Below are 71811 nucleotides of genomic sequence, written 5' to 3'. Positions count from 1 at the left end.
CAATTTCAATAGGCTTGTGAGAAATGAAAGCAAGGAAGGAGCCATTCAAGTTGGCCAACTGTTTAGGTATCAGATGATTCTTGAAATGCTGTATTAAAGCAACATTTTGTTTGAATTGTGAGAATGTTCAATCGTTTCTGCTCTTCATTTTAGTGAGCATACCGTTTATAAATAATATGGTTATTTGTAATTTCCTAAGGTTGTACAATATTATTTTGCATTTCAGTAAAGTAGGTTAGATAAAGCAGATAAAATTAATTAACAACCATGAGTGTCAGTTCACTAGATAGACAAACCATTGGCCTACATAGCAAATCGGCATTCGTGGTTATTAATAAATTTATAATAATCAAATACTGCATACTAAACTGTATAGTTATTGTGCCAATGTTCCATGTTACCCACTGGCGGCTGGGGGGGGCATGAGGAAGACCACAGGAGGATGTTTTGCCCCACACCCCAGGTCACCCCTCTGCAGCCCTGCAATAGAGACCATGAACCCTCCTAACAAAAACAAGCACAACTGCACAGACATCGACTACCAGGGTCTCTACATCTTTGTAAGCCTCAGTTCAACTGACGATGAATAAAATGGACTCACTCTCTCAAATTCTCACTTTAATAAAATGTCTTTTATTGACGATCTTGCCCAGCTATCATGTAGAATGATCAGATGAATTTGGTGCGTCATTGCTTGCAGTCATGCTATGGTGGTACGTACATATCGGGTGCATTCGCAAAGTGTGGTTGTGGGTGCCTGTTGCTGGGACGAATTAATATGAGAGGGAAGAGGTGGCTCTTATAAGTTGGCAAGAAGCCAGCGGATCAGTCCACACTGAGGCCTTTTCCCCATCGCTTCCTCCATCTGCACTCTTTCGAGGTACCTCATTACTCTCTGAAGGATATCTCCCACGCTGTAGCCTTTCTTGGTTGCCTTCTGAGCCAGCCGTGGAAGATCAGCCAACTCTCCTTCTCTGTCATTTAGGAATGTCAGGTTGGGCACATTGAAGTGAGAAGCCACCATCCACTGGAGGACAGCCTGGAGCTCTTTGTTCAGGGAATCGCTTTCGCCATTCTGGTTAGTCACGATCACCCCATTCGGACCCATTTGCCTCATATTAGCTCTTACTAGGGAAGCTCTCCTCGGCACTCCTAAATGTTGGGATGAACCACTGTATTGCTTATGTGATGTGTCGCCACTGGCTAAGTTGGAGCCATTGCCCCCAGTCTCCAAGAGACACAACTTGGTCATAGATTTCACCAGTTGGTCAATATCCAGCATCTCCATAGGGTCCATGTTGCCATACATCTCCCATGGATTCGCATTTTGTTTTGCAACGGCCTTTATCCTCTGGGGCCTGCTTTCAGGAGGAGGGGCCTGTCGGTGGCCCCTGTTTGTGTTGCTGGAATTGTCTTCTGCATTGGAAACAGCTTCACGCATCACCTTCTGGATGGTTGACGAGAGGATACTTGTAAGATCTTCCTTTCTAGGTTCTTGGTGTTGAGGTTGGTGTTGAGGTTCCTGCCGCCCCCCTCGTCTCGAAGGGCTAAGGGTCGGGAACTTGGAGCCCATGCTTCCCGTTCCCGTTCCCCTCTCAAAATTAGTATCGGGGCGATTGAAGCCAAATGAAGAACTACTTGGCTTAGGAGCTCCACCATGCTTGCTTTTGTCCAATAGCTGCTTCTGTATCTTCGTTAATGCACTATCGATAATGTGTTTTGCACACTCATCCATTGAAATGAGCTTTTCTAGACATTTGCTTCCAGAGGGATGAGGCTCTGTCTGTCGGCTTCCCTTTTCCTTTCCATGGCTATACATTTTGCTGTTCTGATTGCTGGAGCTGTTCCGATGACCTTGACAGACTCAAGATGTTGTCTCCTCTCTCAGCTTTCTGTGCTTTTCTGCAGGCCCCTGGTGAATACTCATGTGTGGACAATGCCGTTTCCATGGTGGCAATGACATCATAAAGCACCAGTGTATTAACCAGCAGCTTGTGATTTGCCAGCTATGTCTTGGCAAGATATTGCTTTGCAATGTTCCTCAAGTTTAACTCAGTTCTCTATGTGTAGAGAACCTCAGGCATGGGGTCTCCAGGCCTTCTCTGTCTGCTGCTTGGGACATTCCCCCAAACCACGCCTACTTTCCCCAGGGCAATCTCCCCATGAGCCCTGCTTTGCACTTTACTCAAGTATTTTTGTCTGGCTGGAATGTGTCTTTAAACTGATAATACTTTTTTTGCTTTCCTGGATGGAAGATGGGAGGGTGGATGAGTTTGTGTAGAAACTAGTATACTGTACAAAGGTAATATTCACTTAATAATAACTTAGCCCACTTTTGTTTCTGAACCCATTAATCATAGGCATCTGGCTCCTAGGGGTTGTACAGAAGGGAATGAGGTCTTTGGTCTGAAAAAATGCTCCCCGACCCCTGTTTTATAGCCATGTTCAAGAATGTGAAAATGGAGCATTTCACTGTTGGGGAAATTTGGAGAGGTAGTTGATCTGCCATAGCAGAACTTACCACTATCAAAAAACAAAACAAAAAAACCAAAAAGCTGGCGATTGGCATAAGCCTCCCACTGTGATTTATGAATCAGTGTCCTATCCCCAGGAAATGCAGCTGGTTATATGGAAGTTTGTGTAAGGAAGTTTGTGCCTTTGGAATCATGTGTTAATGTGATTGTCATGTCTGTTATTTTATTTAACATACTTTTATTTCACGTGAGTTGAATAAAATTCAGCAAAGGTAGTTTTTAATTGTATAAAATATAAATGTATAATTGTACCAATGGGTTTGATTGAAAATCAGTTGAAATGTTTTGTTCGTACTCAAATAAATATATAACTTGTACACAGCATAAAGCAGCCAAACAGCTAAAGATGCTCAGTTAATTAATTGTTTTAGTTATTGTTATGTATTTTATGCATTATTATGAAACTGCAGTGGCATCACTCTGACTTGATGAAGGGTGGCCTGTAAATTATAGAACTAAATCAGTCGGTCTGATCTAAATCAAGGAGAAGGGAGGCCCACGCAGATGATATAGGGCAACCAACCCATTTTATCACATTGTGGCTTTTTGCACGCTAACATTCAGAGGTAAGCACTCCATTCAAGAGGTGGGCCAAACAAAATTCTAAGGAATTCTGTATATTGTTCTCTCTCTTTGTGTAGGTAGATAGATAGATAGATAGATAGATAGATAGATAGATGTGTGTTTTTTAATATGTTTGTTGTTTTCTGTTAACCTTACAGATGTAAAATGTTAAATACTGAGACCCCAGGACAATAATAACTAAGTATAATGGGCCCACCCTATAGAACAAGCAGATAGGCTGGAGCAGGTCTACAAATCTTGCTCAGTCCCATGTCTCTCTGGATGGCTTCCTATGCTCTAATCAAGCAGGATATAAGGACATATTATCTCCTCCCATCACACACACACACACAAATGCCTTTTACGCAAATGTAAACACACAGAGGGCTCTTTCTCTATTGTGACAGATCCCGAGCAAGGGAATTCTAACTGCCATGCTGTGCACTGCCTATTAATAATTTTATTTTGCAGCAGGGATAGGGGCAAATGTCTGTGACAGTTGATCTTCTACCATCTACAGCCTCTATAAATATATTTTGAGCTGTGGGAAACCTTTAAAAAGCGCTAACAGCATTAGCACACTTTTCAGTCCAAAGAGCTCTTTGAGAATGCTGCCAATTTCACTGGGATCCAAAGCTATAGCATAGTGGTTAACTTTGCTACGCAGAGCACTGAGAACTGTTATCAAGCAGCACTACTGCACACTGAACAAACATGTTCTTAGCGAATATGCCTTTAGCAGCACAACATGTGGTTAAGGAAAGATTTGCATTTTATTCCTATAGGGGCTGATTAAAAAAAGAGAGACACAACAGCAATTTTCTCAAGACTTGTTTGTGCGGCCCAGAGTATGGAAGGACTTAGCATTTCTTTCCTATAAACGTGCTGTGCAGTGTACTTTCCAAGACACACATATCTGTACCAAAGGTGTTACGGATGCCCCAGCATGAAGCAACTCTGCTTCTTTCACTTAAGCAGAGACTAGCATCAGATATTTGCCAGGGGACAGAGAAGAGCCTGATGTTTCAAAGGGTATAAAGAATTTCAAAAGCCAACTCACTAGCAAAGAATTCATCATCAAAACAACAGGAATTGAAATAAGATGATGGTGATGTTTTAAAAACATTTTTACCCTGCTCTTCAAATGAAAGTGGGTCCCAGAAGGACTTGCAGAATAATAATACAAAACACGACAGTCGCTACTCTCAAGCCTACCATCTAAAAGACATGGCTCAAGGGGCGGAAAGGGGTCCGGAGGGATTATGGAGGGAAAGCAAATTCTGGCACCAGTTCTTACGATTACAAAGAAGAGTCAGCATAATAGATATTCTAAGAACCAGAAGTTTTAATTTCAAATGATGTAAAATGCTTTCTGTTTTGATCCCTGTTGATTTTGAACTCTCCCCACTCTGGTCTCCATCCACGTATCCACCAACTCACCCTGTATGAATATATCTGAGTAGAGTTAGCATAGGAGCTTTCCAGCTTTCTGCACAGACAAGTCAATGGGGAACCAAAAATGACTGAAGCACAAGTGCCATCGTGTTTGTGGGGAACAGTTTCATTGAAATAACATATCTGATCAGGAAGATTGCCTTTGTAGTTGCACCTTTAGGGCTGGTCTACTAGTTTAGATGGGTTTCTTAAACTGAGTTTCTGATTAGCTGAAACACAAAGACCAATTATGACCTGAGGGCTGCTGAAACCATCCTCTGATGAGTGGATTTGTCAAGATTTTCTATTGTTAGCAGAATGTAAAACTAACAAAACTGGTTGAATAAACAGGAATGTATGTTTACAGGGTGTTCTGGCTTGCTTCAGAGGATTCTTATATTTAGAACATCCAAACCAGTTGTGTTTTCTGAAAGCCTTGCAAGAAAGTATATTACCTATGCTACACCCAGGGCTCTTTTTCTCTCTCCATGTGAGTTCTGGCACCTCTTTTTCTAGAAGAATAGCACTGGCTATATCTCAGGCCTAAAAAGCCCAACAAGGTGCCATACTAAAGTTCCAATTTTTAAACTGTGTACCTTTGTATTAGGGGACGCGGGTGGCACTGTGGTCTAAACCACAGAGCCTAGGGCTTGCCACTCAGAAGGTTGGTGGTTCAAATCCCCACGACGGGGTGAGCTCCTGTTGCTCGGTCCCAGCTCCTGCCAACCTAGCAGTTTGAAAGCACGTCAAAGTGCAAGTAGATAAATAGGTACCGCTCCAGCGGGAAGGTAAATGACATTTCCATGCGCTGCTCTGGTTCACCAGAAGCGGCTTAGTCATACTGGCCACATGACCTGGAAAAACTGTCTGCGGACAAACGTCAGCTCCCTCGGCCAGTAAAGCGAGATGAACACCACAACCCCAGAGTCGTCTGCGACTGGACTTAACTGTCAGGGTTCCTTTACCTTTTACCTTTGTATTGGTGACTTTCATACATCCCAATATGTTCCTAAATCACTAGCTATTCTCTAGGTCAATAACCAGTTGTCCTGAAATTGGTTTGGGTATCTAAATATTATTGACTCATGATTTTTAGAAAGGACAGATTGATATGTCTTGGGGGTGGGGAAGGAGAGAAGAATCAGTCCCAAAACAACCTATTGTTTGAGGGGAAACGTAGCTATTTGCAATGCACTTTGCAGTTACACAAGGCAGCAAGAAAACGTTATATTATACTGATGTATTTAGTACTGTGCACTGACTTCCTGTTAGCCACCATGCCTAATTCAAGGTACAAGACCCTACACAGTCTGGGACCAAGTACTCTACCCAATATCTCCCCATCTTTTAAGGTTTGTGGGTGCTCATAGTGCAATGAGCCTGTGAGGTAATGGCACAAGGAAGAGCCTCCCTATGGAACTCCCTCCCACCTGACCTTAGTTCACTTGAACACTGCTGACGTTTCAGCATCGCTTAAAGATATTTTTATTGTGCCAAGCATTTGGTGGTTAACTGTGGATCTCAAAATAGTTTATTGTTTTCATGGATGTGTTTTTAAAAGTTGATGTTGATTGGTTGTAATTTTAATTATTGGTTTATGATATTTATGTTGGGTGGGTTTTAGGCACCTAAGGCTAACAGGAGACACAGTGGGGTATTAGTACAATCAATAAATAAAATTAATGATTGTATGTCAACCAAATTCTGCAACAGAGCAACGCAACATGCCTTCACTTGTCAGTGACTTCTTCCTCCACATTTACAAGACCCGTTCAGCATCCCAGGTAAACTAACCTTGATGTGATATGCATTTGCATAATACCAGCTCATAAGCTTTGTGATGCACAGGGGACTGAAGCCAGTTGCCAAGCAACCTGAGCAGAGACCTAGGGTATCGCTCCATGGCAAGGTGACCTATTGACATCAGCTTGTGCTTTATAATTGTCAAGCCACTGACAAAGAGTTATACTTTTTAGGTAAGGTCTTAGTCAGGCCTTTAAGAGACTTGCTATAATTGTGTTGAAAAATCTGTGATGTAGGCATTTTGCTGGCATTTTTTTGTATATACCAGTGAGGCACAATTTGAATGATGTGCAAACATTTAGAAATTAATGCTGAATTAATCATGTTGCACTGTCTCCCTCCATCTATTTTTAAAGCCTGTAAATTCTCAACTAATATAAATCACTGTAGCTCAACCAAAGTTAACAAGCCTGCTCAGATTTACTCCAGCACAGGCTGGGTCCATAAAGTTTAGAACGGAAACAAACAAGGCTGTAGTGTGCTGGATATGCTTTGCCTTTTCTGGTCTTCACCCAGCCTGAAAAAATTTGGCCAAGATGTGCAGGGATTCCAAAGGCCAAGCAAATGATTGTTATGACAAGCATTCTTTGATAAGAAGTTGACAGAGATAGATTTTCATTCCGTTCCCCATAGGTGCTCAACAAATAAATGAACACACACAGCTTGCACCTGAATTACAGGATCCAAAAGACAATGAGCCTGCAAGAAGCCATGGCTTAATTCTGCCTTCTCTCCATTGTTTGGGGTGTTTTTTTTCTGCACAGGAAGCAAATTATTCATATTACTGATGGAGACAAGTGAACATTCAGAGCTCTCAGAGGAGAGACAGGCAATGAGGAGCATTTTTGTAAAGACTCGGAAACATGGGAGGGGCTGTAATCAGGCTTACAGCCCAGTCCGGCCAAGAAACTTCAAAGACTGGGGAGCAGTTCAAGGCTCACAGCTAGATTTGAACCTATGTGCTAGGAACACAGTGAGGTTAGGATTTGGAAGAAAGCTAGAACAGTCATCTTCGGGTGGGTGCTTATATGAAGAATTGCCGACAGCAGCACCTAGGTGGTGATGAAAAGAGTCGCCAGCCCAGTCGCTGAGACAAGTGGAAGTGAAGCAGAGAAACTAGTTCTGTTAATCCCTGCAAATGGATTGAACTAATAAAAGTGGGGGAGCAGGGATGAACTAGCTTTGCCAGTATATTTACTGGCAGAGAGATCTTGCGCCTTTACCATGACTGGGCAAAAAACTAAGTAGAGTCAATATGTGCTTCCCACAACAAGCACATGAACTGGGCTGGCTGTGTGCTTTGTGTTAGTGAAAAACCTACTTGTGCTATGCTATCACCCCAAATGCTTTCTGAATGCAATAATTTTTCCTGGCATGGGCATTATCTGACTCCCAGATGACATCCAATTTAAATGTTTTACAAATGTGCTATGTCAGGCAAGACCCTGATAAACCTCTTATTATTATTTTTTGCTGCCCACCTAGGACTACTAAACAAACAAACAAGGTCAGTCAAGCACCTGGAAGCCGGGTTCAAATACATGCCTGATGGGCTACACCCAGCTGAACAATAATAAATCTGAGGACCTATCTAGTTTAAAATGTATTATTGTGCAAGGCTGCCATCTTTGCTTACTGGGAAATAAATCCCAGGAGCTTACTTTTAAGAAGTGATGCATAAGCTGTAAGAGACTAACTGGATTCCTCTAGGAAGCCTACAAGCAGGCCATTAATTCAACACATTTTTCTGCTGTTTCCCAACAACTGGTATCCAGTGGCATACTGCCTCTGAACCCAGGGTGCTAATCTACAAGTTGATGGGAATTGCTGGTTGGAAGAGTGCTGTTGCATTCATGTGCAGCTTACAGGCTTCCCATAGGCATCTGTTTGGCCACTATGAAAACAGGGTGCTGGACTAGATAAGTCTTTGGCGTGATCTAGCAGGCTCTTCTTACATTATCATATGGCCACCGAGACTAATAGTTTCAGCTGCTGCTGTCTTTTCTCCTGTATCTTGGGCATCATCCCCTCTGTTGTGTTAACAAAACTCAATGTGTCCAAGCAGTGGCGTAGCATGGGTTGTCAGCACCCGGGGCAAGGCAAGTAATTTGCGCCCCCTAACCTGTGGATTTTAGTAGGGGCGAAGAGCTGCAAGTGCGAGCGCGCCCCCCCCCAGATGTTGCGCCCGGTGTGGCCGGCCCCCCCTGCACCCCCCACGCTACGCCACTGCGTCCAAGCAGTGCTTTTTCCCCTAGAAAAATAGGTGCCAGTACCCAGAAGTCGTTACAGTAAGTGGTACACTTTTTAACAACAACAGAAAGAGGTCCTGGTACTGAGTACCCCCGAGTACCCCTGAAAGAAAGAAAAAGCACCTCATCCAAGAAACATGCTACTTTATGTACAGAAACCACTGCTAGCATCTGCAGGTTGGGTGGAGTTTCTATGGCACCTTTCTTCAAAAGAGGGTTGCCTCAAGCAAGTATTTTGTTGTCCAAGTTTACATAAATGTTACTGGAAATACAAGCTATGTCTTGTTTCTGAAATCTGTGGATATACAAAACTAGCCCAGATACATACAGTCACCCCACAATACTCACAAGATCCAGTCCCCAGACAGGGCAATATGCCCTTGGGGAACACAATACAGGCACCTCTTACTGGGGTAGGGGACAACTTTTGAGTGTGCAAAAAGACAGCTGGAGGAGAAAGAACTTTCCTACTAGTCCTCTATTCAGTACTGCAGTGTCCTGGTGTTGCTTTTGCTATGTGACTGCCAGGGCAATCCTAAACAAGACTTCTCGGAAATAAATATCACTGAGTTCAATAAAGTTTATTCCTAGGTAAGAGCATCTAGAGTTGTAGCCTGCATGCCATGACTAGTTTGGTCTATCATCTTCTTGCCTTCCAACAGATGCTTATCAACTTATTCAGGGCTGCATGTGAAATACTGGAGCCATGTATGGATGCAGGCAATTTCACACACATACACACAGCACACACATACACACACACACACACACACCCCTTTCAGCAGACTTTGGTACATACGGGACGGGACATCTATGCATCCTGTTTCCACGTGGATCCCTCTTGCTAGGTTGTAAACTGATATTAGGAGAGATCAGGAAGTGGAGTATCTTACTGCTCTTACTAGATAAAGCTTCTGCTTTGGGTTTACAAGCACCGAATTTGCATGTATGGATCTGCCCCACCCTTAATTTTAATGTGAAAATTGCCTAGTTGCTTTTTTTGTGGGGGTGATTTATAAATTCAATAAGAGATGAATAAATAATTGAACCAATGCTCCATCAAGCTAATAGATAGAATCTCTGGTAAATGTCTTTATTAGCTCTGTGATTATGTGTCCCACTTTACAGTATTATTTATGGTCTCTTTGAAGGATTCCCTTTATTTGAAAGGCTGCATTGGTCCAAGTATGGTTTAAAGGTAAAGAGAGGAGAGCAGAAGAGGCCTCAAAGTTGCCCATTAGCAATAAGCACTTTTGCGTGAAAAAGAAAATGAAACAATGAGATATGGATTTGGGGAATGAAGATAATGTTTATATAATGTGGTTTTGTTGGGGCGGATTAAGTGACTATTGTTTATATATAGCAGACAGTTAAAGAATCAGAATGTCTTTAACTTATGTGTTTTATCTTTTCTATTCTCTCTTTTGTTTTCTATCTCTTTCTTATCATTTTCTCTTCTTTTCCTTTCTCCTCCCTACCTTTTCCTTTTCCTTTTTTCCTCTATGTTTTTATTTTATTTAGATTAATATTGGATATGTATATATATATTTTGTGTGTGTGTGTGTGTGTGTGTGTGTGTGTGTGTGTGTGTGGTATTATGTTTTATATCTATTTTTATAAACTCTAATAAAATTAGATAATAATAAGCACCTGGACAGCAGAATAACCAAGCATGAAGCTCACCTGGTCATAGGTTTCTCAACTACGGTGAGATGTATTGTATTTCTGTTTATATTATAAATAATATTACTTTTACATTATATTTAATTGTTTCTACATTTCTACAGCTTGCAAGACAAAACTCTGTTTCCAACAGAAAATAAAAGAAAGAAAAATTACAACCCTTGTTTGCAGAATGAGAGCATTCTGGAAATCTGATTTTGTTCCAGGAATGTACTTTGAAAACAAACAACTTGAAAATTCCTGAGCCCTACCCATTGGCTTATTACCCTGGTTCTCCATCTGCTCAGGCAGACCTGAAGACCCTTCGCTGACATTTAACATCAAACCTTCCTAATCCCAATTTAATGAGTTAAGTCCATTGCTAACTGACAGGTATCGTGAAGAGGAGGCCACACAAAGGATGCATGAGCAAGAACTTCAGTAAAAATGGTTCATGGAGGGAAAGCCATGTGGCAGGCTGCTGCTAGGAATGTATAATTGAAGCTAAAAGCACAGTGCCCGAAAGCTGTCAGCAGAGTCAGAACACTAGAGGGTTACTAGCACCAGTGCTTTTTTTCTGGGGGGGACGCAGGGGTACACATACCCCTAAACATTTTGTGAATCTAAGTTTGGCCTCATGGAGGGACAGTATTTCAATATGTGTAGGAAAATGAGAATACCCCTAAACAATTTTTTTTTAGGGGGGTGAGCATTGACTAGCACTGTACTTCAGGAAGTCAAGTGGCAAATTTTCAATTTTGGATTTGTTTTGGCTTGAGAAGCTATGGCACATACAAACACTGTCTTCTAAATACCAGGTAATATTGTTTTCCTAATTTAATATATATGTAAGCCATGCATGCTTTCCCTGTGTTGCATGTTTGCAAAGGGCACATTTGGTTTTCCAGATTTTTCTGCATTTTATACTCGGGGGAAACTAGTAATGATGTGTGTGAGAGAGTGGCGGGTGGAGAATGTGCATGTGTACTGGAATCTCTACAGTGCATCAGACACATTATCTCAATAAGGCCCTGTGAGGTAAAGGTAAAGGGACCCCTGACCGTTAGGTCCAGTTGCGAACAACTCTGAGGTTGCGTTGCGCCGCTCATCTCACTTTACTGGCCAAGGGAGCCAGCGTACAGCTTCTGGGTCATGTGGCCAGCATGACTAAGCCGTTTCTGGCAAACCAGAGCAGCGCATAGAAACGCCGTTTACCTTCCCGCCGGAGCAGTACCTATTTACCTACTTGCACTTTGACATGCTTTCTAACTGCTAGGTGGGCAGGAGCTGGGACCGAACATCGGGAGCTCACCCCATTGTGGGGATTTGAACCGCTGACCTTCCAATCAGCAAGCCCTAGGCTCTGTGGTTTAGACCACAGTGCCACCCGCGTCCCATGCCCTGTGAGATAGGTCAGCATTATTATTTGCTTATTGCTGCCTGGAGGCTGAGCCAGTGACATTCCAAAATCAATATAATAGCATGTTTACAGCTGAGGCAAAAATTGAACTGGGGACACGGTACTGTTGTAAGTTGTCATCTGAACAAGTAAAAAAAAATGAAGCATAAATGGAGTTTTGCAGGTAGAGAATATGTCTATTTTGAAACACTGACATCAGCCAACTTTGCTAGGTTTAGGGCTAATTTACATCACTATTGTTGTTATTAAAAACTATAAATTGCTTGCTCAAGAAATTCTCCAAGAGATGTACAGAAGTAAGTGTGTTGGCTGCATTCTCCATCCATATTCCCTGCAACTGACTGCCAGCCTCTGGGATGAGTTTGCTGCATGTTTTGAGATCTGCATCTCCTTCCTCTTTGCCCTGCAGGGAACAGTTGCGTAAAACAGCAGCAAATGTTCTTGCTACTATGAAGTGCGGATCAACCCTTAGGTAGTTTTTGCACCTGAAGCAGAAAGTCAAAATGATACATCCATTGTTAATGGCAAGCTGAGTCAGAGGCAAGAGACTGGAAAATGTCTGGAATCTGTATAGCTTACAACCCTCTCTCTTATACGCAAAATCCACACGCCAAGCATGACCACCCTGAATGTTGGGAATGTTTAGAGGCAACTATAGATTTTGAAATCACTTATCTCAGGAGCACTGTTTCGTTTTGTGATACTTGCCTCATCTCGTCTTACCACACCCAATTAATTGCCTGTGGAGGTAAATAAATGCTTTCCACCCTCTTTCACCATTGTGTTGGTCAATTCTATGCAGTTTTTTAAATATTTATATTAAACGGCACCTTGTCTTTCCCACTCTACCACCATACCGGGCAATACAGAATAAGAAAAAGAAATGCAATTAACAAGTATTGGATTAATAATCACAGTGTTAGCCAAAGATTTTGGTTTTCACATTGCTTTGCTGGTTCTCTTTCAGACTCCAGCAGGGAGCTTGAGGGGATTAAAGTACACAGTAATTTCATTAATCAATCAATTAACCAGTGGACACATACACACCACCACACAGCACACACAAACACCCCCCCCCCACTATGTGCATGTTCAGCACATGCCAGAAGTGGCTCTACATGCATTCTGAAATATGCATATATAGCTCCTGTACAAGAGAGCGAGACCTTGGCTAGTCAGGTATGGAAGGGCACTACACAGGTATAGCAGTATAAATTCAGATCCCCTTCTGACACACACTAAATGCACAGGCAGCAGGGGCCAGGGCTAACTCAAGCATCCTCACAAACTCCCCCAAGGAACCCCCTTCTTCCTTTGACATCATGAGATCTTGGCTATGTACATGCCATATCTTTAAAACTTGATCGAAACACATTCCTTCCCTCCAAGAATTCTGGGCACTGTAGTTTGCCCCTCACAGAGTTAAAATTCCCAGCAACCGCTAACAAACGACAGTGCCCAGAATTATTTGAGGGAATGAATGTGCTTCAAACATGCTTTGAAGGTATAGTGTGTTTACTCACCCTATTTCTGTCCACATTTCTGTAAGGATCACAGCTACTGGGTGATGTTTCTAGGCTAGGAGTTAGGCCACAAACTTGAATATGCTTATAGCAGAATATGCTTACTTATACAAACAATTTTTTGTTGACCTTGTGGTTGAGCAAGCTCAAAGTATGGCTTTCCCATAGTTTATGGATATATGTATATATATATCCATAGGGATGATCAATTTTGTTGTGAGGATTATCTAACTAAGAGACTGAGGTTTTCTGTGCTGAATCTCTACTGGAGTACTGGGACTGGAGTAGATCCCATAATCTAGGTCCAGAATTGCAAAACATCTCCTTGCCTTTATCTGCTGATTGTAAAAGCTGCAGCTTTCTGCAGCCTTGTTTCACTCACCTTCTTCAACAGCTGGAAAGGAGTTGTGAGACAAAAGGATGTGGTGGGGCCAAGTTTTACATATTGATTAACATTAACTAACCAATTCCTTGGGCTTAGGTTTCTGGTGAATTTTACATAAGGTGTCAGTTGATGTAAAAATGCACATTCTACATAAACCAGGAGTAACCAATATGCGAAGATGTTGTTGAGTCCCATCAGTCCCAACCAACATGGCCAGTCATAGAATTGTACAGTTGGAAGGGACTCCAAGAATCAAGTGGTCCAGCTCCCTGCAATTCAGGAATCTCAACTAAAGCATCCCCGACAGATGGCTATCCAAGCTCTGCTTTAAAACCTCCGGTGAAGGAAAGCTCACAACCTCCCTAGGGAGCCCATTCTTACTGCCAGAAAGTTCACCCCGATGTTTAGTTATAATTTGCTTTCTTGTAACTTGAATCCATTGGTTTTAGTCCTACCCTCTGGAGCAGGAGAACACTAGCTTGTAGTCCAGCAACATCTGAATGGCACCATGTGGGCTACACCTGACCTAAAGTACATATATTGTACCTGCCTTCAGAAAAAAAGTTAGCAAGTATTTTTAAAGTTTGGAGAAATGCAAACCTAGCAGATGGCTGTGGAACTGGCTTATAACCAGCCTTCTCTTGGAGAGGAGCCTTCCTAATAAAAACAAATGTAATCCTAAACCTTTCAACCAGCTGAGCAGTATGTAGAATCCTTTTTATGTTCAGGGAAGATAGCTGCTTTTTGTATATAAAATACAACAACAGCCTGTGGCTTGCAGATTAAACAGGAACATCCTCTACTTACGGATCAAAGGATAAACGAACTTGACCATTTTTCAATGTGGTTGTGCATTGTTTGGCACCTGACTGGCTCTGACTTGCCCATTTTTCACCAGTTAGGAATTCAGAAATACGACGTACAGGTCAAGTGAGGGGAACTGGAGGTTGTGAATTCCTGTGTTTTTGTCCCTTAACTTGCCCCACTGGTAAATTAAAGAAGTCGAGATCAAGTGCCAACATACCACTACTGGTTTTAATTGGTCTTTACCCCAGCAAGCAAGCAAGCAGCATGAAGCAGCCCCACCCCCTCAAATTTCCAAAGCAAATTGCATTGGGATGTAAATTCAGAATTTTGCCTTTAGGTGTGGTTATTCCTCATGCTCCAGAAAAGATCATAGGTGAGATCAGAAGTTGTTATAATTATGAAAATAACAACAAATCTGCTACTGATGTTTGCAGTATGTTTCTGCATGAGCTCATACAGAGAAACAAACTCCTTTTTAGTGACAGAACAGGTATTTTACATTGAGAGATTTGCACTCCACACATGCTCAGAATCAGTATGTCATATTTTATAGGGTTGAGGACTACAACTACTATTACCACTAAATCGAGGGCTAGACACTTTACAGGTCAGAAACATTTATTTCTGCTTAATAAATGCACTTTTAAGTCCATAGCACTCTTTACAGTAGTTCACACTGAGAGAGGAATTTAGTTGAGGATATAAACTTTGTAACTGTTGCAGAAGATTTAATAGGAAAATAATCAGACTTGCTTGTTTAGGGGCTGTTTGAATTTGACTGAACATGGAGTCTGGTAGATTTCCTCTGAACCAGGAGCAGGGCTAAAATATAGTGGCGTAGCGTGGGTTGTCAGCACCCGGGGCAAGGCAAGTAATTTGCGCCCCCTAACCCATGGATTTGCGCCCCTAACCCATGGATTTGCACCCCTAACCCTAACCCCCAGATGTTGCGGCCGGTGCGGCCGCCCCCCCCTGCACCCCCCACGCTATGCCACTGCTAAAATAGCATGCATGTCTGTAGTAACTTTACAATTTAGGTCCACAGACAACTCAGGTAGCTGTCAAGGAATCCTATACATGTCTACTCAGAAGTCCCATTGAGCTCAACAAGGTGTACTCCCAGAAAAGTGAGTACAATATTACAACCTGAATGGAATCAAGTAAGACAAAACTCCCAAATGCATAACTGGGTAATACCTAGAACCAAAATGTTAGTTGGCAAACTCTGGTTGACATCCTAGGGGCCAGGATCCCCATACTTTAGTGTGTGTAGCCACAGAGACTAACAGTGGCAAGGCTAGACCACACAGCCCCACAACCTTTGCTCCCCCCCCCACCATCAGTAACAGGGTGCAAATTCTTTTTAAAAGGGTACATAACCATACCCCTGCAGTGCTTGTTCATTTAAATATAATAGAAGTTCAGTCCTCTACATTCTTCTGTCTTCCTCAGAGAATGTCCCCTACAATGCTTCTGTCCTCTACAATGCTTCTGTCTGCCTCAGAGAATGTACAGTAAAAGAAAGCCTAGAAAATGTTTCTGTCCTTTGTTTTTATACTTGTAGGCTGCTTCGAAACCTATTTTAGCATTGGGCGGTATATAAATTAATAAATAATAATAAAGGGTGGGGGTGACAATATTGAACATGGTTCTCTGGGTATGTAGAGGGACAAGGTTATGAAATCCTATTCATAAATGTGCGCAGACAGCATGAAAACTAAGTCAGACTCTCTTAAGCAACTCTTAGAGAAGCACTAGCAGATTTTAGTTATTTTTTATGAACAGAGAGCCAGATAAGTGAAAAACAGGGTCCTATCTGAGAAGGCTAACAGTTCTCAGAAGGAAGATAAGGAAGAGATAGGTGCGAAGCCAGAATCGATACAAAAGTCATGTTGATGAAGCAGTGGAGGGTAGTCTGAGGTGAGGTTAAGGGAAAACATTGCTGCTGAAGATAGAAGTTTTAAGGAAAGACTTGAAAGGGAAGCCCTAGCAATAGAAACTGGATCGGGGCCTAATCCCCATGCATCTTCACGAGGCTGCTTTTATTTCCATCTGCATCACCTTCGTAACTTCCACCTGCTTCAGGCACGTCAAGGAAAAAATTAAGCAGATGCACAAACTGAAGCCATCAAGACAGAAGAGTAATGCACTTCTAAACACATTTACTTCTTAAAAGCAAATCCATACAAAGATTTGTTGCCACTCACTTTCAAGTAGGTGCCAGTGGCATAGGAAGGGGAGTGCAGTGGGTGCGGGTCGGCCCAGGTGTCATCGCTGAGGGGGGTGACAAAATGGCAAAAATATGTGTTTTTAAAATAAATAAATAAATAAAAATTGGGCTCATGACACTTTTTTTAAAAAAATAACTCCTACACCCAGTGCACCCCCATTCCTATGCCACTGGTAGCTAGGTGAGGCAGGGGGCACTGGGTGCCTGCAGTGTGCCTGAGCCATGTGTTCCTCCTGAGGGGGAGACAGTGGGCAGACAGCCTGCAAGCACCGCACTGCTTTTCCAAGCAGCGCAGGGCTTGCGTCTGCCCACCACCTCAGCCACCCTACAGCTGAAGGGGAGGCTGCAGAGAGGCTCCACACAGCGCGCCCTGCCTTGGCTCACCCCGCCCCCATGGGCAGCTTGCTTGGGTGGCTCACTCCGCCCCCGGCTGCAGGACACGCACATCGCACCGGGCACCCGAGCAGCTAGCTATGCCACTGGTAGGTGCAGGGCTTCATATGAGCTGGAGTCTGCCAAATGTAAGCTGCTGGACCAGTTTTCAGTGCCACAGCTCAGCCTCAAACCTAAGAAATAATAAGAGTGCCTCTGAGCACATTCAGAGTGTTTTCCTTACAGCATTTACTAATACAGTCATACCTCGGGTTACAGACGCTTCAGGTTGTGTGTTTCCAGGATGCGCACAGCGCCCAACCTAGAAGTACTGGAACGGGTTACTTCCGGGTTTCGGCACTCACACATGCGCAGAAGCACTAAATCGCGCTTTGCGCATGTGCCAAATCATTGAATCGCGACCCGCGCGTACGCAGACGCAGCACTGCGGGTTGCGAACGCTGCAGGTTGCAAACATGCCTCCCGCACGGATCACGTTTGCAACCCAAGCATCCACTGTATATATGTGATAAAAAGCATTTATGCTCTTCTGACTCCCTTTTTCAGTTTCTTTTCTCATTTCCCAATGAAGAATAACATGTCATGCATCTGATGCTGTGGGCTTTAGTCCATGGAAGTTATTTATTTTGTTTAAATGATTTTGGTGCTGCCTTTCAGGATCATAAGATCTTGCCACAGAGAAGCATAGATTTAAAAATTCTGTAAAACCACTACAGCCGACCCCTTGTTCCCAACACATGAGTTTTGGGTGTTGTTGTACTTACCAGGTGTAGTGGTACAGCTGCTGTTTAATCCAATATTTTTAAGAGTGAATCTGTAGCTGATTATCTGCATCTTTGGTCACACATCGCCACAATTAGAGAGTGGGTGTAAGGTTTTCTTTTCCATAGTCATGGTGGGTTGTGTCCAAATTGAGAAAAGTACCATGACTGTAGACATGTAGCCACCTGTTCCTTCAGGCAGTAAATGTTTGAGTTATGACCATGCACAAGGGAATACTCTTTTTGCAGATTATTATTAGTAGTAGTAGTAGTAGCCTAGTATTCCAGAATTCTAATCTTGCGGGGCTATAGACTAGAAAAGGAACTACGCATTGGCCTGAGTTATGGCAAACCTGGCTATTGTTATGAAACTTTGCTTGCAGCTAACGATTACTGCCACGGGCAGGACGTTGACTTGGTACTTTGACTTGGGAGCGGGTGGCGCTGTGGTCTAAGCCACTGAGCCTCTTGGGTTTGCAGATCGGAAGTTTGGCAGTTTGAATCTGTGCAATGGTGTGAGCTCCCATTGCTCTGAGCCAGCTCCGGCCAACCTAGCAGTTCGAAAGCACGCCTGTGCAAATAGATAAACAGGTACCGCTGCAGTGGGAAGGTAAATGGTGCTTCCGTGTGCTCTGGCTTCCGTCATGGTGTTCCATTGTGCCAGAAGTGGTTTAGTCCTGCTGGCCATATGGCCTGGAAAGCTGTCTGTGGACAAACGCCGGCTCCTTCGGCTTGAAAGTGAGATGAGCGCCACAACCCCTTTCACTGGACTTAACTGTCCAGGAGTCCTTTACCTTTACCTTTTACCTGACTTGGTACCATCATCTCAACCTGTCTCCTCCAGAGCTGGACTTACACACTAACAGAGGGAGGTGCTGAGTTATCCAGGAAAAGCAACAGAGTTGGCACTCTGCTCCCTCTGTTTCCCTGCCTTATGTCTTCCACCAGAGTGACCCAAGCTGTTTCTGACCCATGGCCAGGTGAAGGGCTTTTTTCAGCCGGAACTTGCCGGAACTCAGTTCCGGCACCTCTCAGGTGGGCTCCATTGCCATTATAAGAGAACAAAGGAGGTGTTCATGGTGAGTTCCGGCACCTCTTTTTCTAGAAAAATGGCGCTGGGCTGGCCCAGGTGAAATGCCAGTCTGCAATGCACCCGACTGACCAGTACCTTTGAAAAATGCTGGACGTTGCCGTCACTGCCCCCACTACCTCAAGTGGTGACATGGGGTGTGTGGCACACCCCCCCCAAAAAAAACCCACATTTTCCCTGAAGTAAGCCCCATTGATTCTGATGGAGTTAACGTCAAAAGAAGCATTGCTTAATATTTCAGCCTGGTTTAAAATTCCCCGTGTGTGTCTAACTTGTCTGCGAAAAATAAATGTGCTTTCCCTCAGGGGTAACCACAGGGGTCCAGCGATGAAAAGAGGGGCTCTGCTTTTGGCGGGAAGCGAAAGAGCGCGCGCAGTCGCCCCTTTAGCGCTGGCCAAGTCTCCCTTTGCAAAGGAGGCCCCGAGAAAGGTCGCTCGAGGTGGCCTCCTGGCTTCTCCCAAATATTGCCTCAGAGGAGAGTGTCGGGTCTGAGCATGCGCGGGAGCCAGGCGGGCACCATCGGCCGCTTTCCAGTGTCTGCCGCTAAGCGCTGCTTTTTTTTTTCACTCCAGCCTCGCTGGTGGCTTACGGGAGCGGCGGCGGCGGCGCAGCTTGCCGTGGGCTTCTCCGGGGCGTGGTCTCGGGCTTTGCCCCCTCCACCCAGCGACGCGATCCACGAGCACCCAAGGGTGGGGGAAAGAGGGGGACGTGGAGAGGAGGGGAGGAGGGGGGAGCTCCCCAGCCGCAGCCCAGGAAGACCTTCGGGACCCAGGCTGCCCCAGCGACGATGGGGCTGGAGAAAGAGAAAGCGGACACCAAGATCTTCATGGATGAATACGGCTTCAACCGAAGCAGCAGCCCCGCTCTGTCGGACGCGGAGAAGAGCCTGGAGAAAACCCCGGACAGGGACCCGCGCGGGATTAACACGCATCTGAAGGTGAGCGAGGCCGCCTGACTCGGGTTTGCGTTCCGCATCCACACGTTACCGTGTCCCTCCTCCACCTGTTCCTGCCGCTGCTTTGCATTGCAGCGATCGGGGCTCCCTCCCTGGGCCATGGACTGTTGATTCCATTTAAGGCGATTTCAACCCAGCCAAAGAATTACAAGTCACCGTATTTTTTATGTTCTCTTTCCGGAGGTTGGAGGGGTAGCATGTCTTGTGGTGGTCCCATTATTTTTATTATTATTATTATTTGTTGGTACTTGTGCTGATCGACTTAAAACGGATCGGAATTGCATTTCCACTTTCTCTACGGTGCATTTAAAAAAACAACAGAACTCTAGATCCATTTCAGGACATTTGAGTCGAAAGCGTGTGCCTGTTTGATTCAGCAGGATTCTTTCAGAACTGTAACAAAAGCAGCAGTTTAGCTTTGTGCTGGTTGCCCCCTCGTCTCCCCCTCCCTTTGCATAACTGTCCTTGTTGCGTTTCAAAACAGAGGCTTATGTCGCTGCGTGCTTGTTGTGTCTCTCGTTCCAGCTGGGATTTGCGGATGTGATTGCGGAGCCGGCGTCCACGCACTCCTTCGACAAAGTCTGGATCTGCAGCCACGCACTCTTCGAGCTCAGCAAATACCTGATCTATAAGATCCTGACGCTCTTCCTTGCGGTCCCCTTGGCCTTTGTGGCAGGGATCCTCTTTGCTGTGCTCAGCTGTCTGCACATCTGGTAAGAACCCAGCTTCTTCTGTCTGCTGGCATTTTTAACATTATCCCCTGTATGCCATATAGAAATAACACGGTGGACTTTGGGAATTATGAGGAACCATCTTTCATGCTTCTCCTAGGAGTCCTTCCCTCGCCACCTCTTCAGCTGGTAATTTTAGGGCCACTAATAATTATTTTATGTTAGTTTTGGGTAGCATTCTGACCGCTTCTGAATCCAATGGGAACTTACTTAAATGTGTGCAAAAGATTGCATTTTTAAAGTCCTCCTTTCCTTTGCACCACAACTGGTGTTGACCTTGCTCAGAAGTAAGACCAGGCCCATCCATTCGCATTGTTTTATTTCTGCACCCGACGGCAGAAATGTGCAGACTTGACCCACTAAAAAGCATTGCTTTTGATGTGACAGCGGGTGACAGGTTCTATCTTTGATGGCCATTCGCACATACAGATTGTTTCAGCTGCAGCCATCAGGTGGTGAGCAGGCACATGTGTCCTTGCACATAATGGGATGTCAGCAGAATTCTGCACCCTACCACACATGCCTAATCCTTGCATCACAGTACCTCTCTTAAGAAGGTCACTGAACTTCCCATTTTACAGATGGGCTTCTGAGGCAAAGAGATAACTTGCCTGGAGCCGCCAGGTAAGGTTCATTCTGATGCAGGCCCGACAGGTTGGGATGCTACAGTGCTTGTTATTCATGTGAGCCCCAATCCTGCAAATAGATATGTATATGTGAGGCAGTAATATGCACATTAAGAGCACCAGCCTCTCCATTCTGGCTTGGAGTGACTAGGAGCCTGCCCACCTGTCCGCACGCTTCCTGGGCTGCTCCTCCACTGTTCTGGGTGGCAGGAAGGGTTGAACGCTGATACATCTCCTTGCCGTGGGCACAAGGGAGCTTAGGTGTGTGTCTGTGCCAGTCTCATCAATAACTGAAGTGCCATATAAAAAACCAGGAGGTGAAACAGGAAATACTTCATATGAAGAGGCATTATGAGAGTTAAAGGACACATTCCGGCCAGGCAAAAATGCTCAGTTCTGAGTGCCATGTGAAGAGACCCATGGCTGTGTCAGATTCCTGCACCTGAGGTTCCCTACCACCTCTGTGCTAGGTATTTGTCATTCCAGATTTTTGAGCTGCTGTCTCAAGATTTGTGCTGTGCTTCCCGTCTTGATCCCATGAGTCCATTTTAGCTTGCAGCATCCATTGCAGGGTGATAGCTGAACTAACTCAGCATGTCTGGTACCTGCAAAAGCACCACAATAGCTACAGAAAACTGAGAGCATCCTGTGTGTTTCTGGCTGAGCTGTGGCCTGTCCCATGCTGACCTAGTTCCTTGCTTGAATATTTGCTCGTTGAAATGTATCATTTCTTTGATTTGATTTTATGGACCTCGTGGACACATTAAACAGGATTACACTGAATCAAAGTGCTCGGCCCATTGAGCCCTTGGTCGTCTACTCTGGCTCGCAACCGCTGTCCAGCGTCTCTTTCCCATCATGTTCCACCTGATCCTTTCACACTGCAGTGGGGAACCTGTGGCCCACTGGCAGAATTTGCCATAATTTTGCACAGCTCAAAGAGATGGGGTGGCACAGAGATAGATTGGGGGGTAGAGGGAAAAGAGGAAGATAGAGGTAGACAATGCTGCAATGCTGCTGACTCCACCCACTTTTGGCTATGGCTCCACCCACCATGAGTTGACTTTTCCCATGGCTCAACAGTCCTTTGTAGGAAAGGATTCCCTGGCCTGCTTTAACTGGAGAAGCTGGAAATGAACACTGGGGACTTTTGCAAGTAATGTGTGTGCTCTACCACTGAAGTACGGTCCCCACTCCACATAATTGGGACTGCATTTTCTAGTTGTAACCCTCTTTGAAATCGATCACTGTATTATGTGTCTCCCCACACTGAGAAAGGAATCAAGAGTGCGACATTACAACTGGGGAGGTTCATAAATTCATATTGATGCCCTTGTTCACAGTAATCAGCATTTGACAGAAAGAATTTGGAGGCACATATCGTCCGTATTTTGTAAGGGGGAGGCTTTGGGTCAGGGTTAACAACTATCAGAAATGAAAGCATTGAGCAAAATCGTATGAAAGGGCATCTGTTGCTTGTGCCAAATATTTGCTAAATGAAAACCTATACCCTTGAGAGAAACACCATGCCATTGCTGATGCTCCATCACTTTAGCACTACCGAAGAGACAATTGAAACAAAATATTTTAAAAGTGCATATTCGAAATCTTATTCAGTTTCATTTCAAAAGGTCACCTCCCTCCCACCCAGCCATAATTGGGTACCCAACTATATTGACTATGTTGGAGAAGTTTGGTAATCACTTGGATGAATGTGTCAACACAGCCTTGGTCAAATGACAGTGTTTAACCCAACTTGCATGCTTAAAACTCGCCCTGCCCATTTTATTCTAACAACAACCCAGTGAGGTAGATTAGGCTGAGAGGCAGTGACTGGCTCAGGGTCGCCCAGGGAACTTGGTGGCTGAGAATAGGGGACTTGAAACCCTTGGCTTGTCCACACCAGAGTTTACTGTGTGATTGCCGCTATTTGTCTTCCCATTTAATTTGCGTCTTCCACATGACATTACCCTCAAAACACCACCAATCATTACACTTCCGCCCTATGAATTTGGGTTTATCCAATAGGGGGAATCATCCAATAAATGGGAGGAAATTGGGCTGCACTCGGGGTCACAGGCAATTTGTTTCGGTGTTTTGGGGTGAGCGCCTTTCTGCTTCCCTTTTGATCCCCGAAAACAGTGCAAGGGCTGACATGTGGGGGAGAGGCTGGAGCCATGCAGTTGCTCTTTCCACCAACAACTCCACATTGGATGATGCTCTGAAGGAGGAGTGCAGGCCGTACTTGTACTTCTCTGCAGGATCAGGACCCCTGAAGACACAAGGCTCAACCTTTGCCTAATATGTGGAGCTAGAGGTGTGTGTGGATTGGTGCAGGGTGAGGCCAGGAGGCAATTCCCCACCCCCACTCCGTCCCTACAGAATGCTAATATTGGCTGGGAGCAATTTATTAAAAACTGTTTGCTTTAATGTAGTTATTGGTAATAGGCCCAAATTGCTTGCCAGGATCAAATTTGGCTTTTATTACAAAGTCCAAAAATGAAACAAGCATTATTTCATTTTATTGTTAAACGCCTTACAATACAATACTTTCAGGTGGCTTGTGTATTGATCAATCATCCTGATTTGTTTGCAGGGATATTAGAGAATGGTGGCTATTTACTGATAGGTTGTGCTGATTTGCTTGAGGGGAGGTTACCCCACACTTTCCAGGGTGTGTTCCCATCACTTTCCTTATTGCAAAAAGTCTTCTGGGAAGCAGATGTGTTGCACAAGGCCTGCCAATCAACTACCGTTGTGCAACCCAAATTTGCTGGTATGCGATTGACTCCTGCTCCCAAATAACAACAGGCTTGAAGCGCCCTGGGAGAATCCTTGCCTGGTGCCAAAATGAGGTTGGTGCCAGCAAGGTCTCCCTAAGGAGGAAATTCCACAGGTGGAGGGGCCACTACCGAGAAGGCTCTGTCTGTGGTTGCCACCAGATGGTGGGAACATCTGGACAAAAGCTTCTGAAGATGACTTGGATACACATGCAAATTGGAATATATTTGACTGGGGTTCTTTGGTGCATTTGATATGCAATTCAAACATCTGAAAAGCTAAAAGAGAAAAGACTTAGATCAGTTTATTATTTTTTCATAACAATGTCACTTAATGTCTTCCTGGTTTTCACCCTACAACGCCCCTGAAGAATGTACTCTCATTTCAGCTGTGCTTGTAAAAAATAAAATAAAAAATTCTAAAGGTGGAGTCAGGTGGGTGGAAATGTTGGGCCATTGTTCTTTTTTCCTGTGGAATCCCTTTGGTTTGGGAGCATGTAATTCTTGCTTGTTTTGAGGGCAGGGTAGTGAATTCCCCTCGAACACTCCCAGTGCCCTTTGGGAAAGAGCCAAAGCAACTCCACTGTGGGGGAGATTGCTAGATACCCTGGCCTTGGCCAGTTCCACAAGAGGCAGTTAATTCCAGCCACAATATTTTGTTTCTTCGGCCTGGAAAAGCGAGACCCTGTTATTAACCTGCCTCAGAACGATGTACGTTGGGAGGAACAACATTCTCCTGTGTGGAGAAGCGTTTTGGAAACCCTCCTTTAGGAAGCATTGCTGAAGTGCCAAGAGAGAGGAGTTGTTGCAGTGTTAGCATGCCAAAAATTTGCACAAGAGCTTGACCTCACATTCCTTCAGCACCCAGAACTCTCTGTGACTAGAGAAGCAGTTGAGTTGCAGATCCACGTTGGAGGGCAGGGTGTTTTACCTCTCTGTGGTCTAAATTTTGCACCTCTCTCCATCCACAGACAAGCCTTGTTACATTGGGAACAGAATTAGGTTTTGTTTTGGGGGCAGGATACAGTAGCATGCTTTTAAAAAAAGTGCTACTGTTACTGTTTTAGCATTCCTTGAACCTTTCCCCTCTGGCAGGTTTAGTTACATTGGTGGTCATAGTTACACTATCTGTTAGGTATGAAAGAACAATCTGAATCTGTGCCAGTACCAACCACCAGTTGAGTGAGCTGTTTGCAGGCTTGTTAAAAGGAAGGTTGCCTATCCACATTCCTCTGTTGCTTTGAATGGATCTTTCTCCTTTCCTTTTGGCCGTAGACTTAAATCAAGGAAGAAATGTCAAGAAGCACATTACAGTGATACCTCGGGTTACATAGGCTTCAGGTTACAGATTCCGCTAACCCAGAAATAGTGCTTCAGCTTAAGAACTTTGCTTCAGGATGAGAACAGAAATCGGGCTCTGGCGGCGCGGCGGCAGCAGGAGGCCTCATTAGCTAAAGTGGTGCTTCAGGTTAAGAACAGTTTCAGGTTAAGTACGGACCTCCGGAATGAATTAAGTACTTAACCCGAGGTACCACTGTACATGTCCTGCATGAGTATTTGCCTATGTGTTGCCTATGCGTTACTTCTGAGTAAACATTGGTAGCAAGGAACTGCAAAGCAGAAATTTGGGGGCTATGAAGATATTGTAGGCATTTGTCTTTTTGTGGATTTCTCTGTAAATCCAGCTTTGTGTTGGAGTGCTAGAATTCAGCCATGCCCAGGATTTGTCAAACCATACCCTGAGCAAACGTGTTGGATCAATTTTGTGCATAACAACAGTAATTCTAATTTGTTTATTTAGCAAACCATGAGAATAGCAGAACTTAATGCTTCAGAAAGTGTCATTCATTTAAACTTTCTCTTTTTCTTGTCTTTTCTAGGATTGTGGTTCCTTTCACAAAGTCTTGCCTTATGGCTTTGCCCTCTGTGCAAGCTGTATGGAAGAGCGTGACAGATGTTTTCATTGCACCGCTATATCACAGCGTAGGAAGGTGCTTTGCATCAGTCGACATACGCCTTGTCCAAGAGTGAACATCTGGGAACTAACGCTACTCTAGTCTTAAACAATGTTAAGCCTCCTTGCTGAATAATTCATTCCAAATTACTACTGTTTAAATGGCTGACTTTTTTTTTTTTACCTCTTCTTCCATCAGGGTTGCACTTTTCTGGAAACAAAACTTGCTTTGGGAATGGGGGAAAATTGTTAAGAAAAAATAATTCCATTTTCTAAATGAAAAATAACAGGCTGCATTTGACATCACTTTATTTTAATGGTACTATCATTGTCTGGTCCCCACAGATGTGTCATGGGGACATACATGACCACATCACATATGCCTGCCCAGACATGTATTACTACAATGAATCCTAACTACAAGAAGTCACTATGCACTGTATCAACTAAAACGGTATCTATTGTATTACCCAATTTCTTTGACAGCTAATACCTGGCCTATTTTATGCATGTTATACTATACAGCTCACTCTCAGAATTATAAATGTATCCAGAATATTGTTTATTACTCCTGAAAAAAAATCTTCATCTGAATCCTAATTTAAGTTTTCTTTTTCAGCAACAGCTAGCACCCTATAAAACAAAGGTAAGGAACATCTGGCCCTCCAGCTGTTGCTGCACTAATCTACAGCTCCCATCATCTCTGACCATTGGTCATTCTAGTTGGGACTGATGAAGTCCAGCACTGTCTGGAGGACCACGGGTTCTGCAAACATGTTCTAGAATCAATCAAGTCTACTTGGCATAAACCTACCAGCAATACTTGTAGTCTCTCAGATCCAGTGGCTTCCAGTGCATTAAGTGCACAGCTCAAGGCCAGATTGAGTCCGTCTGGGTCCCCTTGGTCATTAATGGGATCTAGGGACTTTGGCCATAGTTGGAGTCTCAAAAGCAGCAGGTAGGGAATCCATATTGATCAGGCAAGGGCCTCGGCTAATGTTTATAGCAACTCATAAGCATTGCCAAATGCAGGGATCAATGCTGCACTTCCCTCCTCCCTTCCATGCTTAAAGAAAACCATTGGATGTCTGAAGACCTATTCCTTAGGAGTTCATTAGTCTCAGACTAATCTCAGACTCAAAAAATGACAACATGGTGCTCAACCATGTTCCAAGATGCCCATGGAGGAATGCAGGCAACTGCTCTTTTTTGACCCAGTGAATTGAGAAGCTCATACAGTAGCTCTATATTTTGCATACGTGGGATATGGGGTTCTCAACTGGGGTAACAAATCACACCACCCCTAAAGGGCTTTGCTGAAGATTGCCCTCTTATTGCCTCGGGGTGGTGGGTTACATTTATGTGGCATTTTCTTGATCATAGTGTAACTCTTGGGATTTCATGAGGTTCTTCTGCAGATGTGGACACAGTTCAGGATCCACAGAATTGTGTGCACAGATTTATACAATACTGTTGCATAAGGGAAATAAGTACTTGCCTACTATGCAAACCCCTAAGAATCAAAAGGAAGGGAGAAAGGTTACTTCAAAATTAACTGTTTGAAACAAGGTGTTAACTTGGGTAGAAAATCTCGATGCTTTTATTTAATGAAACTCTTTTGCTGTACATATTGTGTTTTTATGTAAATGGTATTGTAATGAATTGCCTTGAAGCTTTATTTTTGCGGTCTCCATATTCTTGCCAAGCTTTTATTTTAAAGAAGCAGGATGCTTCAGCCAATCACCTGCTCATCACTCTGTAAGTGCCATGCATACAAGTCCAGAAAGGTTTCTTGAAGGGAGGAGCTACTGAACTGCCTTTTCCACAAGAACCTAAAGAAGAATCCTGTTGTGCCTGAGACAGTAGTGGAGCATTCCACAAGGAAGTGGGTATTCTCTGCTTCTGAACTCCCCAGATTTCTTTCCAAAGAGGGCTGTGTGTGGTTGTAGATATATGGCCTACGTTCCCCACTTGTGCAGTTTCTGTGCATGGAGATACTAGCATGAAATAATTTTGGGTGCCTGAGAATCTCTAGAGGGAGGCCAATGACCTTTTAAATGAGTGGGGTTTGTTGTCTAGATTTTGAACTGAAATGAAAATCACTGAAATTCTGATATGCAATTCCTAAATACACCAAATACTCTGTATGATTCCACTTCGAGACCTAAATGCTATGTTCTAAGCTATGCCAAAGATTCTGAACAAAGACTCTGTATTTTAAAAGTATTTTTATTAAAATGGTATGTTGAACATTCAAGCTTTTCTGCCTTTGTTGTTTAGTACCAACACTGTTTAATAATTCACATGACAAACATGTTCTCTTGCGGAAGAAAAGAGGTGCATTTAAAAATTCTGTTCTCAAATCTTTGCTGTTCCCAAGCTTATTGACTCTCAGCCATGTTACTTGAAACCCTGATAACAAAGGTTATTTTCCATGCATTTAATGCAGCTTCAATAAATAGTTTTATATGTATGCCCTGACCCATGCAAATTGTACTTACCCGTATTTTTCACTCTATAACACGCACCCGACCATAACACGCACATAGTTTTTAGAGGAGGAAAATCCGTAGGCATGCCACCCGTAGGCATTCCCTCCATAACACGCACAGACATTTCCCCTTACTTTCTAGGAGGAAAAAAGTGAGTGTTGTGGTGCAAAAAATACGGTACTTTGAACTAAACTGATGTTGTATGAATAATATATATAAGCACAAAATAGTAGACTAAAATTTATTTGGTGTTCTAAAAGACAAAAGTGCTACTACTGGAAGACATGGGTTTTTCCCCCATTAAAAGTAAGCACTTTGAGTTCTTCTCCTTGGTCTAAACTAGGGCTGCACCACCATGTTCATCTACCTGCCAGTAAGACTCATTTAACACAGTGGGATTTGGCTTGAAGTAAACATGCCTGGGATTGGGCTTCCCAATTGCAGTTCTACGCCTGTGTCCAGTTCCATATAATTTATTTATTAAATTGCTTTAAAAAATAGAAAAGTCTAAGCAGTTCATATAAAAACAATTTAACAGGGTTTGCACACACATTCCAAATTATCACGTGTATTTTAGCAACCATAAATATTTCCAGAGCAGAGCTACCATCTTACTGTTTTTCACACCCTTGTTCTCTAATTTCCAGGCAAAATTCAACCTTAAAACATGAAAACGTACAAAGAGCCTTGCTTGGTCAGCCCAGAGGCCCACCTGGTCCTGTTTCCTGTTCTCAGTGACCAGCCAGGTGCTTATGGAGACTTTCAAGCTATAAAGCCCATCACAGTTTGGAGGACTCTCCTGTATGTGAGTGTCTGAGGGCCCTGCTCCTTCCTGCCACTCACCATCTGGCCTGGGGCGGGGCCTGAAGCCTCATAAAGGACTGCTGGACTCTGCTGCCCGGGAGGACTCTCCTGTATGTGAGTGTCTGAGGGCCCTGCTCCTTCCTGCCACTCACCATCTGGCCTGGGGCGGGGCCTGAAGCCTCATAAAGGACTGCTGGACTCTGCTGCCCGGGAGGACTCTCCTGTATGTGAGTGTCTGAGGGCCCTGCTCCTTCCTGCCACTCACCATCTGGCCTGGGGCGGGGCCTGAAGCCTCATAAAGGACTGCTGGACTCTGCTGCCCGGGAGGACTCTCCTGTATGTGAGTGTCTGAGGGCCCTGCTCCTTCCTGCCACTCACCATCTGGCCTGGGGCGGGGCCTGAAGCCTCATAAAGGACTGCTGGACTCTGCTGCCCGGGAGGACTCTCCGGTGTGAGTGTATGGGGTCCTGCTCCTTCCTGCCACTCACCATCTGGCCTGGGGCAGGGCCTGACGGGCCTCACTAGAACAGTTGCTGTCACTGCTGGAGGGCTGCAGAGTGCTTTTAAAATGTTTTAAAATTTTTATTTTGAATTTTTTGTATGTGGGGGGGGGCGGTGGATGTTTATTGGGCCTGGGAATTTGTTTGATTTTATGTTTTTGTAATTTTTGTAATTTTTATTGTTTTTTGTTTGTATTGTTGTATTTGTGTGGTTTTTTGGTTTTGTTTTTTAAAGGGGTTATTTTGCTCTTAAGGGGAGGGGTCAGGGCTGCCGGGGAATGGGCCCCAGCCCACAAAATGGCTGGGATATGTTTCACAGGGGGGAATGCACTGGGACAACCGATCTCAGTGATCACGGGTAGGAGGAGGAGTTACGCTAAGACCAGACCATGTCATTACAGAGGAGGCAGGTTTAGTCGTTGTCTGAGGACTATCCCTGCCTCTGGGTCTGGTCCTGACCGGATGAATACTAGAATCAGCAAGGGATACCCACATGACCTGAAAGTGTTGCTGTGCAATGCCAGGTCAATGATTCATAAGACCACTGCCATCCATGACTTGATCATGGATGGAGGACTTGACCTGGCATGTGTAACAGAGACTTGGTTGGATGAAGCAGATGGGCCTGTCCTTGCCGCTGCTTGTCCACCAGGTTTCTCTTACGCACAGCAACCCAGGTCATGTGGGCGGGGAGGGGGGGTTGCAGTGATTTTTAGGAAGTCATTAGTTTGCACCAGGCGTCCTATTGGGAAGACCCAGTTTTCTGAGTGCATGTTCTGGAAGTTGGGCAATAGGGGCAGTACAGGATTCCTTTTGGTGTACCGACCTCCCCGCTGCACCAAGGATTCCCTGCCCGAGCTGCTTCAGGTCGTGGCGGATGTTCTCCTGGAGACACCTAGCTTGGTCGTCCTAGGGGATTTTAACATCCATGCCGACACGACCTTACAAGGGGCCGCTCGGGACTTCGTGGAAAGCATGGCCTCCATGGGGCTGTCCCTGAATAAGTCTGGCCCAACCCATAGCCGCGGACATGCCTTGGACCTGGTGTTTACCTCTACGGATGTTGGTGATCTGACACTAAGTGAAACGAAAGAAGTGCCATGGTCAGACCACTTCCTGGTGCAACTAGACTTCTCTGCGACCCATCCCCTCTGCAGGGAGGTGGGACCGATTCGGATGGTCCGCCCCCGCCACTTAATGGATCCAAATGGTTTCCAGAGAGTGGTAGGGGATGCTTTATCCCATGTTGATGGCCTTTCAGCCGATTCCCTGGTGGCCCGCTGGAATGTGGAGTTAACCAGGGCTATTGACTGTTTGGCTCCGAAGCGCCCTCTCCGATTGCATGAAGCCCGGAGAGCCCCGTGGTTTTCCACAGATCTGAGGGCAATGAAACAATCGTTGAGACGGCTGGAGCGCCGGTGGCGGATAACTCATTCTGAATCTGACCGGACACGGGTTAGAGCTCAACGTCGAGCCTACCAAGTGGCGATAGCGACGGCGAAGAAGACTTTCTTCACCGCCTCTATTGCATCTGCAGAAAACAGCAGCAGGAGACTCTTTCAGGTGGTTCACAATCTAGCGGAACCACCTGTAACATCGGGGCCCAGTACGGGCCACATGTTCTCCTGCAATGATTTTGCAAATTTTTTTGCAGATAAAATCGCTCAGATTCGGGAAGAAGTAGACTCCACCGTGGGAGCAGGGCCGGGGCGGGAGAGTGCTAGAGTCCTGTCTGGTCAAGTTGTGTGGGATCAATTTCAATCTGTTACCTCCGAGGATGTGGACAGGCTGCTTGGACGAGTGAAGCCAACCACCTGTCTCCTGGATCCTTGCCCATCCTGGCTTATAAAAGCTAGCCGGGAAGGACTGGGCGATGGGCTTCGTGGGGTGGTGAATGCTTCCCTCCGTGAGGGAGCCTTCCCAGACCCGCTGAAAGAGGCGGTTATCAAACTGCTTCTTAAAAAACCATCTTTAGATGCGGCCACGATGGCCAATTATCGCCCAGTCTCAAACCTTCCATTCTTGGGCAAGGTGATTGAGCGAGTGGTTGCTGAACAACTCCAGGCACGCCTGGAAGAAGCAGACCATTTGGATCCCTTCCAGTCGGGATTCAGGCCTCATCATGGGACTGAAACTGCCTTGGTCGCACTGGTTGATGATCTCCGGCGGGCTAGGGACAAAGGTGAGAGCTGTTTCCTAGTTCTGCTGGATCTCTCAGCGGCGTTTGATACCATCGACCATGACATCCTTCTGGACCGTCTTGGGGGGCTGGGAGCTGGGGGCACTGTCATACAGTGGTTCCGCTCCTTCCTCCTGGGCCGTGTTCAGAAAGTGGTGGTGGGGGATGAGTGTTCAGACCCCTGGCCGCTCACTTGTGGGGTGCCTCAGGGTTCTGTCCTCTCCCCCATGCTTTTCAACATCTACATGCAGCCGCTGGGAGGGATCATCAGGAGGTTTGGTCTGGGTGTTCATCAGTATGCAGATGATACCCAGCTCTACCTCTCTTTTAAATCAGAACCAGTGAAGGCGGTAAAGGTCCTGTGTGAGTGTCTGGAAGCGGTTGGAGGATGGATGGCGGCTAACAGATTGAGGTTGAATCCTGACAAGACAGAAGTACTGTTTTTGGGGGACAGGAGGCGGGCAGGTGTGGAGGATTCCCTGGTCCTGAATGGGGTAACTGTGCCCCTGAAGGACCAGGTGCGCAGCCTGGGAGTCATTTTGGACTCACAGCTGTCCATGGAGGCACAGGTCAAATCTGTATCCAGGGCAGCTGTTTACCAGCTCCATCTGGTACGTAGGCTGAGACCCTATCTGCCTGCGGACTGTCTTGCCAGAGTGGTACATGCTCTGGTTATCTCCCGCTTGGACTACTGCAATGCGCTCTACGTGGGGCTACCTTTGAAGGTGACCCGGAAACTACAACTAATCCAGAATGCGGCAGCTAGACTGGTGACTGGGAGTGGCCGCCGAGACCATATAACACCGGTCTTGAAAGACCTACATTGGCTCCCAGTACGTTTCCGAGCACAATTCAAAGTGTTGGTGCTGACCTTTAAAGCCCTAAATGGCCTCGGTCCAGTATATCTGAAGGAGCGTCTCCTCCCCCATCGTTCTGCCCGGACACTGAGGTCCAGCTCCGAGGGCCTTCTGGCGGTTCCCCCCCTGCGAGAGGCCAAGTTGCAGGGAACCAGGCAGAGGGCCTTCTCGGTGGTGGCACCCGCCCTGTGGAATGCCCTCCCACCGGATGTCAAGGCGATGGACAACTACCTGACATTCAGAAGACATCTGAAGGCAGCCCTGTTCAGGGAAGTTTTTAATATGTGACATTTTAGTGTATTTTTCATTTCTGTTGGAAGCCGCCCAGAGTGGCTGGGGAAACCCAGCCAGATGGGCGGGGTACAAATAATAAATTATTATTATTATTATTATTATTACTAGGGTGCTTGAAGGACTGTCTGTCTCCACATGTGCCTGCATGTACAGGGGGATCTTGAACAGATGCCCTCACCTTCTGAGTTGTAACAGGAGCCTACCAGAGAAAAGGTTCTTATAATAATAGAATTGTAGAGTTGGAAGGGACCTGGAGGGTCATTCTGCAATGCCGGAATCTCAACTAATGCATACATGGACTGCTCGCCCCATGAATGGGGTTTGCTTGGCACCTACATTTTGCTGCCATGTGAAGCCAATTTTGTCCTTCCAGGCCCATTTATGTGGGTTTTTTTTTTCTCTGCTGAGATTTTATGCTGCTTTTTAAATAGACTTTGCCTAGGCCGACCACATAAGCATCACCAAAACAGAAGAGCCACATCACCAAACAATGAGACAAAGGGGACACAGATTTGCCTAAGATTTGCATGTGCTAATTGATATGCATAGATGCAATTTCAGAAATAGTTGCCATCATTTACATAGAAATTCAGTACATATCACCAGGGTGGGGAATACTGTGGTCTTGTGTGTCTGCCCTGTCTGCTCTTCAGCAGCTAACGGTTGATGAACAACTTGCTTTTCCCGCATGTGGTTCTTTATATTTGAACTGGGTGCAGACCAGACAGCCCTTCTAACAGAAGACACTGTCAGATAGAAAACGGCCCTCTGTAAAGTAGGGCACACAGCCTCCTATACTTGGCTATGTTCAATTTTGCTTTGTATGTTCATGCTTTGTTGCATTTTTATTTATTTAAGGCACTCCTTAACCCTTTACAACAGGGCTTGGTGGGTATTGAATTGAGGGGAGTGTCCCTCTGCTCAGCTCCACCCAAAAAGGGATGCTAGTGTCCTCCACTAATGTGGAGCACCTCGTTCCACCTGACCAACTGGCAGGCAGGAGGATTCCTGCTAGCGTTAGCTCACAGGAAGCCCCCAAATAGGGCATTCCATGGGAGGAGATGGTCCGAACATGCCTGGGATCCACTGAATGCTGAGCCAGCCCCACTGCTGTCACCTGATGGCATCAGGCCTGATTAGGGCCTGATTCATGTGCCCTCTCCAGATTGAAGCAGTAGTTTGCCTCTAACAGTTGTCTTCTGCCCTGGCTGGCATGAACAAGAGCGGAAGATGTGGCCGTGTCTTGGCTGTTTCATCACTCCGCACCAGGCAGTGATGAAACAAGAGATATGGACTGTCCTGAAAGATAAATGAAACTGCCAACAGCAGTACAGTACAGCCATTTGATCTCTGGCCCACAATCCTGTTGCAAAATATAAAATCTGAACTCAGCCAAATTACACACAGGCAACAATATTTTGTGTGGCAAGTTGCATTTAGGAAAGTTTTAAGGTTCGAAAGCATGTCAAAGTGCAAGTAGATAAATAGGTACCGCTCTGGCGGGAAGGTAAACGGTGTTTCCGTGCGCTGCTCTGGTTCGCCAGAAGCGGCTTAGTCATGCTGCCACATGACCCGGAAGCTGCACACTGGCTCTCAATAAAGCAAGATGAGCACCGCAACCCCAGAGTCAGCCATGACTGGACCTAATGGTCAGGGGTCCCTTTACCTTTTAGAAATGGCTATTTGTATTACTGTACATTGGCATTTTATGAGTGGCAAAATTAACTCCTTTGCACTTGGAAGGATGACAGAGGTGACCAAGCTATCACAGGGTAGGATAAGGTTACCAGTTTTTTTCAATGAATCTGGGGACACTTTTCAACTTGAATGGATTTTGTATGGGGACTGATGTGTAAATCTGGGGACTGTCCCCAGGAAACGGGACGTCTGGTAACCTTAGGGTAGGAAGGTCACCAAAGGGCTGTTTTGACATCTGCTGCTGGGGCTGAAACAACCAGTATACCAAATGAGATGTACACCATGGTAAGTTACCAGATGATAATGGCCCTCTGTGTCTGTATCCACCCACTCTGTTCATTCTCAACACTAAACGATCTGCAGTGAGTCTGAAAGATCTCAGTGGGACACAGGAAAGGGAGCGGCCTTTAAAGTATGGAACACTGAACCAACAAGATGGAAATATAAAATAATAGGAGGTTTTGCAGCATCATTCTTCTTCAGGCTACCTTTTCCACTCTCTTTCTCCCAGACACAACCAGCAGCCACACCCTGGATTCCATGATTCCAACACAAGGAAAATAGCTCGCAGGGTGGGTGGGTGGTTCACCTCCATCTACGTTCCTAGAATGTACAATGTAATTTTGGCAAAACAAGAGACAGGACTTGGCCCTTCATGTACATTGTAAAAGGCCAAGTCTTTTTCCTGGTTTTATTATAATTACCGACAAATACAATTCATCCTAGTAAGACTTTTTTTTTAAATCCTGGCACTGATGGTATGTTTGCTTCAGCATTAATAATAATAATAATAATAATAATAATAATAATAATAATAATAATTGGGCACACATAATCTGGAGGCTGTTTATTGGCATGCTTTTTTTCCTTTTGACACCCACCTACAGATGACTCCAAACTTCGGAGGCAAAAGCTGCCGCGTTGGAAGAAAAAAGCTTTCGAAACTGTTACTTCGAATGGATGTAAAAGAAAGCCCCATGAATCCACATGTATTATATTATTCTTTATTTCCATGGCAGAAGCACCAAAGATCCTCGTGATCGCTCATAAACCCTGACTGAATCAGGCTTCTGGTGTTCATGGGGAAACCACGCAAGACATGGGGAGGCGGCGATTGGAAGGAAGCGGGGGAAAAGGCCCTTCTTCTTTCTCCAAACCAAATTTTTTTAATAAAAAAACCCGGACGCGCAAAGTCAACACGGCGACCGTTTTCTTTAACCAGACACTAACCGCTTGCCCTCGGATAACTCAGGGAATAAGCGTGCACATGTGTGTACTTTTACGGTCGCTGCAACTGGCAAGGAAACAAGCATCGCCTGAGGCTTTTCCAAAAGGAGGGAAATTAGCAGCAGAGCGCGCGTCCTGTTTGTGCGGATTTTACCCTTTCCAACTCCGCACTGCTCCTCGCGCCTTGGGGATGTGCCGAGATCTACCAGCCCTGTCCTCCAAGTCTAGAGCTGCAGCAGGGAGAACAAACCCCTGGCGCCCAGCCAGGACTCTAACTTAGAGATACCGCCCACCCGGCAGTCTTCTGTTTGTGTGCGTTGTTGGGGGGCCGGTTGTGGTGTGTGTGCGTGCGCTGTAGTTTTTTTTCTTCCCCTCTAACAATTCCGGATCTTCCTTCGTCGGATCTTTTAAATTACCGGTCAGTAACGCCCTCCGCAAAGCCTCGAGCAAGCCCAGGACAGCATGTCTGGGAGCAAATACGTAGACTCCGAGGTAGGGCATGCTTTTGCAATGTTTCATTCTTTTCGCGAAGCTGCTTTGCGTTCCTGGCACGGAGTACCTGCTTGCGCCAACCATCTCTTGAGTGCTCTTGGCTCGTCCCTTATCTCCTGCTCTCCACGGTGGAGCCCTTTCCAGAGCTGGAACTGCAAAGCCTGTTTTCAGGACAATCGGGGGTTATTTGTCTGTGTTGTGTTGGTAATCTGATCTCCTGGACGGGCACTTGTCCCCCCCCCCGCCTCCCTCCGTGCGCCCTGCGCTCCCAGAGAGAGCCTTCCTGCTTAAACCGCTTCCCCCGCAGCATTTCCAAGGCTGTAGTGGCGCCCACCCAGGCTTAGGGACAACTCTAGAGTAAGTTGTTGGGTTTTTCCTGAGGGTGGGAGTTGTGTTTTGCAAATATGTTCTCTGTCACTGTCCAGTGCAAAGAAAGGACTGGGGTTAGAGAGAAACCCCGCCACCCCACCCCGGTCTCGGTTAATTCTCACAAGGCAGGAGAGGGAATCTACTGGAGAGCGTCTCCAAAGCTAAACTTGTAACGTGTGTGCAAAAGGCATTTCTTCTTAAGTGGAGCTGCAGTTTGCTAGTCTGGAGAGTGGCGTGGAGTTTGGATTTTCTGAAAACGAAAGCGGCTCGTCTTCGGGCGACGGCGCAACCCAACCGACTTGATCCAAGAGCATTCAGATTTGAATGGGTTTTGAGAAATCTGTGGGTTGTTGTGGGTCAGGTTGGGACAGCACTCTTTCGCTTTAACTTTAGAGAGGTCCTTTTATTTTTATTTTTTTAAAAAAGGAGGAAGCGGAGTGAGGGACGGCTGTCAAGCAAGCGACCCTTTGAATGGGTGGCATTCCAGGGAGGCACGATTAGAGGGACTTTTAGAGCCCCGTACTAACACTTATCGCGGATGAGTTCTGCCTTTAACCGTCTTGCGTCCCCCCCTCCCCCATCCATTCAGAGATGAATCCTAATGCCTGTGAGGGTTTACTCCTGAATGGACCCAAGGATGAGGTATTTGTTCTGGATTAACGGATCCGGAGTACGAGGGGTGTTAAATCGTAGTGGCCTCGTTGCAGGAGACGCTTTCTCCCCATCCAGCCTTTCTCCCAAGGCAAGGAGCGCTCTTCCATGCCAACATGTGGGGGTCATTTAGTCAACGGTGCGGGGAGTTGTGCTCTGTCCCATTTACATCCCCGTCTCGTCTCGCCTTTGCCTTCCCTTCTCCTTTTGCTGGGGGCATTCAGGGGGTGCCCTGGGGTGCTTACTAGGGTGCCCACATTTGCCACTGAAAATGCTGGGCGCGGCTGCGATCTTGTGCGCTCTTTCTTATGAGCGGGCCTCCTGGAACTTGCTGTCGGATGGAAACGCGCGTGGGATTAGGCTGCGCGGTGGCGCGCCGGTTGGCAGCTAGCTCAAGAGCGCAAAGTACTCCTTTGCGCGTGAAACGCGAGGCGGGCAAGGTGCCATGTGTCCCAGCTGATTTGTTGGGGGCAGGGAGCGTCGGAGTCCCCCCCCCCTTGCTTTATTAAGGGAGAGCTCTCTGCAAGAGGAAACTTTGGGGATTCCAAGCTGCGAATTCTCCAAGCGCGTGAACAGGGGCGCGGCGGCTGCGCCCTCCCCGGCTGCAAACCTGCCCAGTTCTTGCGCGCGCCAGGAGAGGACCCCTGGCGGCGCGAGCGGGAGTCGCGGCTCTGCCTGGTACCGAGGGGTGTGGTGTCAGATACTTTCTGTCCATTTAAAAAGCCAGCCTCTGGGGCATTGGCTGGATGAAGTTTCCCCAGGCTCCGCGCGCTCTCCCTGACCAGTGCAGCATAGACAGCCGCTCTCTGAACGTCCGATGAGCGAGTGGGATTTTTGGAGCGTGCATCCCCTTCCCAGGACCGCGCCGTTCACTTAGTAGTGGCATCGGATTCACTGACCGCTTTCCCACACCCCTCCCTTTCCAGGACTTTCTTTACACAGCGCCAATCACCATCAGGGAGCAAGGCAACATCTACAAGCCCAACAACAAGGTCATGGCAGATGAAATGAACGAGAAGGAGTTCCACGACGTCCACACCAAAGAGATTGACCTGGTCGACCGAGACCCCAAGCATCTCAACGACGATGTGGTCAAGGTAGGAAGTCCAGAACTTTTCTCAAACCCACAAAAAAGGGGGAACCCATCCGAAGCTGATCAGAAGACATGCTGGGGTGGGGGGTGGGGAGAGAATGAGACTGGTTGGTATGGGATGCTTGAAGGAGGACTGGTTTTCGTTTGGAAAATCAGCCAAAAAAGCAGATGGTGCTGGGGGCTTTCTAAGGAAACAGATCAGATTTGTGATTGCTTTTTAGCAAAATACTTTAATTTGCTAGAATGTTTGAGAACTCCACACAGTACCTTTGCAAACATTTAATAAATTAACAGCATGTTCAGAAAATCTCATGAAGGAAGCATATCCTGTTTCAGAAATGGAAGCTTCTTCCTATTTACTTTCTAACGGAGCCTTCATTTGAAGGCTATTTACTGGATTTTTCCAGTGTGGTAGGCTTGATAAACATAGTTATGGAAGAGCTGGGTACAAGCTCCACCCCTTTTCATGGAGGGATTATGTACCTTCTGACAAGTCCCTGTTTTTTCTTTTTTTAAAAAAAGTCCCTGCTTTTTAAACTCAGCTGCCCTTCCATAGTCTCGCAGTAATGTGAATGTGAACATGTCATAGATTGCAAAGTACCTCTGTAAGTGAAAAAAGCAGCAGCAGCAGCAGCTCTAGCATGAAAGCCATTTGTTTAGGTCTCTGTAGGAAAAAGGCTGCAATCCTGTTTACACTTGCCTGGGAATAAACCCCATTAGATACAATGGCCCTTACTTCTCAATACACACACATTGGATTGCACTCTTGGACTGCGATCCTAAACACACATACTACAGCAGTGTCGGATTTACATATAAGCTAAACAAACTATAGCTTAGGACCCCACCCTCTTGGGGGCCCAAAAAAAATTTAAAGGAAAAAAACCCTGGACGTACATTTCCAAAATATAAGATAAAAAACAAATAAAATAAAACCTACATACAGCAACAGTGTTTTGTGTTGTGTAGGTTCCTATGATGTAAGTAATGAGCCCTGCCTGCCAGCCTGCTCCCTAAAATATCACTGGTTTGCTCATTTCTATATGGCTTTAGATGCCTATTATGTCCATAAATTACCATATAGCATCTATTCAACACAAAAAAGGTGACAAAGGACGAAGGACAGCTGGTCATATAAAGGGCCCCATTACCTTCAGTAGCTTAGGGCCTCATCAAACCTAAATCTGGCCCTGTATTAGAGACTCAGTCCCAATGGACTTGCTGGAACTTGCTTCTGGGTAAACCTGCTTGGGACTGCACTTTTGATCAATGTTTGTGTTGATTTCTAGGCGTGACGGATAATGCATATTAAAATGACTGTCGCTGTTAACATAAGCAGTGCATTTTGCTCCCATGCAGGAGTGCCAACTTGAGTAAAATATTGAGAGTGCACAAACACCATTTGAATGGCGATGCTGATCGATTTTTTTGGGCTGACCCCCTCAAATATTGTATTGGGGTGGGTCAAGGGGGCTTGGCCCCTAGGAGTTGAATCCTTTGTTCTCATGCAGAGCTAGAGTATTACTTGGTCCCAAAACATAACTTCTTCAGGTTGCCTGACTAAATAGGAAAAAAAAAACATGTTTGTATATTTTTCTCATTAAGTATCAGGCTGCCCACAAGGACTTGGCTTCAGAAGGCGGGGCTAGGAGCTTTTTGGGGTTTTTTTAAAGCAAGGCCATAATTTGCCACTGGATGCTGAAGAAAGAGAATAATAAACCTGCAATATTTTGTCATGTTTTGGTTATTTATTTAATCTGACAACATTTTTTTAAAAGAAATGCTGGGGGGGAAATACTAATGCTTGCAAAAAAAACCCCTACAGGTGGCAAACATCCCCTTAGAGACACTATTCCCTTTTCTCGCTCACATAGAAGGGAATGTCAGTTCTAAGATGGTATTACAGCACACAAAGGCATAGTTGGAAAAACCAAACAAAAACCCTGTGAACAATTGCTTATTCGTATACAAATGTAGGCAGATATTGGCTGGCTGCAGTCCTATGCACATTTACCTGGGAGTGAACCCAGTGGAACTTTCTTCTGAGTAAGCACAGGAGATTGTGCTGTTAATCAGTGAATCAATTGATTAAAACTTACGGAGTATATTGTCTGAGATTGATTTTTAACATGTCGCAGCCTCAGGGAAGATTGGAGGGCTTAACTGGGGTGCAGACTCGCTGGTTTCATTTTCATGGTGGTCAAATCACACTACTTTGCTCCTCCCTTTGCTAAGCCAGGAATAAACAAATCACAGCTCTGGGTTAATGCTACGTCTCCCAAAGAAGCCATGAGCATCTGCCATGAACACTGATTTGTACATAATGCTAAGCCAGCACTGTGGTCTGTTGCTTTCCAGCTGCACAAAAGGGAGGAATAGGAATGAGCATAATTTGAGCAACAATGGGCCATCTCGCTGCTCTTTCATGGTAACCTGTAGTTTTTTTCAGACGATGGCTTACCCTGAAGGGCCCAATGTTAATGAACAAGGGGGGGAAATCATTTATTCCATTTCTCAACTTTAGGGGTGAGTATTAGCACTTATGTAGCCAAAATGGCACCACACCCACTCCAAGATTTAAAGAAATAATTTAAAAAACTTGTTACAAAAACAGGGGGATAAAAAAACCCCCAAAACAAATTCAACGATGACTGAGTATGTTCAGGGGTCATGGAATGCTGGCTGGATGTTTAGGTGCAGAACAGAAAACTGGGAGGGTGGGCAAATGGAATGGAGTCTCCTGGAAAGGGTATAGCTGCATGGCTGGAACCCTGAAACAGGAGAATTGCACTTTTCAACATTTTGTTGCAAGCCTCACTTGTGTGCTTATTCTGTCATATGACTTTCCACGGAATCGTTTTTGCAAAAGCATTGCTTTATTCACAGAGATGGGAGCACAAAGGCAATCTGCCTTACCCAATGGACATAAAAGGGGGGCAGGGCGGGGGATCCTTTTTCCAAACTAAAAATGCCAAAAGGAGAAGTCATTAAGTGAATTGGAGCAAAGGCCCTTCTGGATCTCTTGTTAATTTTGTAAATGTCACATTTATACTAGTCCAATGTATCTGGGTCAATGGAAATTACTATCGGGGCCCATCTAGGTCAGGGAAAATCATGGATGTAATCCATTCTTGGCAGAGGCGCATCATGCTGCAGATGTGATGGCCAAAGATGGTTTGTAGTCCAAGTTTTGCTGAACTTCTGGAAAAAAACATATTTCTGCAACTCACTCATTGTAAGCAATCTGATGTTGCAGAGCTACATCACGAAGCCTCTTGAGTGGGAAAAGAAACCTTTGCCTCTTGGATGGGGGAACTTGTGCCCATCCCAGGTGCTGGTTGATTCTCCACTCCCATCAGCCCCAACTGTTTTGGCCAAGGATCACAAATGATGGAAGCTAGGGTATATAAAGGCTTTCTGTCCCAGATAGATATCTGTAAGGTTCCACCTGCCCAGTGAAGATATTGTGGAGAAAAATAGTTTATTCTGTTGGTGTAGAGCAGGCATAGGCAAACTCGGCCCTCCAGATTTTTGGGGACTACAACTCCCATCAGCCCTAGCTAACTGGACCAGTGGTCAGGGATGATGAGAGTTGTAGTCCCCAAACATCTGGAGGGCTGAGTTTGCCTAGGCCTGGCATAGAGGGGAGAAGTAGCTCCTTTCTATAGGCTGATTAGCAACAGAATGTTTGCTTGCAGAACCAGACCTTCCAAGTTTTCTAAACCCCATCATTCAATCTAAAGTGTTGAAAGGGCCACAGCTCAATGGCAGAAGTCCATTGACTTACTTCTAAGCAAACTTGCATAGAACTAGACTCTTGATATCTTAGGTTTCTCACTATTAGGCTACTTTGGCCTGCAAAAACCCTGCAAAAGTTAAAGAATCCTGCAAAACAAAGCACAAGAAAACAGGTTGAATAAATAATATAATCTTTCTCTTTTAGGAAGAGAAAATAAGCCTGAGAAGGGGAGTGTTTGGGGAGTGAGGAGAATAACATATTTTCTAACTCATTCTTCAGCATCAGCTGAGGTTCCCAAAGCAACAAAACCTTCTGAGGATTAGTGATATGTGCAAGGCTGAAAGGAATCTAGATAGCTCTCAACAACATTGCAGAATGAAGAAAAAAGATGGATCCTACTGGGAATAGGAGGCCAATCACTGATGAGGAAAAAGGACATATCTTTAAGGAAATGTTTGCAAGCATCTCTCAAGGGAGAGATCAAAGATGTCAGTTATATCCTGCGTCCCAAAGGAAAATGAGAACATTGGGAACAACTTCAGATAGTGGACCCTCTCAGAAACAAAAGTGCTGGTCTGTATGAACAACAGACCGAACAGAGAAGCTGTGTGTGTGAATTGTCCTTGCTCTACAAAACAAAACAAAAACTCAATCCTGAATGCAGAAAATGAGCATGTCAGGGAAGTGGCTAGACTTCAAACCATTCTTCCACAAATTTAATTTACTTCTTCGTGTATGTTTGTGGGAAGACTCACTCATTCAGATGCATGAGCATCTACCTCTACTCTGAAATGAAACACTGAAGTAACAATGAAATGAAACACAGAAATGAAATGAAACACTGAAACAATGAAGTAACAACCAAGAGACTTGTGGCACCTTTAAGACTAGCAAAGCTATTGTGCCATAAACGTGTGTGGACTGGAGTCCATTTCAACAGATATGATGCCTAGGAACAGTTTTACCACATAATCTGTTTGTGTTGATCAGTGTTTCCTGAAAGTTACAGGGTGGCCATATTTCCAAACCTTTATGGTACTTGGCCTAGAAATGAATAAATCAAGTTCTGTTTTTCTGTGCACAAAGCGAATCCTGAGTTTGTAGCCCTGTTTATTTGACGTAGGTTCCCTTCACGCCTCTAGCTAGAAATACGGTACTGAGGTGACGGTGGGGAACCAAGGGATGATATAATTGCAACCAGAAGAATATCCCTACGGATAGCCTTAAATGTATAAAATGAGTTAATTGTATTAAACACTAATAAAATAATGCAATTTTATTATTGTAACGTTTGGAAACGAGGACCTAGCACATGTCATTTATCCTGTCGGGTTAACTGGGCAGACCACTAAGACATGGAAGCAACAATTCTTTCTTTGTGAGCCACTAGTTACTGTCTTTACATTTCCCCTTATATCACCACAAAGCAAAAGTGCTAGAGACTTGGTGTGTGGGAAAAGAGATAAGCTGAACTATCAAGAGCTTGGAATATTTCTGAGGGGAGCAGGTCCACACAGGCCTTCCTGTGGCTACTGCCCTGGTCTCCTGGAATGTGGAGTTCTGGGTAGGCCTAACTTGGTGCAATTTTTCCCCCCAGGTGTGGCAGACGTGAGAATCACTCATGCTTCAGCATACCAACAAAAAGAAAGTAATATACACATCACAAATATTATTATTTCTTAAGGAAGCAGCCTGGCCAGACTGACTGTTAAATAACGTTTAAGGGGAAGGTAGACAGCCGATCTCTTGCTTCAAACCACAGCTTCTTTACTCAGGCCTGTCACAGCATGGCTCATGGTATCCCATAGCGACTGTCAATGCTGGGCATAGCACCAACGTGCATCAGTAATTAAGGTCCAACAGTCCTCTTTTTGCTATGTGATTCTGGGGTATTTATCTCAGTGGAAGCCTAAGGAGAGCCCTTGAAGTGTTAATTTTAAGGTCACCCTGAAGGTGTATATTCGAGATACTAGAAATAGATCAGTCATCCTCTAGGTGCAGGGCTGGCTCCAGATTTGAGGGGGTTTTGGAAATGTGGGCACCCTTTTCAACCACCAGGCCCTTGGCTGCCATTTTAAATTTCCCACAATGCCCCAGAGCAATGCAGCATCTGGTTCTGCAGTGTAGTATAGGAAATTTAAAATGACAGGTGGCTTCCAGGGCCAGCCCAGGTATCCCAGCAGCTGTTTGTGGATGACTGGTGTTGATCCTGACCCTGTGGTCATACAAATAGAGAGGTTAAAAATGTGGACGTTTCCACTGATAGTATGGAAATTAGGATTAGTCATTTTTCCATAACTGTTAGCACAAAATACAAAAGTGCAACCAGGCTTAATTGACATAATTTTTTTTTAAAGAAAACATTCAAAGTCTGCTTTTTGCATGTGTCACACCCCTGCTTTAACTTTGAATCCTGCTACCCCACTCACCCCCATTTATGAGCATTTTAGCTATTTGTTCAGGGCTTTTGCATTTCTTGTCGCTTGCTCCGTGCTGACACCTACACAGCGCCATAAAAGCAAAGCCAACCACAGAAGACAAATGATTAGGCCCGGGACAAGGAATCTGCTCTGTAAGCAGTTCATCAAATGGCTTCAGTATTTATCTTTTTAAAAAAATGCCTCGTAACTGATAAAAAGCAGGGGATGTGCTGCAGCGATGTGCGTTGCAAGGTGCTACATAAAAGTCTATTGCACCTGGGGTTCCAAAGCTGAAGAAAAATAAGCTTCAAGGCAGAGGTGAGATATGTGCAAGTAATAGGAAGCCAAACAAGTTTCTGAAAGGATTGTGCTTCCTTTAGCCTGGTAACCACTGCCAGGGCCAGAAGGGGGCTGAATCCTCCGGTGAGCCCCCTTCCTGTGTCAGTGGGCCTTAGCTGGCTTACCTGGCTGCACTGGCAGAATTGGGCAGCTGGCTCTATCCTCCTTCAATTCCCTAAAGTGATGCCTACCCAGGTGCATTGAAGGAAATACAATGGTACCTCGGGTTACAGACTCTGCTAACCCAGAAATATTACCTCAGTTTAAGAACTTTGCCTCAGGATGAGAACAGAAATCGTGCTCCAGCAGCACGGCGGCAGCGGGAGGCCCCGTTGGCTGAAGTGGTACCTCAAGTTAAGAACAGTTTCAGGTTAAGAACGGACCTCCAGAACGAATTAAGTTCTTAACCCGAGGTACCACTGTAGATGGATGACTAGATCTAGCTAGCTGGCGCTCCAAAGAGTGCCAGGCTGTAAGAATGGCCCACCGGCAGTGGACTCCGGCATGGCCCTGTGGCCCTGGCAGCCGCCCAAGGGTGCCAGGCCGCTATATCCTGCCCTGACCACTTTGAATTTAGGGGCATTGCCTGGGTTTTTAGGAGGTTTGGCCCCATTTCCCCTTGCTCCTCCTCATGTCTCATAGAAGCAAAATAAGTTAGGTGAAATAAGGTAAACATGCAAATGTGCTTGATTTGCACCCTCCCTATAGGTTGCACAAAGCTTTAGTTCACTATTTCAGTTACGTCTAGTTCACCGTGTTATTTTAATGGGCAGGGGGAGCACATATGGGTATTGTGGTATGGATCTGATGCTTTCCCATATACAGTACATGTATTTGAAAATTCTGCCCATACCAAAGTAAATAGCAGCTGGGAAGGGTCTTTGAATAACCTTCTCCCTGACATGCTGTTTCACATATATAGAGAAAGAACTCCTGAAACACGTACACATATACACTGCAGTCGGAAGTGGTACAGACTACAGTTTTACCATCTGATCAGGCTGTTTGTGAAGACTAAGCCAGACCTGAAAATTTTCTTTTTTTAAAAAAAAAAAGTTACCCACCGTCAGACAATTCCATTATTAGGATGAACCAAAATGTTACAAGATAGTGGGGTTGTTTTGTTGTTTTTTTTGATATCTCTGGAACTTCTGCAGAACTTAAAATGATTAATAGCATCATAGAATCATAGAGTTGGAGGGGACCCTGAGGATCATCTAGTCCAGCCCCCCTGCAATGCAGGAATATGCAGCTGTCCCATATGGGGATCGAACCTGCAACCTTGCCGTTATCAGCACCATGCTCTGTCCAACTGAGCTCCCTGTTTTGCGGCATTTTGGTTGTTCCTAAGAATGGATGTGTGGAATGGATGCCCAATTATAGATTGGGGGGGGAGGGCAGATTTTTTTTCTTACAACCTAATGTAAATTTCAATCCTACCCATACCTAGCCTATTCATAAGTAAGCCCTATTGAGTTCAAGGAACTTACTCCCAAGTAACCGTGGACAGGATTGCAGCCATAGTTTCCTTTGCCTTTTTATGTCCTTACAAAATCATAATATATAGTTCCCAGAAGACACGCAAGTTGCTTTAGAAATCAGCAGAATATATATTCGCTTATTCTCCTGTTTTGCCCTTTGATTATAACCCCCAGTGTCAGTGAAAAGGCTTGAAATTTGCATTTTAAAGGCAGAAATTTAAAACAGGCATGATCTGACCCAACACCTGAGGATGGAGAACTTTGAAAAAAAGTATTGTACAATAAAATCACAGCACGGCGCATAAAGGGTGTGTATCTGGGGGATAGGGAAGAACTGCAAAATCCTTTGCTACTGCAAGACTCTGGTAAGAGTGGCTACACATCCTTACATGTACAAAGAATCTGCTAACGCCTGCAGAGTTTATGCGCACCGTTTATATATATTAGGATTTATGCCATAGTCTCTCTGCTTTTCCAATGCTTTCTTGTTCCTTCCCCAAGCCCAGCCTCTCCCTACTCCCACACATGGCCTTTCTCTGAATCATTAAATGTAGCCCCGGACGCTTGTTGCCTCTTCGTATCCCTAATCACAGCCAGCTCTAGATTATGCCAGGATGGGGCAAAGTGAAAGAGGCCCTTGTGTGCATTCCCTCCGGCAACTCCTACTCACGGTTGCCTGCAACTTGGTGCTTAACTTTGTTTCTGCGTGTTTCGAGTTGTGTTTGTTTTCATAAACTTAGGCTGCAACCCTGTGTTGCACTTACAAGGAAGTTAGGTGAGCACACCCTCCAACATTTCTCCAAAGAAAATAGGGACGTCCCATTCCGTAACGATAATTTTACAATTTATACCCCACGCATTTTACTGGGTTGCCCCAGCCACTCTGGGCAGATTCCAAGATATATAAAAACATAATAAAACATTGAAAAATGTCCCTATACAGGATTGCCTTCAGACGGCTCGGGGGTCAGATAACTCCATACCCTCCAACATTTCTGCAATAAAAGTAGGGGCATCCTAAGGAAAAGTGGGACATTCCTGGATCAAATCAGAAACTGAGATGGCTTCTCTTAATCAGGGACGTCCCTGGAAAATAGGGACACTTGGAGGGTCTATCTCCGAGCATCAGGTTCCAAGGTCCACACCAGACTTCACACATGGATACGGACAATCAAAAACATCAGGCTGTTTCTCAAGTGCAGCTAATTATTTGAGCCATCCACTTAAGCAGCTGTTTCAGCAGTGTGGAATTCAACTCGCATCAGGATTAAACATATTCCAAATTCTTGGTCTGGAGATCCACACACCCAATAGGTATGTTGGCATCTGAGAGCGTGGCATTATTTGCACATCCAGGCAGATTTGGAATTTGTGTTTATTTGCGATGACTTAAAATGTCCAAAAGCAAAGTGAAACAATTTCTATCTGTATAACAGCAATTATTACAATTAACCATTTCCAATAGGACTTTAGCCCTTGCAGTTTAGCACTGGCTTATGATGATTGCTATTGCCATGTTGGAATTATGGTTGTTGGGTGTGACCTTCCAGTGTTGATGATCAGCTGCGTAGTGTGGGAAGGGGCCACAGGAGCAGTGGCCCTGGGTGCAAAAGTGTTAGGGGGCACACAATTTCAACACCCGGTGCTGGCTTAATACAGCTGCATGCTTCCATTGCTGGGTTCTGTTGAAAACGGCTTCTCCATGCAAACCAGGAAGCAACATCTCCAGGCAATGTGGCCACTCTTCTTTTCTTATCTCTGCAGCTGCAATCTCCTGGGTGATGCAGATGCCATAAGGCAACTGAATGCGCATGTGTACTCCATCCCTTTACCTCCCTCCCACCCACCCCCTCAGCCCTGGGCACTGGCAACCCACGCTACCCTACTGGTTTTCTCCTGTTTTTAGGGGAATGCTTTAAGAAGCCTATAAGGATGGCTGAGAAATAGAACATAAGAAGAAATAGTTGAATTGGATCCCCTTTCACACTCCCTTGCTCAGTATAGGGTATGTGAGATAATTGCAGCTTCTCTTCAGTAAAGGGACCCCTGACGGTTAGGTCCAGTCACAGATGACTCTGGGGTTGCGGCGCTCATCTCGCTTTACTGGCCAAGGGAGCCAGCATACAGTGTCCGGGTCATGTGGCCGGCATGACTAAGCCGCTTCTGGCGAACCACAGCCGTTTACCTTCCCGCTGGAGTGGTACCTATTTATCTACTTGCACTTTGTGCTTTCGAGCAACAGGAGCTCACCCTGTCGCAGGGATTGGAATGCAGACCTTATCTCTGCAGGAGTTAGCAGAGATTTAAGTAGCTTGAGGCAGTTTACACAGTAGCAGCAGGTGGGGTTGTGTTGCCCTTCTAGCTTCCCAACACCGTGTGCTGTTTTACTGAAAGGCAGAGCAGGGCGCTCAGCAAGGAATGGCTTTCCCACTGCACCTGCATTGGCTCCCTGCTGCCTTCCCCTTCTGCCTCTCAGTAAATAGCAGTGACACAGTGCTGGGAAGCCCAGAAAGCAACACAGCCCCACCTGTGCAGCCCTGCTGGCCCCCACTGTTTCTCATTCTCTCCACCCCCATTGTGCCATCACAGCGACCCTGTGAAGTAGGCTAGCCCGTGCTTGAAATGCAATCTGTGCTCTGTTAACCTGTAAGAAATGCATGCATCACCTCAGAGGGAAAAGGTGCTGCACTTGTCTTCATAGGCCCTGGATCATGGAATTGTAGAATTGGAGGGACCTTGAGGGTCATCTAGTCCAACCCCCTACCACATAGAATTGTAGAATTGGAAGAGACTTTCCTGCAATGCGGGAATATGCAGCCATCTCATACAGGGATCAAACCTGCAACCTTGACGTTTTCAGCACCACGCTCTAACCAGCTGAGCTATCCAGAGTCAAGTTTCCTCCCCTTACCACGAGGCCCTGGAGCCTGGACACATACAGAAATCATTTGCACATCCTCTGTTGGCACTTCTCCATCACACGCAGAGCCATCACATCATGACAGCTTTTGAAGATTGTTTTCAAAATCCACCAAAATCTCAGTTTCCCTGTACCAGGCCTTGGCCTAACTCTGACACAGGCCAGTTTCTGGCACAAACAGGCAAGGACTGGAAAGGCTAGAGACAGGCCAGCCAGACAAAGACCAGAGCACCAGGCACAAGTGCAGAGTGGAGCCAAACAGAAGGCCGAATTCCAAGATAGCAGTAGAGGGTTGGACCAGAAGCAGATGCAGGAAGGTGTCACCATCTGAGGCACCAACCGGGGAAAGGAAATAGCATCAGCAGAGTCCACAGCTCGGCAAATTGACCAGACCGATTCCAGCCAGCAAATACACTTAAAGAGGGCGTGGAGCAGAGGCAGAGAGGGGAGTGGTGTGAGAATAGGGGGTGTGGCTTAGGGAGGGGATGTGGTCTGGAAAAAGTTTCAATAGCCGGACAGGAAAACTTGGAGGATTGCAGTGGCACCCTCCCCCCTCAAGCCTGATGTCCCCCACATCTGGTGTAGTTAATATGCATGAGTTGGGGTGCAGCTTACCATTATGAGCTCCCTTCCCATCACTGTGTGCATTCACTGTACACACAGTTTCCATCCGGAAAGTGCTTTAGGGCATTGCATGTGTGCCTGTCTATTTTCAACGTTCTCACATATATTTAAAAAAATCAGGTGATTTACTAATGTCCTGGCATAGATTTGGAACTTCAGTTCACAGGTCACATTGCAATATATTCCTATTTGTCGTTTTAGCTTTCATAGATCCAAGGATTCCTAAAATTACCTAAGCTCTGCTGACTTGTTGACTGATGCAGAGGCCAGCTCGGTAATATCTGTGGGCTGCTTGTTTTACTTTGGCACCCTGAGAGAAAAGTGAGAATTTTATCTATCTTGGATGTTAAGAATTGTTCCTCAAGGAATGAACCGGCAGCGATGTTGATTAGGATCAAGGACTAATTTTGTTTATGCCTTGTTTTTTTCAGCATAATTGAACCCTTATGTACTGGTTTTCACTTCACTGCCCATGCCCATGAGTCATACCCCCGTAGGAAAATGTTTGCTTGCTATAGCTACGTGTAAACCATGTGCATAAAAGTCAAAACAGCAATTTATTGGGCAAGGCCAATGGCCCACCCAGGACAGTCTCCAAAAATGGCTTGTTGACATCCATCTGTCGCAGCATATGGTACCCGTATTTCTGTCCAAGGGAAGTATATGCCACACACCCCTTTAGACATTATGCCAGAAGCCCAGAAAGTAGGTTGGTGTGCAAGCCACTCACACATCTGGTTTTCCCACTACAGCATAACATCCAGTTCCAGCTTCAGTATCGGAGTCTGGAAAGCAACATTTAATGCCTCGGCTGTGTCTTGAATTCCAGCATGAAAGCACCTGCAGCCAGTATTGTTCAAAAGCAAGACCACCGTTCCACTTCCTGTATGCAGGCTTCTGCTCTGAGTATGCAAGAGGGAATGGACAAAGATTGTCAGATAGTTGTACTCAAGAGTGGAGGCTGCTGGGAAGGTCAGAAGAATAGGCATCCCTGATTGGCTCAGGGAAGTTGCAGCTATTCCTGCAGATTCCAGTTTGCTCACCATAGAATTTTCAGCACACGTAGGCAAACTAGATTGAGGGCATCCTATCTAGTCCTGTTCGCTCAACATGGCATATATAGTCATGCACTAGTTTCCTTCCCCCTGCTCCTCACTTGCATGTAGAGCCAGTGTGGTGTAGTGGTTAGAGTGTTGGACTAGGACCTGGGAGACCCATGTTCAAATCCCTGCTCAGCTATGAAGCTCACTGGGTGGCCTTGGGCCAGGCATTGCGTCTCAGCCTAGCGTAGCTGGCAGGGTTCTTGTGTGAATTAAATGAGAAGCAGGAGAACCATGTACACCACCTTGAACACCTTGGAGAAGAAAGCTGGGCTATAAATGCAATAAATAACTAAATAAATGCAGCAAGCCTTCAACCTACACAGGGGTTACGTTCCGGGGATCACGCCTAAAGCCAAAATAGAGTACAGTATAGCCAAAACATACTGGGTTAGCGGTGTCTGTAACCTGAAGCGTATGTAACCTGAAGCGTATGTAACCCGAGGTACCACTTTATACCCAAAATATATTGGGTGCAGCGGCAGGTGGGATTACCAATCTTCCCCCCTCCCCCTGGCTTCCGCCCCCTTTTTAATTTTTAAAGAATATTTGCCAAGTCCGTAAAGCTGAATGTGCACGAGTTCAACGTGTGTAAGTTGCGGACTTGCTGTAGATAAATAAATAAATGTTTTCAAAGGACCTTGGCCCTCTTCTCATATTCTTTTCCATGCACTGATTGAGCATAGAATGGGAGAGGAGGAATTTCCCCACATAATGGAAAGAGACAGTGAGGGTCTATGCATGTCTATTGAGGCAGTGGGTGCAATCTGCTCCCTTTTCATACAGTCTATCCATGCATGGAGGGGAACATGCCTAAAGGAAAGTTTTATGAGCTCTGCATGTGTGATCTGGGACCAAGCAAGGCCACCACTCACATAGTAAGTAGAGTCTGTTTGCACACCTGTAAGTCAGGATAGGGACGCGGGTGGCGCTGTGGGTTAAACCACAGAGCCTAGGACTTGCCGATCAGAAGCTCAGCGGTTTGAATCCCTGCAACAGGGTGAGCTCCTATTGCTCAGTCCCAGCTCCTGCCAACCTAGCAGTTTGAAAGCATGTCAAAGTGCAAGTAGATAAATAGGTACCACTCCGGCGGGAAGATAAACGGCGTTTCCGTGCGCTGCTCTGGTTCGCCAGAAGCGCCTTAGTCATGCTGGCCACATGACCCAGAAGCTGTACGCCGGCTCCCTCGGCCAATGAAGCGAGATGAGCGCCGCAACCCCTGAGTCAGCCACGACTGGACCTAATGGTCAGGGGTCCCTTTACCTTTAAGTCAGGATAGCAGGTATGATCCCAAATGCAAGCACCTCTCCAAGGATTTCTCTGTACTTACCATGTTACATTGACTTGAGCATGTGCCTTTCTAGTTTATGGATGTTCTGTGAATGAAAATGGGTACAGAAACAATACACATTTGGACTTTTTTTGTGCATGGCTAAAACAAGAACACATGACTGCATTTTTTTGTCCGATGCCACTGAAACAGAGATAAACTTGCTAACCTCAAAGTTCTCAGGACCTTCAATGGACTGCAGTCCCCTCTACCTTCCAGGACATTTCTGTTAATGGCTTTAAACTCTAGACCTCACTTGAGAGACTAATATCTTGTAGGATGTAGGGTTCATGAGTTTCAGATGAATTATACGAAGGATAAATATGGCCCAAAGCTTTGTTTATATCTAGCGCACTTGCTTAGTTTTCAGCAAAGTGCTGGCTGATAAGTTCAGCTTCTCAAAATAGGAAGGAGGAAAGATTCCATCACAGCTAAAGGTGAAAGTGCTGCATTCTTTGGTTGGTCTGCGCCTGTCAAATTCATACGCAAGGATTTATAAAGGACAGCAACGGAGCTGAAGTTATAAATGTCCCTTTATGCAGCGTGCATTTCAAGCACCTGCACACGCCAAAGAATCCTGGGAACTATAGATCTACAATTGCCCTCACCCTTAACAAACAGTCCCTGGGGTTATTTGGAGAGCTTTAAATGTGTGGTGTGTAGACAGCCTACGACAAAATGCAATGTGGCTGCACAGTCTTTTAAGTCAGATATTACACCCCCTTCTTCAAGTGAAAGAATATCTTTATTTGCAAATGACCATAAGGGAAAGTGCTCTCTGATGTCTAGCACTCTGAACAGAGTAGGTCAGTCTTCCCCAGCCTAGTTCACTCCAGAGTTTTTTGACTACATCTCCCATCAACCCCAGCCACATGGCTGCACCTATGTTGGGGGAAACCAGCATGCATGATTAAATATTTAGCTAACTACACACTACTTTAAATGTGCAGTGTGCAGCTTCATCAGGTTCCTGACCCCACATTTAATGCTAAGCATGAGACTCTAGGATGCAGGGAAAGGTAGATTGAACCCTTCCCTCCCCAACTGTGATCCCAATGAAAATTGACCCCAGTGCATCCATTAGCACCATTTTCATCGGTATTGAATCTGGGGAGGGAAGAGTTAAACTGTACTGCAGCCCAAATAAAAAGCAAAGGCTGCACTTAACTATTCTTTTAATAATAATAATAAAAAAACTGATGAAGCTGCATACTCTGCATTTATCCTAAGGTGTAGGCAAATCAGCCTTGCCAAACAAATGCCCTCCATCTTGGCTGTGAGTCCTGGAAGACCTGCTCCCTGCCTTGCAGGCCTTTTCCCACCTGGTCTGAGGGGTTGGGGCCCTGAACAACTCTAGCTAGAAAAGCTGAGGCTGTTGGACAAGAATCCTGGATTGGGGAGTCCTTTGGAGGGTTTTGTTCGATATGGTTGTGTGCTTCTTGATATTTTGTTTATTTGTTATTCTGACTACTTTGACGTTGGCCGGGATGTAATTTTTTTATGTTGTAAGCCGCCTCGAGCATGGCTTTAACTTTGGAAAGGCAGCATACAAATGAAACGATTGATTGATTACAACTCCCATCAGCTGAAGCTAGCATTCGCCTTGCCAAAATACAGTGGTACCTCGGGTTACATACGTTTCAGGTTATATACGCTTCAGGTTACAGACTCCACTAACCCAGAAATAGTGCTTCAGGTTAAGAACTTTGCTTCAGGATGAGAACAGATATCCTGCTCTGGCGGCGCGGCAGCAGCAGGAGGCCCCATTAGCTAAAGTGGTGCTTCAGGTTAAGAACAATTTCAGGTTAAGTACAGACCTCTGGAACGAATTAAGTACTTAACCCAAGGTACCACTGTACCTCGATTGTGTGGTTGCGAGACAACACAGATCTCCTGGATCTCTGGCTGCTTTTCCCACTGCAGATGCTTCGGTCCAAAATCAATCCCACATTCTTCTCCTGTACTTGATACCTTTCACAGATATGTGGGTGTTGACCTGTTGTGGTTCTCCATCTGCAGCGTTCCTTTGATAAGTTGAACATCCGGATGTCTGCTGGTTATGTGTATGTTCCAAAGGAAAGGGGAAATCTCTGTTCAGAAAAAACCCAGGCTCGTTCCAGTACTTGCTCCACAATCTCTGTAGCTTTTGGCACCTCGTAGTAAGGCTCTTTGTTTCCTTTCAGTTCAGACTTAGTTTACAAGGTTCTTCAAATGATCCTTAATGGCTTTGTAATTATAATATAATTACAGAGCCTAAGAAAATGCCCCCAACCCATTTCTCCCCTTTTAAGGAAAGTGAATCCATTCTCTGGTGGCATTCCAATTTTGATCTGTCTCCCCTGCCTGCCTGTTCCCTGCAGCAAGACTTCCATGACTCATAGCTGTGGTCATTTTATGAGCAATGCATATTTGCTCCAAGTGAATTGTTTCAAAAAGGAAACTGAGCTCTATGGGAACACGAGTGTGATAAAATCTTTCCCTATTGTAATAATCTTATCTGTTTTCAGCTGTACAGTTTGGGTCATTAAGCATGTGAGGATTCATTATTTGCCCTTGTACATGACAGATTTTTATTATTTCCAGAAACAGCAGCATCCTCTGATGGTCCTATTTAACAATGAAGTATTTAAAACACACACAGAGTCATTCAGAGAATGGTGGTGATTTTAATGGAAGCCATGGGTGGGGGAACCTTTAGCACTGAATTTTTCCTGAACTACAGCTCCCGTCATCCTTGACCATTCGCCACGCTTTCTGGGGCTGATGGGAGTTAGAGTCCACCTACCTCTGGAGAGTCGCATGTTCCCCATCTCTGATGTAAATTTAGAGATGAAGGCAGCCGCCTACAATCGGTATGAATTAATTCACTGATCAGAGATCTATGGGAAACAGGGATTCCTAATATAATTTTAATCAGCACTACTTCCTCTGAAAGTAAGATTAATCATGATGGCATGGTGGAAGATAACTTTCTGCAAACATTTAACAGTGCACTCCTGTACACGTCTACTCGGGAGTAAGGCCCATTTGGAGCAGAGGGGCTTAATCCCAGGTAGGTGGGTATATAGGATTGGAGCTTTAAGAAGGATTAATTTCCTCCACCCACCCAGAACCCAGGGAGGCTATTTATCTTTTCTCCATCCCACTTCCAGCAAGGCTAAGCCTCCTCTACTTACTTAGAAAGGGAGATTGCACTAGGAGTAAACTTGCATAGCAAGCTTGGTAGTACAGTGGTACCTCGGGTTAAGTACTTAATTCATTCCAGAGGTTGGTACTTAACCTGAAACTGTTCTTAACCTGAAGCACCACTTTTCTCTGGAGTGGTGGTTAAAGACCTAGATAAGTAATAGGACTCAGACATGTTTATTATTATTATAATTATTATTATTATTTTATGAATTGCCCTCCACATATATGCCCCAAAGGCAATTAACAGACATAATCTTAAAAATGGTGTGTGTGTGTGTGTCTACATGGACAACAAGGTATATAAAGGAACTAAGTATTTAATATTACTGTGCCTGGGAACACAATACACTAAAGCTTCTTTTTACTACTCTCATGTCTTTGCCCCATCCAGCTGTTTTGACCGAAATGCTCTGTTCTGCTTTGGATGGTAGAGAACTGAACTAGATCATAGCCTGCAGTTTGACACCACTTATCTAAAATGATGCCAAAACCAGTGACCTACCATATGCATTAAGGATTTGATGACAGGTCCATCAAGCTTTCTTCAGCACGGCCATCATGGAATGATATCATGATGTACAGTATTGGGGTGAGAGGGGGGACTTAACTAACTGCATCAGCTTTGTCCCTCTAGATGAGTTAAGATGTCATTACGATAGCATAAAATGCTTTGAAAGCATCCCCAAGAGCCTTCAGTTGACATTAGAGGAGGCTTTTTGCAGGACCTCATCCCAGTGCCTAGTAATAATAATCAACATTTTTACTGAGGTCAACACATGAACCTAGAATGAGTCTTAGCCTACAATACCCTTTCATAGGTCCTCAACCCCTAGAATATATCATCACAGTGACTAAATTTATTGCAGACATTTATTGTGCAGTGTACAAACTGATTTTTTGTTTTTCTACAGCTTGCCACTGGCACGAACTCTGCCTTCACACACATTCACACACTCTCATACACATGCAACACACACAATATTTCAGAAGTGGCCTAACATAGTGATGGATTTGTCTACTAGATTTGTTGCTGCTACATGTAGTAGCATGTATGGTTCACACCTTCAAGACTAACCACTGTGGACATCAACCAAGTTTATGCAGACTTTTGAGCCTTTATAGTTGAATCTGCTTATTGGGGAGAAATCAGGTTGCATTCCCACAAAGCCTATTCATCAAATGTCTTGAAGTCTGTAATGCTCAGAAGAAATAATTACCATTATGTTAGCGATAGAATGCTGTTTTGAAATAACAGGTGGGATATCAAGGTTTATTCTAGATTGCCATGTTTGTTGAAAGGTAAGCGATAAGGGAGGTAAATAATTGTCTAGGACATGTAAGCTGTATTTGCCACAGAATTGCTATTCAGCTCCTTCCGGGGCTGTTTTGGGGAAATAGGAAGATCCCCAGCAGAAGCTTTCTGGAACTCTGAGGTCTGAAAGCCCTGCTTTCTAACCTCAGCTGCTGTGAACATGCCTTTAGCTCAGATGGTAGAGCATGAGACTCTTAATCTCAGGTTTGTGGGTTCAAGCCACATGTTGGGTGAAAGATTACTGAATAGCAGGGGGGTCATTAATTTTTGGGGGGCGTGTTGGAGCCTCAATGGAAAGGAGGCAGAAAAGCCTGCGTGTGTTCTCTGAATCCATGCACAGTTCAGTGGCTCTGAGCCTCTGTGTTTTCTTTTTCTTGACGTACTTCCCCTATTTGGTTATTTTGGCGGCAAGAAATATCCTGTGCTGTGGATTATATCAAAAGATGCGTTCGTGCGATATGTGGATGAGCTATTTTGTTTCAAGATGTTTCTGTGAATTTTCTCGCAGAAAGAAATGTTATGACAGACTCTGTGGATATTTTGGCATTTCTGAAATATGTACTCCTTTGGATACCTTTCTTTCGTTGGTTAGAAAAAAGGACTCAAGAACCCCTCAAATAGAAAGGAAGGGTAGTTCTTCCTAATGGCCAAACTACATGTAACGAAAGTAAGCTGGACCCTGAAGTTTGAAAGGACCAGAACAAAAGCCATTTCATGACAGAATACACTGGGGCTATGTACACACCACACCTTTAAAGGACATACAAAGCACACAGTTTCCATCAAAGAATTCTGGGAACTGTAGTTTACCCCTCACAGAGTTACAGATCCCAGCAACTCTTAACATACTACAGTGCCCCAATTCTTTGAGGGAAAGAATGTGCCTCTAATGCGCTTCAACAGCATAGTGTACACACAGCCTAGCACTACAATAAATGAAATGAACTATCCAGTGCTTTTTTCTGGGGGGAAGCAGGGGTACGCATATTCCTAAGCATTTTGTAAATATAAGTTTGGCCTCATCGAGGAGCAGTATTTCAATATGAGTAGGGAAATGAGAGTACTCCTAAACATTTTTTTTTTTTTAGAAAAAAGCACTGGAACTATCAAATGCACATATACTTTGAACACTTATGGCATGCCACAAGCTGTTTGTATTGATCCAATACAGTGGTACCTCGGGTTACATACGCTGCAGGTTACATATGCTTCAGGTTACAGACTCTGCTAACCCAGAAATAGTACCTTGGGTAAAGAACTTTGCTTCAGGACAGTGGCATAGCGTGGGGGTGCAGGGGGGGCCGGGCGCACCGGGTGCAACATCTGGGGGTTAGGGTTAGGGGGCGCAAATCCACGGGTTAGGGGGTGCAAATTACTTGCCTTGCCCCTGGTGCTGACAACCCACGCTACGCCACTGCTTCAGGATGAGAACAGAAATTGTGCTCTGGTGGTGCGGCAGCAGCAGCAGGAGGCCCCATTAGCTAAAGTGGTGCTTCAGGTTAAGAACAGTTTCAGGTTAAGTACGGACCTCTGGAACGAATTAAGTACTTAACCTGAGGTAGCACTGTACAGCAGGGGTGAGGAATCTCAGGTCCAGGGGCCAGATGTGGTCTTCTAGGCTACTTATTCTGAGTCTTGGGATTCTCCTTAGGCTGCATCTCCTTTCTTTGGGCCATGCCCCTCACTGCCTCTCTTCTGTGTCCTCCTTGAGTGCTTTGGCCTGACTACAACTCCCATCATCCCTAGCTAACAGGACCAGTGGTCAGGGATGATGGGAGTTGTAGTCCCAAAACATCTGGAGGGCCGAGTTTGCCTATGCCTGGCCTGGCTGGCCTGTGTCCTTGAGTGGTGGTGATGCCCTTTATTTTCCTGGATGGGGTATGGGAGAGATTTGTGCATAGGCCCCTCTGGTTTTGACGCAAAGTGGTCACATCCATTGCTGTGACTACCTTTTGCCTCTGGCTCCACCCTTCACTGGCATGTGCCCCCTGGGAAGCAGCCCAGGGGCTGAAAGAAAAAATTCCATACCCTTGCAATGCAATAAAAATGCTGGTCATGAAACAGGAACAAATGCTCACTTTAAGCCAAAATAGGCACCCTAGCCAAGATGCAGTGGTGGTTGATATCCATTGGTGGATTGGTGGTAGTCTCTGTGGGAGTATATTGTATTTAATTGTGGGGTATCAGAGTTTTTAGGGGGTTAAGCAGGCTGGGATAGCTGGGATAGCAAGCTTGTTGGTTTTGAATGTCTGGTGTAGATTTTTTTCAATTCCATTGCTCTGTATGGGACAATGACAATAAAGATTATTGTAGCGTATCATGGAAAGCAGGATGGCCAACCGTAGATGGAGCCAGAGCCAATAACAGGTGGACCAAACTAATTATAACTTTGTCCCCATCCCCACGCTTGCTTGGGGCAAAAAAATTAAGGTGGAGGAAGCAGACAGTCAGAGCCACCCTCTGGACTGGATGCAAGTAAGAAAGCAGGTGGACTTGGAGGAAGGAAGTCTGAGTTTGATGGGGGGCAGTGCTTCATGTGCCCTAGTGTTTGGTACAAACATCAGAAATTGCTCAGATTATGGCTGATTTGTGACTCAGAGCGCAGCAGCTGAAAAAGCAAACTAGCTTTCTGCACCCCCCCCCACCCACACACCTCTGCTTGCATATAGGCAAGACAAGATGGTAAGCCATCGTAACGGCTGTCATGGTCCTCCAAATCTTTTCCCTAGTGCCAGCACCTCAACTCCATCTCCTGTGCCTCTTTTAAAACACGAGCGCTGTGTTGATATAGGTTACTCTGGATATCAAGTTGCATAGCTGTTACCTTTATTTGACAGATTTGATGGCTTGAATCGGTGCAGGCTTGGTTGTCGCTTTTCGATTCTCCTCCTGAACTTATGTCACCTTTTGTCTGCAGATTGACTTCGAAGACGTGATTGCCGAACCTGAGGGAACCCATAGTTTCGATGGGGTCTGGAAGGCAAGCTTCACCACCTTCACTGTGACAAAATACTGGTTTTATCGCTTACTGTCTGCTCTCTTTGGCATCCCCATGGCTCTCATCTGGGGCATCTACTTTGCCATTCTGTCCTTCCTCCACATCTGGGCGGTGGTGCCCTGCATCAGGAGCTACTTGATTGAGATCCAGTGCATCGGCCGAGTCTATTCTATCTGCATCCACACCTTCTGCGACCCGCTCTATGAGGCCATTGGCAAAGTGTTCAGCTCCATCAGAGCAACAGTACGGAAAGAAGCATAACTGACGTTTTGAGGAGCCTGAAGAGAAGGTCTTCTCCCTTCCCCTCCATTTTTTTGGGGTGCCAGTCCCAAGGCTATATCAACGGTGAACAAAGCAACTGGCGCACGTCATCTAATGAAGCAACCAACCTGAGTGCAGCAAAGAATCACTTGCCCCAATTTCCCCCCTACTTAATCTCTCCTGGAATTATATCTTCCCTTCTTTTTTCAGGAGGAATCTGCATTTTTTTTTTAAAGGCCAAATATAAAAATTGCTGCGCTCCCATTCCTAGCTGCCTATTGTTTTGCTGACCCTTTGACGAACTGACTCATGTTCTGCCTACCCTTTCCGTTCATTTGTTGCAAGTTCAGTTCACAACGCTATAAAATAAAGAACTGAAACATTGCTTTCCAGCGCTATAACGCTGCCCTTGATTTTACTGTGAGCGACAAAAAAATAAAAAGGATCTAAAAGCTATGGCAGCATAATGGACGTGACAAACTGGCAGATTTTAAAAGAATGTTCTTTTTTCAGATGTATTGTCTGTCGACTGTAGCGCTTTACTGTAGTGGGCCACATCTAACTGCTACACACAGATAGATCTAAGTAAATAACTAATATATATATATGAAGAGAGAGAGAGACACAGAAAGAGAAAAAAATGCCTTTAGTTTAGGGCCTTCAACCCAGGCAGCTGTCCCTGCCCACAAGATGCTACAGCTGTTGCTTCACCTTTGATTTGTTTTTGTGGATCCTCCTGACAGATTCATTGCAGATCTTTATCGCATGTCACTAAAAGGAGTACACAAGGAGCCACCTTAGTGCCTTTGAATACGGAATCGTTCATCTAACCCAATGGCATGAATTCCATATTGGTGGATCTTGCATGTGACACACTAGATCTGCCCGGGATCGAATGTGCAGCTTCGCAGGAATGCACCACACATGCTTCATCATCAAGGTGTGGTTCCAGCCGATGTCAATAGCCAAGGTCAGAATCCAAGCCAGAAATGCATTGTGGATTCGTTTTCTGGAACCGGGGTCCCCATGTAAAATCAGCAAACGCCATGCCGCGCTGCCTGTACCGGAGGATAATTTCTCACCCGAGCTACTATTAACTGCATGCCAAAGTACTCTTTTCAGCGACACGTGCAAGAAAAAGTTCCAAGGGGATGCGCCAACATTACAGCGGAGGGACGAGGTGTGTCCAGCTCCTGCAGTCATGACAACTACGAACTGGGTTTGGAAGGGTGTTTTGGTTTGGTTTGTTTGTACAAGGGGCTCTCTTTAAAATCCCCTCTTCAGCCAAGGTCAGCATGTTGCTGGTCCATTCACGCTTTGCTTACTTCACACTAATCCACCGCAAGAGTAGCATTATGTACTACATTGTGATTCCCCCCTCCCCCCCCCACTAAGCTGAGTTGTACACATCAATCAGGAAGTCTTCATGGAGATAATTTGTGTGAAACTGTCAGTGACGGGGGGGGGGCAGAAATAAAGCCTCTGCAACATGATGTTGTGCTATGACCAGCTTGGAGATTTTACCCTCGCCGTAAATGTTAATTGCGGCGAGAAGGTATCTTATTCAGCCTTGCAAGAAATCTGTTTGTTGCTGCTGCTTTTTTAAAAAATAGCTGTGAGGTGGAGTTAACTGGGATAAACTTCCTTAAGTATCCAAACTGAGGAATTCTAAAGTCTGAGCTTCTTTTTGCTGGGCTTGTTTGCAACCTTGCATAAAGTCTGTAGCAGCTTCCAGATGGCAGCCAAGCATTATTAGTGATAATACCTTGCATAGTTCTTGGCGCAATATGAATGCTTCAACATTTTTTTAATAACAGTACAATCCTAAGCATGTTACTTAGAAGTGGGCCCCATTAAGTTCGTTGGGACCAAGACATTCCACTGCTGAAAGTGGAGTCTGAATCTCGCCTCCTGGCCAGCCCTGCTAAGGCCAACTCTGGCTACAGACACCAGTCCCTGCCTTCGTTTATCCCTCAGCCCAGTGTGTCATTTGAATCAGGTTGCTTTGCTCCTGTGCAGAACTGCACCTGTAGTCGACCAGCACTGCCAAGCTTGCAATATACAGGCATCTTTCGTCGCTAGGGCTTACTGGAGACCACTCTCAGTTTTCTTTTCTGAAAGTGGTTTCCCCATCATTTTCACAGGGTGTCTACATACATATTGCCATGGCAGCCAAAATCAGGGCAGCCCAGGCTATGCAGCTGATTTCACTGATCTTCCAGGTGCCATGAAGACTGGAATCCAGTGCACAGATAGTCAACCCAGTGCCTTCCAGATGTTGTTGGATTCCATCTGCCATCAGCCCCAGACAGTATGGCCAATGGCCAGGGATGCTGGGAGTTGAAGCCCAGCAACACCATGAAGCAGGGGGGCCAACTAGAATAATATATGGGGGGCACAGGTAAGCCCCACCCTGCATAATCAATCACATGAGATGGTGCACACACATTATTTGAATGGCACTCCCAATCAACTTTGTGGTGGGGGACTGAAGACCCCACAGCTCCTAGGAGTTGGCTCCTATGTCATGAAGGCACCATGTCAACGATCATTACTCAGCCAATGTGGCCTTTGTGGTGTCCATTTTATCACACAATGGACGGATCTGTGCATCTTTCCAAAAGGCAATGATTCCTGCTTGAAGGAAATCGCAATTCCCCAGCACTCATCCAGGAATATTCTTTTGCTGGGGAAATGCAGTTCTTTCTCAGACAAGCGAGTTTATGGCAGTAAGGGGATGTTCAAGTTTTCTGACAGGAAACACTATTTTAATAGCTTTTTTTAAAGCCTTACATTTCATTTTCATTTTTACACAACCTCAAGCACGTTCCCACTGTTATTTAAATAGTGGAATTTGCTTTGTCCTTTTAATGTAAAACCAGTGAGTAGTGCACTAGGAAAGGTGCTGTTCCTCCAACAGGTGCAGTGCCATTTCATGGGGTAACCATATTTTGTTTATCACCTGGAAAAGACTGAGGCTGCAATCTCAACTCTTGTTTTCCTGGAAGGAAGCCCCATTGAATTCAATAGGACTTAACTTCTGAGTAGACATGGTCAGGATTGTACTGTTGGCGGTTGGATACTAGGGCTCCAATCCTGTACCTGCTTACTCAGGAGTAACCCCACTGAACTCAGTGCAACTACTACATGTAGAGGACTGTCCTGTGATGCCCAAGCCAACTTGCATCTGGTTGCAAGGATGCTAATGCTCCTACATATTTATATGCATTTTGCTCCTGAAGGCCCAGGCTGTGCTTGTTTGCCACAAAACCTTGTTAGGTTGGCAGCGGCAGAGAAAATATAGTCAACTTTTACTCAGGATGCAAGTCACTGCCGAAGCCAATGAGAAAATGCCAATGAATTTCCAGTAATGCTAAATAACTTCTGCAGAATTGTTTTAACAGGTCTATAAAAATTAGGAAGAAGTTTTGAGGGATCCCTTATTTTTGGCACATAAATTGCAAGCCTAGTAGCTATTTCTCTCTTCTTGCATTTAAAACAAACACTGGTCTGGCTATAGTTTTACATTTTTACTATGTACATAAGCGAGAGTGTACTATTAGATATATATTTTTGCAGTATTGAGACACACCTTTGGTGATAATGAAAACAAGATCTTATTTTGTCTTTACCTAAGGAAAATCACTCTGAAATTGATTGCATAAACTGTGTACCCAGAAAAAGTTCCCAAATGCAAATACATTGCTGATCCAAGATATTTACATAGCTATTGTATGCTTACAAAGTATAATAACTGACACATTTTTTTTAATTCTGCATGTTCTACAGCCAAGGCTACAATCTGCACAATAAAAGCTGTTTTAATAGAAACTTTTGCCTGAATACTTATTTTCTCAAAATATCTGCTTTCAAACAAAAGTTTAACATAAAGCCCACTGTGGGAAGGGAAGGCCAATCCATTGAAAACTTCATACAGTGGCTCTATCAAGCTTTGCCCTAGCATTGGCAGCTAGTGGTTTAAAACCTCCTCATACAATTCCTCCCGCGAGTGATACAATATCATCCTGTCCCATTTCTCTTAGGGGAGCTTATTCTACATTCATTCAAGGCAAATGGCAGCAAGGAGCTCTGTATCACTGACTATTTCAGAAGCTTTAGAAGCACCTCTTCACCATTTGCAAAACACCAACATTTTTGGAAGTCTACTCTGTTACTGCCAGACTGTTTTATTGGGTACATAAGAGCAGCTGCTTGAGTTCGCCCTGTTCCCCACCCTAAATCTCTCTTGGCAATCCGTCAATCGCTCAAACATTTTGTTTGCTGCTCAAATATTTGTCCTTTATCTTTCATGGTGGTGAATGCAAAGTTAAAAGACATCGCTTTGAGCAGACACCTGAATGATGTGACGAACATCCAGCAGATCCTTTGACTAAGATAGCTTAGCACTGCTGTGTCTAGAATTACTCTTGAACGCACCAGCTAGGGAGTAAACTTCATTGAAAACGAGCAGAATTTAGGGCTTATCCACACTCACCTTTCGCCCCTCATTTTCTAAGCAGAGGTATGCACTTTAACTCTCCATGTATGAGTGTTTGGGGGGGATTTTGCCCACAAAAACCCACAATTTAAAGCTGAATTGGATTAAACATCAATTCGGATTTTCCATGGGGGAAAGTCTTAGGTATAATTTTGATTGTTACTCATCCTATCTGTTTTCTATCTACCATTCTCCTTCACTGGAAGTTTTTAAGCCAAGGTTAGATGGCCATCTGTCATGGATGCTTTAGTTGAGATTCCTGCATTGCAGGTGGTTGGACTTGGGGTCTCTTTCAACCCTACAATTCTATGATCTATGATCTATGTCTACACTTTCCTTGTCCCATTGTCTTTTGCCTTCTCCTTCCTTCTCAAAAATGTTTATGCTACCTCCACAATGACTGCCCGTGGGTCAGTGTGCAATCAGCCAGATGAAGATCAATTAACTTGGTGTAGGGGAGGACAGAAGATAAACCTGTTCACTGAAAGCAGAGACCAGATGTTAAAATAGCACATCCCATGGGATATAAGGTGAGTCATTTCCCCCAAAGCATGTGTGGGGGTGGAATTTAAGATGCAGCATGGGCAGAAGAGAGTGCAGAATCCTTCCTATACTTGTATTTTTCCTTCCTCAATGTTTCCCCACTACTGCAATGCACTCTACATGGGGCTACCTTTGAAGGTGACCTGGAAACTGTTGGGATTCGCAGGATACTGGATAAGTCTGCAGGCTTCAACAGGATGATGCAATTCTCTGCTGGGTCAAGTGACTCAGCAGGAGTGTGATTACTGTGATTGGCTATCACCTGTTTTAAAAGGAAAGTCTGTTTAACAGTGGGTGTGGTGGTTGTGCTGTAGAGCTGTGGTGGAGGAGAGTATTCGTTTGTAAATACTCTGTATGGACTGTTTCTTTTGTATATGCCTGTATATAACTCACATTAAAAAAAGACTGCACTGGAAAAACCTGGAACTCTTAGCGTCTCTGCTGAAAGTGCCGCGTGGAATACGCGACAGAAACTACAACAAATCCAGAACGCAGCAGCTAGACTGGTGACTGGGAATGGCCACCGAGACCACATAACACCAGTCCTGAAAGACCTACATTGGCTCCCAGTACGTTTCCAAGCACAATTCAAAGTGTCAGTGCTGACCTTTAAAGCCCTTAACAGCCTCGGTCCTGTATACCTGAAGGAGCATCTCCACCCCCATCGTTCAGCCCGGACACTGAGGTCCAGCTCCGGGGGCCTTCTGGCAGTTCCCTCCCTGCGAGAAGTGAGGTAACAGAGAACCAGGCAGAGGGCCTTCTTGGTAGTGCTGCCCGCCCTGTGGAATGCCCTACCATCAGATGTCAAGGAAATAAACGACTATCTGACTTTTAGAAGACATCGGAAGGCAGCCCTGTTTAGAGAAATTTTTAACGTTTGATGTTTCATCGTGTTTTTAATATTCTGTTGGGAGCCGCCCAGAATGACTGGGGAAACCCAGCCAGATGGGTGGGGTATAAATAATAAATTTATATTAATTAATTAATTAATTAATTAATTACGGCCATGGGGCCAAGTTAGCAATCCTGCTCTGGTGCAATGTAATAAATGTTGATGTAGCATGTTGATGGAGCCAGTGTGGTGTAGTGGTTAAGAGCGGTAGTCGTCTAATCTGGGGAACCGGGTTCGAGTCTCCGCTCCTCCACATGCAGCTGCTGGGTGACCTTGGGCCAGTCACACTTCTTTGAAGTCTCTCAGCCCCACTCAGCTCACAGAGTGTTTGTTGTGGGGGAGGAAGGGAAAGGAGAATGTTAGCCGCTTTGAGACTCCTGAAGGGGAGTGAAAGGCGGGATATCAAATCCAAACTCTTCTTCTTCTTCTTCTTCTTCATTTACCTTGGCTCCATTAAAGTCACGAATGCAAATTTTGTGCAGGAGTGGGGAAACCATTGACGTCCACTCCACCTGCCTTTTAAAAAATACTATTCCTTAATTGTTGTGTAATGACAGCCTGAAACGCATCACGGGAATTATTCCCTCTGTTAGCGATGATCAGGGTTGAGTGCCAATCTTTATGTCTCTGAAACGATACTACCAACATACAAGATAGGGTGGTGGTGGTATCAGTATGCTCAGGGAACCCCAACATTTGCAGACATATAAAAATATTTGGGGGAAAGCCCCAAGTGGCCCAAAACAACAACCACCACCCCCAAACAGCACAATGAGAACTGGGCATGCCCAGTTACTGCAAAATGTTGAGTGTCTGTTGGGAGGGGAGATAGAAATGAGAGAGGCTGAATGGTGTATTCTGGAACAGGGCATGGCTGACCGGACTCTGAACAGGGGAACTCCATGCTGAAAAGCTTTGTGACAGCTGTTATTTGTTTTTCTTATTAGTGAATCTTCATACTGAAGAAAATGTCAGTGACTGGATTTTTGCACAGAAGCCATATCAAGAGGGGAAGTACTAACCTTAACTTCACCCCTTCAGCAAAGGCAGCAGACCATCTTATAACTAAATGCACTGATCATAGTTAGATTCCTATAGACACTTTATTCGGGAGGAAATCCCATTGAAGTCAATGGAATTATATGTGAGCACACATATTGGTGGCGACTAATGGAAGTCTCACAGATTTTTTTCTGTTGACTTTAGTTGGATCAGGACCAAACTTATTTCTTGCACGTAGGCTGTTTCATTAAAGAGAGTTATCTGTTTCCATCATATTATGGAGGATACATCTTCTTATTTAATTGTAATTATAACACAGTATTCCCACTTTTACCTTTCAGTGATATATTCTTCAATTGTATCTGTTCAAGTGAAGCGGACTCTTATCTAAGGGGTTTTATTAATTGACTTTGCAAGTTGAGGTAAATAGATTCCTTTATGAAAGAGGAAGTGTAAGAGGATAAAATTTTTTATAATTACCACAGTCTTCACTAGTGGTGACAGAAAGGTAGATAAAAGTGCAGAATATAGCACATTCAGTATTTTTAGAAGCCAATTATGACAGATATCCTAGAGAAAAAGAAGTGCTATCATTTAACAATAGATTGATGATAGATATAGATGATAGAGATAGATAGATATAGATAGATAGATAGATAGATAGATAGATAGATAGATAGATAGATAGATAGATGATAGATAGATAGATGATAGATGATAGATGATAGATAGATAGATGATAGATAGATAGATAGATAGATAGATAGATAGATGATAGATAGATAGATAGATAGATAGATAGATAGATAGATAGATGATAGATGATAGATAGATACTTAGATAGACACATGAACACACATGAACACACACTATGTGTGCATGAGTGGGGTAATAATGAGATATCACTGAATCTAGACTTTTAATAGCAATAGTAACACACGTAGGTTATGAGCACAATTCAACAAAAGTTTATTGAAAACAAATCAACTGGAATTAATGGCTCTTGGCTTCCCTTTTTCAGACCTTCTTTCAATACGTGGGTGACAGGGCGAGGACGAGGGGGCAGACTGAATAAAATATTGAGGGGCCAGGTATGCCCCACCCCACCCTAGCTTATGAGAGCTGGACCATAAAGAAGGCTGATCGCCGAAGAATTGATGCTTTTGAATTATGGTGCTGGAGGAGACTCTTGAGAGTCCCATGGACTGCAAGAAGACCATTCTTAAGGAAATCAGCCCTGAGTGCTCACTGGAAGGACAGATCCTGAAGCTGAGACTCCAGTACTTTGGCCACCTCATGAGAAGAGAAGACTCATTGGAAAAGACCCTGATGTTGGGAAAGATGGAGGGCACAAGGAGAAGGGGACGACAGAGGACGAGATGGTTGGACAGTGTTCTCAAAGCTACCAGCGTGAGTTGGACCAAACTGTGGGAGGCAGTGGAAGACAGGAGTGCCTGGCATGCTCTGGTCCATGGGATCATGAAGAGTCGGACACAACTAAATGACTAAACAACAACAAAATCACACAATTGTAATGATTTAGAACAGTGGTTCGCACCCTTTTGGGTATGGTGACCCACAAATCCAACTTTACTGTTTCAGTGACTCATCAATTTAATATCAGATCGATTTGGGACCTCAGATTTCAGTAGCTGTGAGTTTTGTGTATTGTAAATGCAAGTTTGCCTCTTTCACAACCATTACTTGAAGGACCCGAATTTCCTTAACAGACTGCAATTGGCGGAACAGCACTTAGAAAGTTATTCAGCATTTTCCTTATGGGGAATGTACGACCGTTGCCTCTCTGATGTTTGGATTACAAGTATCAACACAGCATTGCACTACAAGCAATAATTATTTGGGGTTCACTTATAAAGCCTGTCACCCACTTGCACAGCCTTTGCAATCCACAATTTGGGAAATGCTGGTCTTGAATGCCCAAATAGGGCTTTAGCCACACCTGACTTATCTGTGCATTCTAAATCATGTGATTGAAGTCATGTGGCTCAAAAGAGCAGAGATGGGCCAATTGCCCTCATCCCCACCACCGCCCACTGTATATGCATTGGGTAAGGTTTGAGGGGAAGAACCTGCAGTAAGTGCATAGGCTTTCTCCATTATTTTGAATGCTTTCCACAGTTTTCAGTAGAAAGCTATTGTGGCAAGCACCTGTGGATTGTGCCCATCTGTTCTCTGTCTTCCATAAGTTGTGGACATTTAGGGAAAAGACACCAAATTAAGTGATGGATATGAGAAAATATTGGGAAAATCACATTATTATTTTTCAGTGCTCTTCATTTTTCCAACTCTGAACACTTTCCCAACGGCTAACTTAAATTTGCCATAGCAAGTTTGGCTTTGAAAAACAGATACACCACTTCTTCTTCTTTGGCAATCACTTGTAGCCGAGTAAGACTGTCTTCCATAAACACAGTTTTAACAATGAGTCCGTAAGTGACTGTGGAGGCCAATTCTGGATCCACACGTCCTTCCACAGTAGGGACATTGGTTTCCAGGTGGGAGTTTATCACTGTGTGGATTTGCCACACGTTCCTTCCTCTTAGCACATTTCTCCCTTGCATCCTGAGTTTGAGCATCTTCAAAGCCCATGACACCTTTGGTAAAGGCTGTTCTCCAACTGGAGCGCTCGCAGGCCAGTGTTTCCCAGTTGGTAGTGTTTATACCACATTTTTTAAGATTTGCCTTGAGACAGTCTTTAAACCTCTTTTGACCACCAGCATTACGCTTTCCATTTTTAAGTTCGGAATAGAGTAGTTGCTTTGGAAGACGATCATCAAGCATCTGCACAACATGACCAGTCCAACGAAGTTGATGTTGAAGAATCATTGCTTCAATACTGGTGATACACCACTAAACTCTTCATAATATGAATGCAGATGATGCCATCTACTGGCTATCTGCAAAATTATCCCAGAAGGGGGGAAATGTACAGAATAAGGCAAAGATAATGCTTTTTTGACTGGGAGGCCTGTTCAGAAATTTGGTCTTCTTCTTCTTTACCACATGGATCCTGACTAAATTAGTTGCATTTGGTTCCCATTGAAATCAGTGGGACTTAAGTCATGAGTAGAATCATAGAATTGCAGAGTGGAAAGGGACTACAAGTGTCATCTAGTCCAACCCCTTGCAATGCAGGAATCTTTTGCCCAGCGAGGAGCTTGAACCCATGACCCCAATATTAAGAGACTCATGCTCTATGAACTGATCTATCTCACTGATTCAGAAGACATCTGAAGGCAGTCCTGTATAGGGAAGTTTTTAATGTTTCACTGTGTTTGATGTTCTAATTTGCTGAAAGTTGCACAGTCAGATGGGCAGAATGATGTTGTTGTTCAGTATATGTTGTGAATGTGCCTGAAACCTGAAACCTGCAGTCTCAATCCCACTTAACCTGGGAGTAAGTCCAATCAAAATCAGTTGAAATGAAATCATCATCATCAACTTATTTCTATGTAGACATGGTTAGGATTAAGCTATTACAGTGGTACCTCAGGTTAAGTACTTAATTTGTTCCGGAGGTCCGTACTTAACCTGAAACTGTTCTTAACCTGAAGCACCACTTTAGCTAATGGGGCCTCCAGCTGCTGCTGCGCCTCCGGAGCCCAATTTCTGTTCTCATCCTGAAGCAAAGTTCTTAACCTGAAGCACTATTTCTGGGTTAGCGGAGTCTATAACCTGAAGCGTATGTAACCTGAAGCGTATGTAACCTGAGGTACCACTGTAGATAGTTTCACATAGTTCCTAATAATAATAATAATAATAATAATAATAAATGTTATTTATACCCCACCCTCCCCAGCCAAGGGCAGCTAACAACCAATATTAAAAACAAGTTGATCAAAATACAATTTAAAAAACAAGATTAAAATACAACATTAAAACATTAAGATGCAGCCTCTTCACAGGAGGATACCTGTGATACCATTTTAAACCATGGCCTACCCAAAAGAATTCTGGGAGTTGTAGTTTGTTAAGGGTGCTGAGCATTGTTAAGAGACTCCCATTCCCCTCACACAATTACACTTCCCAGATTTCCCTGTGAGGTGGCATTAACTGTTAAACCATTCTGCGAATTGCAGCTCTGGGAGCGGAGGAAGAATAGGGCCTTAACAGAAGTAAGCAAAATAATGATAATTTTAAGTAAAGCTGCAACAAGATACTGATTCAAGGGCTATTTGCTGAGATAAAACATGACAGAGATGCAATGACTGAGGGGGGTGGGATTCAGGGATGGAAATGTCGTTCTGCCTCATAAATTGTTTAGCCACAAAGGTCGGTAGGATTACAGCATAAGGGGTAGGGGAAGAAAGAGAAAGAACAAACCCTATCCAGTGTTTGAAATCTGTTGATTACTTCCCTAGGAAATGGACAGGGAGATCAGGTTTTGGATATCACAGGGAAACAATTAATGCGAAACCCAGAGATCTTGAAACATGTGTGTCTAAATCCAGCTCTTCTCCTCCAGCTGTTCTTTAGAATAGCCATATAACTTTGGAAGCACATTTTTTTTATGCTGCAAATTTCACATCAATGCTAGCCTAACGGCACCTGTGCCTTGACCTCTGCTCTGAGCGGGAGGAGAAGC

At 44.8% G+C, this 71811-nt stretch overlaps 2 protein-coding genes and 1 long non-coding RNA gene across 4 annotated transcripts; 2 read left to right on the top strand and 1 right to left on the bottom strand.

The window, feature by feature from the left end:
• The first annotated feature begins 19553 nt into the window (after positions 1-19553).
• Positions 19554-28158, top strand: CAV2 (caveolin 2). The gene is made up of 3 exons (XM_081929085.1): positions 19554-19792; positions 20336-20523; positions 25828-28158. The coding sequence occupies exons 1-3, from the start codon at positions 19643-19645 to the stop codon at positions 25976-25978; spliced, it is 489 nt and encodes a 162-aa protein (XP_081785211.1). The 5' UTR covers positions 19554-19642; the 3' UTR covers positions 25979-28158.
• Positions 27845-28646, bottom strand: LOC309379706. The gene is made up of 2 exons (XR_014172612.1): positions 28570-28646; positions 27845-28397 (listed from the first exon to the last, which is right to left on the bottom strand). It is a non-coding gene; the product is annotated as an uncharacterized lncRNA (long non-coding RNA).
• A 7307-nt stretch (positions 28647-35953) lies between these two features.
• CAV1 (caveolin 1) lies at positions 35954-64101 on the top strand. 2 transcript variants are annotated; one of them, XM_081929050.1, is made up of 3 exons: positions 35954-36444; positions 38391-38561; positions 59929-64101. In XM_081929050.1, the coding sequence occupies exons 1-3, from the start codon at positions 36415-36417 to the stop codon at positions 60268-60270; spliced, it is 543 nt and encodes a 180-aa protein (XP_081785176.1). In that variant the 5' UTR covers positions 35954-36414; the 3' UTR covers positions 60271-64101. The 2 variants fall into 2 exon arrangements, with proteins under 2 accessions (XP_081785176.1, XP_081785177.1); XM_081929051.1 differs by lacking the exon at positions 35954-36444 and adding an exon at positions 36509-36801.
• Positions 64102-71811: the final 7710 nt, after the last annotated feature.

The sequence above is a fragment of the Podarcis melisellensis genome, assembly GCF_964234715.1.
Source record: "Podarcis melisellensis genome assembly, chromosome: 10".
NCBI lineage: Eukaryota > Metazoa > Chordata > Lepidosauria > Squamata > Lacertidae > Podarcis > Podarcis melisellensis.
Note: the sequence above shows the minus strand (reverse complement) of the source record. Positions and strands in the feature narration are given on the sequence as shown.

Bases quoted from the DNA above. Each gene is read 5' to 3' on its own strand.
- CAV2 (XM_081929085.1), top strand. From the start codon at position 19,643: ATGGGGCTGGAGAAAGAGAAAGCGGACACCAAGATCTTCATGGATGAA. The intron at 19,793-20,335 runs GTGAGCGAGGCC...CTCTCGTTCCAG, and splicing joins GGATTAACACGCATCTGAAG to CTGGGATTTGCGGATGTGAT. The intron at 20,524-25,827 runs GTAAGAACCCAG...TGTCTTTTCTAG, and splicing joins CTCAGCTGTCTGCACATCTG to GATTGTGGTTCCTTTCACAA.
- CAV1 (XM_081929050.1), top strand. From the start codon at position 36,415: ATGTCTGGGAGCAAATACGTAGACTCCGAG. The intron at 36,445-38,390 runs GTAGGGCATGCT...CTCCCTTTCCAG, and splicing joins GCAAATACGTAGACTCCGAG to GACTTTCTTTACACAGCGCC. The intron at 38,562-59,928 runs GTAGGAAGTCCA...TTTTGTCTGCAG, and splicing joins TCAACGACGATGTGGTCAAG to ATTGACTTCGAAGACGTGAT.